Below are 72,089 nucleotides of genomic sequence, written 5' to 3'. Positions count from 1 at the left end.
TCACTCCATATTATGTAATTGACCATTAAAACCTGAAACAAAAAGAAAACAAGCATAAATCTGCACTAAACAATCCTAAATAACTAAAAACACAACTTAAAACGATCTCTAAAACAAACCTAAAATGAACCTAACAAATATCATATTTTTGCATAATGAAGAACTAAGTGTAATATGCTTTAACAATCAATAATAGATGAAAAATGCATATCTTTGATAGAAAAATCCATAAACAATGTTGCACAAATGGGAAATCAACATACAACAAAAAATATTATCTAGTTACATTTTGCTTCATCATCATCTTAATAATCTTGAAAAAAGATTAGAAGCTCATAACTAGATTGAAATAAACATTACAAAATAACATACTTAACTTGCTCTTCAAAAGATGAAAATGGTAGAGAGAAAATAGTGAAAAATATGAAGTGTAGAAGAGGTTGAAAAGATGAAGAAGAGCCCCCCAAATGGTCTTACAAGACTCTATTTATAGGCAAAATATGGAGATTAAATTAATCAAATTAAAATAAATAAATTGATTAATTTAATTGTGTTGGGAAGTGGTAGGATAAATAGAGTAAGTGTAAGGGTATTGGAAAGATGAAATGTTTGGTTGGATGGAAGAGTTATGAAAAACTATGGTGAAAAAAATAAATTAGGAATGTTTATTTAGGTAAGAAAAATAGGAAATATTGAATTGATATTTGAGTGAAAAGAAAAAAAAAACATTGGGAAGAAAAATGTGGTTTTTTTTTTGCCTTTTGGTGGCTGTGATGGAGCTGGATCAGTGCTATGTTTGGCTGCTTGGGGGACCGGTTTGTTGGTAGCAGGGGGATAACGGTTGGGATGGTGAATTGGGCCAAGTGGGCCTGGTGAAGTGCCGTGGCTGGCAAAGAGAATTGGCTGGGCAGGAGAGGACAGCTAGCAGAATTAGGGCTGTTGGTGTAGGCGGGCCTGAAGGAGGGCAGCTGGTCTTGTGAAGGAGAGGCTTGGGCTCGTACGGCTTCAGGAGGATTTGGGCTGGCAGATGAAGGCAGGCCCACGGTGGGCTGTGAGTGCATCTGTGACTTCGGCTGGCAGGTGGCATTAGACTTGAGGGGCAGCTGTGTGGAGTCATGTGCTTGGGAAGAGCTTGGATGTTGATGGCCATGGCTGGAGGCAACAAGGGGAGACTGAAAATGGGCCTGGGCTGAGGCATTGGCCCATTTGAAAAATGCCAAATTTCTTGTTATTTTCTTTCAAAACTACCACATTTCTTTTGATTTCCTTGCTTTTCAAGAGCCACAAATGAAATAATTTTCTTACAAAATAAATTATAAACTAAATTAAAATTAAATATTTTCATTAATAAAATATACCATATAACTCCCATGAAAACATTAATTAAAATTTAATTTACATAACATTTAATTTCAATAAAATCATATTTTTAGCATTCAAACTAACAATACTAATTTTAACTAATTCAATTACAACATAACACAATAAAATATCTATAAAAACATAAAAAATTCTAGAAAATTACAATAAGACTAATAAATGCAAAATTACTTAAAAACTTAATAAATCAATTAAGAACTCAAGAACTAAGCAACAATTAGCACATAAAAAGTGGTAAAATAACTCTATTTTGTAGAGTTATCAGGGGTGTATTAGAATATGTAAATAATCTTCTATTTTTAGAATATGCATTTCCACTGTCTATCTTTATGATTTGGTCAAGGTTATTATAGCCATAATATTAGCTTGTATACGTAAATGTAGCCATAACTTTAGCTTGTAATATTGTATATATTGATTGAAAAGCAATAAGATTAATCACGGAAAATATTTCTATCAGTTAAAAATAATTATTGCGATTTGTATTGAATCTTGGCCTTATTATGTTTTATAAAGCTTCTGAGAGTATTTCTTTCATGATTCTCTCCAAATAGTTCTTTAAGTTTTCTAATCTTTACGAATAAGGAGAGAGAGACAGAGAAAGAAAAAAAAAGTAGTATATATATAAAAATATAAGGAGTGTTTGTGGTAATTTAATCAATGCACAACTAAGAATATATATATATATATACACGCACACAAAGAATATATATGTAACGCCCTACTAATCTAGGATCGTTACACTGTGTGTTTAAAATAGCGCTTAACCCGTTAAGCGAGTCATTTGGACTCAAAAGTGTAATTAAAATTAAATAAAGGTTTAGGTACTAAATTTTTTGGTCAAAGGGTATAAATTTTTCTATTAAAACTTTAAACATTTACAATGGATCCCAAAAGAGTTTAAATAAAATACAATTACATTTAATGTTCTCAAAATAGTCGACCTAAACAACAAAATTTGACTTTTACTCTAGGTCCCTCAAAATATCTCGACCGTGGTGGCCGAGCAAGCCGAGCATGTATGCACCTCTTCAAAGCCCTCCAACTCATGGCTGGTAAACTTTCTCATTGCCCTTACATGCACCATAGAGCATCCATGAGCCAAGACCCAGCAAGAAAACTCAACAAAGCATAATAAATATCCAATTAAACATAAACAACAAACAACATGCTTCACATATAATAAATGAACTCATTTCAATATATAAACAGTTTACATGGCCTGTGCCGAGCGAGGCGCATCACTTGGGTGCCAAGCCTACGACCTGCGCCGGGTGAATGTGTACAACACCTCCATAGTGGCCCTGCCATCACGATCTACATTCCACATGATTATCGCTGAATACGGCCCATGTCGACCAACCATAAACAAATATAGCACAACTAGATGCAACATATACAAATATAAAACAAGGGTACATAACCCTAGCTAACACAATCAAGTATACAGCTATAACCGTTCGCATATCAATATTGGGGCCAAAGCTCTTCTCTATGTGTACATGCCAGTTTTCTTACCTTGAGTATTGTGTTGAAAACTAAACGACCCCGAGTGCGATCCTTTCCCCGAGCCCCTCAGAAATCCTAGTCAAAACATTAATGATACGATCATTAGGGACTAAGTCCAATTACAGGTTCCAAAACTAAACCCTAGCTCTCGGGACCTCCAATTGCCTTCAACAGGGTAATGGAGTCGTCCTCCGAGCCCCCAAGTGGGCCCCCAAAATAAATCCTCAAAACCTCTAGCCTAGTTCCCAAAAATTAGTAAACACAAATTTCTGGACACCTGGCGCAATCGCGCCAGCCCTTGGGCGCAGTTTCACCCACATAATTTTTGGGCTTTCTAAGCCCCTAGCGCGGTCATGTTATTGCGAAATTGAGGGCCTTCTAGGATGCTAGCGCAGTCGCGCTAGGACCCTAGAACCTAAAATCGTAGCTCGAAACTTCCCTTTTTCCAAATTGCGAATTTCAACTATCTCAAATCAATCCAAACCAGTTTTTAGCCAATTTTTATGCGAAATCCTACCTCAATGCAGTTTATACAATAATTAACATCGTGACACCATCAAAACTTTAAATTACCACTTAAAACCACAAATTGCACATTCTATGGTTCTAACACCCATTTGTCCCAAATCCGAGAATTCAAGCTTAGATTCAATCAAATTCTGGTTTTTCAATCACAATTACAGCCCCAATTCAACTCCTAACACATGTTTCTATACCCACCCAGCTCATTTAAACAACCTAGAACCCAAAGTCTTGAAAATTGACTAAACCCCCAAAATTCCCATCAAGAACAGCACACTAAGAGATGAACTTGATAAAGGAGTTCATACCTCTAAATTTCGAATTCCCTTAGGTTGAAGATGACCTTGGCAGCTCTTAGTTCCTTCCTTGATGCTCAATCCCTTCCTAATCTCCTCAAAATTGCAAGACTTGGCTTGTAGCTTTGGGAACCCTTTGTGAAGGAGAAAGGAAACAAACACAAATGCTAAAAGAAGGGAAAAATGTGTAGAACACGAATGGAATGGTGGCTGCTAACACTTAGCATATTTATTTAGTTTTTGGGTAAAAAGACAATTTGCCCATACCTCCAATAAGTCTCTTAATTAAGCTTGAATCACATATATCCATATAATAATATGGTCTCAAGGCATATAACACATGATAATTACAAATATACCGTCAACAGGTTAAAATTACGAAAATTACCATTTTTTACAAAAGCGAGTCTTTCAACACATTTAATACACATAATCATGCATACTTAATCATATAATAATATAATTTACATAATTATCCCACGCGCCCTCCCGTCATGTTAATCAAAGTACTAAATCTTATTGGGAGTTTTGAGATACTACAATATATATAAACCAAATTGTCCTCGTGGTATCGGTTACCAAGCATGAAACAAAAAGGTATTTTGTTGAAATAAAAAAGAATATGTAACAAGTTACCAATTTTATAGTAGTATCTAGTTATCGTTGAAATCTTAAAAAACTATATAAGGAATATATAAAATTCAATCTTAATACATTTATAAAATTTATCATGGTAAGTAAAAAGTCATATGATAACATACAAGAGTTCATTATTTAATCAAGAATAAGATTAGTTTATATTTGACCAACAATTGTTAAACATGAAATTAAATATTTAAACAAAGTTTTCTTAATTCTATAATACATATAATGTTGAGAATTTATGGCTCACAAACTCTAAATCAACAATAAATAAATAAAATTAACTTAATAATACAAACCCTAAAGACTAATTAAGAATCATATTTATAGCATGAAGATAAATCTTGAATATTCAAAGATTAAAGTATAATCTATAAATTAACATAAAATGAAGAGCGATATTACACCACCTAAACAATTAGAATCTATACAAAAAATATAATAGAACTATCACAAAATAAATGATGAAAAGCAATGGGAAATATAAAACCAAAAGCCAGATGCACCTATGTTGCAAAACTACAAATTGTAGAACCAAGACTTATACACAAGAATTATCATTGTCCAAAGTCTCTATTCTAAGCCCTCCCAAAGTTTTTTGACATCTCTACAAAATGAAATGAGAATTAGGATTTAACAAGTCTTGAAACTCATACAAGTCAAGTAATTCTTGATGAGTTTCTTGGAGAAAATAAGTTTTCTTGGAGAGCTAGAGAGAGAGGTTAGAGAAAGTTGAGAAGTGTGATTAAGGCTTTCAAACACTCTAAATCCACATATATAAGGTTGAATTTCATTTATATTCTGCAATACAAGACGACGTGCTTCATCTAGTATATCTCGACTTACTGTGCATACAACGCTACCACGGCGACTCTGAATCTCAACATTTTCAACATCATTTAACTTAATTCTTTGTACACCAGCCATGTATTCAGAACAAAATTCAACTGTCTCTTCTGCAATATAGCATTCGACGATGCATCCTTCTGGCCGACTTCTATTCCTAACATACCCCTTAAGAATCTTCATATATCGGTCAAATGGATACATCCATCTTAAATAAACGGGACCACAATATCTTAGTTCTCTAACCAAGTGAGCTGTCAGATGGATCATTATATCAAAAAATGCCAGCAGGAAATATTTCTCCAACTCACACAATACCTCAACAATTTCATCTCTTAACTTAGGTAACTTAAGCGGATCAATCACCTTACAACACAATGACTTGAAAAACAAGCATAACCTTGTGATTACATCTCGAACTTTCCTAGGCAACATAGATCGAATGGCCACTGGTAGTAAATGTTGCATTAGAATATGACAATCGTGAGATTTCATACCAGTCAGAATACAACTTTTCATGTCTACCAATGACCTTATATTTGAGGAGTATCCGTCTGGAACTTTTATATTAAACAAACATCTGCAAATTTCCATTCTTTCCTCTTTAGTAAGAGTGTAAGTAGCAAGAGGTAAATATGTTCGTCTCTTATTTGGTTTTGGAGTTAATTCATCCCTTATACCCATTGCAACCAAGTCTTGTCTAGCCTTAATTCCATCCTTAGTTTTCCAAGGAATATTTAACAAAGTGTCAATCAAACTATCACATACATTTTTCTCTATGTGCATAACATCTAAATTATGGCGTATAAGTAAGAAATGCCAATATTCAAGTTCGAAGAAAACATATTTATTTTTATAACACCCTTTTGGCTCCTCCACAACCTTGTCCTTGCGACTACGTTTCATCTTTGTAGATGTACGAACTTTAGGCTTTCCTAACTTGAACACAATTTTAGACATCTTCTCAAGTACTTGGATCTCATTCAATGGCTCAGGAGCCTCCTCAAACTCTTGTTTACCATTGAATGCCTTCTTCCAAGTCCGAAGTTGATGCGTATTAGGCAAAAACTTCCTATGTCCCATATAACATATTTTCCGAGAGTGTTTCAAGTATTCAGAACATGTTTTTTCTTCACAAACGGGGCAAGCCTTATATTATTTCACACTAAACCCAGATAAATTCCATAAGCAGGAAAGTCATTAATTTTCCACAATAAGATCGCTCTAAGATTAAATTATTCCTGCCTATACGCATCATAAACCTTAACCCCTTCATCCCACAAAGTTTTCAAGTCATCTATAAGAGGAGCTAGATAGACGTCAATGTCATTACCAGGTTGTTTAGGTCCTGATATCAACAAGGTCAAAAGCGTAAACTTTCTCTTCAAACACAACCATGGGGGTAGATTGTAAATAACAAGTATAACATGCCAACAACTATACTTACTGCTAAGAGATGCGTGTGGATTAAACCCGTTAGTCGAAAGACCTAGACGAATATTACGAGATTCATTTCCAAAAGAAGGCCACTTCAAATCAACTCTCTTCCAAGCTAGGGTGTCAGCTGGATCTTAATTTACCATCCTTTATTCTTTCATTAGCATGCCACGAAAAATTTTTAGCATGTTCGGCATTTCTAAACAATCGGATGAAATGAGAAATTGGCGGAAGGTACCACAAAACTTTGGTAGGTACTCCTTCCTTGACATCGTCACCATTTCTTTTCTTTTGCCATCGTGACTCACCACAAGTAGGACACGATTTTGCGTTTGCAAAGCTATTTCGATATAATATGCAATCATTAGGACATGCATGCATTTTTTCGTATTGCATGCCTAATGAGCATAACGTCTTCTTTGCCTCATAAAATGAAATTGGAATTTCATTATCTTCGGGCAATAACTCCTTCAAAAAACTAAATAAATCAGTAATGCTTTTATCACTCTAGCCATGTTTAGCTTTTAGATTGTACAACCTAAGAAGCGCAGATAATTTTGTAAATCTTGTACAACCAGGGTAAATTGGTTACTCAGCATCATTAAGGAGTGTCTCAAACTTATTTGGGTCTACTCCTGATCCATAATGTGTGTCGTCAATCATTTCATCTAATGGATCCCAGTTCTCCTCCACTATATTCCTCCTCACTCCTTTTGGTCTACTTGGTAGAGTTGGAGCAATAGGAGTTATATCCCCATGGTAATACCAAATTGTGTAACTCTTGTCGATCCCATTGAAATATAAGTGTTCTTTAATCTTTTTAAGATCCATCTTTTTAACATTTTCGCACTTAAGACATGGACAATAAGTAAAATTTGGGTCTTTCACATTTTCCGAACAAAACCTTAAGAACAAATCAACCCCGTTCCTATATTCTGCAGATAACATATTCGCTGACATCCACTATTTATCCATACCTTCTCCTATGTCTATGAAAAAGAAAAGAAACGACACTAAATAAGCACGTGAGAAAGTTGGATGTCTATATAAAACTAATCGTTTATTATCCTAAATAAATTCGGGCAGCATTTCCCCTATAATAGTGACCTAACCATCTGGATGTGAATAGCAAAACAAATAATTCAAACAACATACAATAAGTTTCTTCCTTATAGGATGTCTATATAAAACTAATTGTTTATTATCCTAGATAAAATCGAGCAGCATTTCCCCTATAATAGTGACCTAACCATCTGCATGTGAATAGCAAAACAAACAATTCAAACAACATATAATAAGTTTCTTCCTTATAGCTCCGCAGCACACAACCAAATTTCTCAGAACCTACTTCACTAAAACACACAAGTTCTCAACCTTCCGTTATCACCGCAACACACAATTTTAATCTCAGAACCTACTTCACTATGGATGAATTTTTAAGATATTCAAACTCCTCTAACATTTGTTTAATAATATTAAAAGTAGAAGTAAGAGAATATATATGTACCTCTTGCAATTAATAATCCAAAAGCTAGCAAAATTACTTCACGTAGTAATCGAATTCACTATTAAATTTACAAACCAATAAAATAAAATTAATATATAATAAATAAAAGGCTATTTAGGTTTTTTACCCCCCGAACTATTACATATGCATATCGTGCCCCCCGAATTTTTCAGGCAGTTAAAAAATCCCCCCGATCTATTCACAGTCATGTAAATTAGGACTTCCGTCCAATTCCGTTCATTTTTTGCAACGGGAGGATGATGTGGCCTGTTTTTGTACATAATTTGGGATGACACGTGGGACTCTAAAGTGTACAAAAAGAATTAAATAATTAATTAACAATCCCTCTCTACATATAAATTTATATATATATTTATTTATTTATTTATTTTCACTCTTATAACAAAGTTTACATGATTAGTTAACATTACACATGCCCCAAACAAAGTTTTCAATCTTGAACATCATCCTCCTGTTACAAAAAATGAACGGAATTGGATGGAAGTCCTAATTTACATGACTGTGAATAGATCGGAGGGATTTTTTAACAGCCTAAAAAAATCGGGGGGCATGATAATGCACATGTAATAGTTCGGGGGGTAAAAATCCTAAATAGCCTAAATAAAATATCACTAAATATCTAGCAATATATAACTTATTATTGTAATTTTAGAAACTTAATTACCTCAAATGTATGATTGATATAGAAATTTTGATGCAAAATACTTTTTAAAATCTCACCAACAAAATCACAACCTGCGAAATTAAATTAATTAATATGTTAAACATTACTAAATAAATATCACTAAATATCTAATAAGTAAATGATTATTAAACAAATAAAAAAAACTCCAATGAGCCACTAATTATAACCTAAACAAAAAATCAATAAAATTTTTCATAACCTAAAAACTCAATAATCAACAAAAACATAAAATGTTTCACATATTTATATTTTTTAAATTATTTAATAAATTTATTTTAACACAACTATATATATAACAAAATAGTTAGATTTTTTTTAAAAAAAGTTTAAATATATATTCAAAAATATATCTAAATTTCGAAATAAATAATGATAAAAATAAAAAAAATCGTGAACATATATACTCTAATGAAATCTATACAATGTGATAGGTTAAATTAAAAAAAAAACTAAGAAATCATAAATCTATAAAAACCTACCATGGAAAAACTAATAAATCCTACAATGTATAGAAAAAAACGCATAAAAATGTAAAACTAACACAAAATCATGTATATTACTCATCTTAATGCTAAACCTATGATTTTTTTCAAAATAATTAACTTAAATTCAAGAAATTAAAAAAAAAACTTACCTTAAAACCCTAAAAACGCAGCCATTTGTGCTCTCTGGTTTGCTGTATATGTCGAATGTGAGGAAGAAGAAGCAAAAAAAGGGCTAAATATGCCAGGGGGACATCCAACGTCTCCCACTGGGAGACGTGCCACGTGTCCCACGTCTCCCAATGGGAGACGTTGGATGTCCCCCTGGCCACGTATCCAGCCTATTTTCAACGTTTTCCACCGTTTTTAACAGTTAAGAGTAAACATTAGCCATACTAAGGCAAAATACAAGGTTCAGGTCTTCTCGTCCCTGTAATCTCCTCAACCGTGGCGGTTGAGCGGCCTGACATGTACATTCACCCTACAGAGCTCTCCAATCAAGGTTGATCGATCTTGCCCTTGCCTTTACCTGTACTACGCAGTACCCGTGAGCCAAGGCCCAACAAGAAAACAACATACACAACATAAACAATATTATCAAACAGACATTCCAATAAGCATGTTCAGATATTCAATCCACAGCATATAAGCACACTTCAAGGTACAAGTAACCTCATCTATACTCAGATTATTCAACAATCTCATTAATCACATTCATAGCCAAATATAATAATCAATTAACTCAAATACTAGGGTCGACACCTTAGGTCGCACCCTCTGTTTAACCCACTGACTCCGGCCCGCTTAAACCGAGCTCAGTGCATAATAAGCTGTCCTCAGATACCAGTGTCCGAGCCGTGCCAATTGCACAAGTTAACCGTGGCACGCTTAGGCCGTTGGTTACAATTTACATGGCATAATACCATTCTTTCAATCATATATATCAGGGAACCCTTAGTCCCGTTCAAATATTCAACCGGGTGTAGTTTTCTTACCTTTAGCTTCTAGATGAATTAGCTACGGGTGATACTCCTTGAGCGCGATCCGATCCCCGAGCCCTAGCTTAGCACCTAGTCATAATCATGATGAAAAATACCATTAAAAATCTTAAATGAATTTCCAAACCAAGTTCTAGTCCCCGGATCATTGAACTTCACCAAATATGGTAAAAGACTCAACCCCGAGCACCCTAGGTTAAATTCCCAAGCCTAAAATCCCAAAATCCCTTAAGCGCCCCGGCATAGGCCACCCATGCCGCGGCATGGCCCCCAAACAGAACCATCTAAGGCACAAAAACAGGTAAGGGCTGCGACATTGCTTGGACCATGTCACGGCCCGCCCTCCTTCCTCAGCATGCAACAGCCTCGAAGGGCCGCGGCTCACCAAGAACCATGCCACGGCCCGACCCTTCGAACCCAGAAAAATCCACCATTTTCAATCTCTAAACCTCACCTTAAACCATCCCAAAGCTCCCAACTCAAAACCAATTAATAACAACATCATTAGAATGATTTAAACAACACAATCCAACCAAAAATCCAGCCTAACACTCACCAAAATCCCAATTCCAATTTCTGAGATTTCAAACCCACAGAACTCAAAACCAGCCATGAAAACTCTCAAATTCAACCATCAAACTTTAAATTAAACCTTACCTCAGCTGTAGAATCGTTTCTCCAAGGATCCCCTGGCCTATCTTCAGAGTTTTAAGCCTCAACTCCACCTTGAATGTCCAAACCACAACTATTATAAACTAAGCCATTTTTCCTTAAATTTCTAACCTCAGAAGCGAAAATTAATGCTTACCTTGGCTCTAATTCAACCCTTGATTAGTTCCTTGAGCTAATCCTTTGGTTTAGCCCTTCAATTCCCCCAAGTTTCAGTCAATTTCCCCCTTGAAAATCAGGGTTTTGCCTTTGCTAAGAGAGAGAAGAGAGAGAAGGAGAGAAAGGTCGGTTTAAACTTGTGTCTACTGTTTTCTAACATATCCCTTAAGTCTATCCTTAAGTTATCAGACTAATCCCAAAGCTCGGGGTACTGGAAACATCCCCGAGGGCAAAACGCTAAAATCCCCCAATAATGCCGCCTAGACATCCTAACCTCAAATATATCTCTAATTATTTATTTTCATCACCCGATAGTCTAAAATACTCCTTGACTTGTCCAAAGTCAATTATAATGCTCCGTTGTGACTTTTCCCGCTATCTAGCCCTAGGATCGCCTCGAGTCACCGGCTGTAGAATTATCCACATAATAATGTGGTTCTCGCATATATCTCATACATATATATCACATCATCATATAATATCATCAATTATCATAAGCACACTATTAATCATATAATTACACATTTAAATCAATAACATTCATTCTAATCCCAATTATGCCCTCCCGGCACACTAATCAAGGCCTCTTACGCCTTATTAGCAAATTTGGGTTGTTACAAAAGCATTTCTAACAGAAGTTGAACAAGTAGTGGTTCCCAAAGATATAATCGAAGCTTTCTCAAGAAAAGAATGGAAGAAAGTAATCTATGAGGAAATTGGGGCACTCGAAAACAACACTACTTGGACAATAGTTAATTAACCTGAAGATAAACATGTGGTAGGATGCAAGTGGGTGTTTACGATTAAACACAAAGTTGATGGGACTATAGATCGGTTCAAAGCAAGACTAGTTGCGAAGGGGTGCACACAAACATACGGAGTGGACTACAACGAGACTTTTGCACCTGTTGCCAAGCTAAATACTGAAGGGTTCTACTATCAATTGCTGCAAATCTCGATTGGTCGCTTCAACAACTAGACATAAAAAAATGCCTTCCTTATTGAACATTTGGAAGAAGAATTCTACATGAAGATTCCTCCAAAACATATGGAAAAGGGAGGGTTTTCCACCTGAAAAAAAATCCATTTATGGCTTAAAAAAATCTCCACGAGCATGGTTTGGAAGATTTAATCAAGTGGTAAAAAAGTATGAGTACAAACAGACTCAATTAGATTATACCTTGTTCTTTAAGCATTCACAAAAGAGTAAGATAGCTATTGCATTGATTTACCCTAAAGATTTCATTTCAATTGGAATTTGGTTATTCACCATGTACGAGGATACCCGCTAAGTATCCATGGCTGAATGGTTAAAGCGCCCAACTCATAATTGGCGAATTTGTAGGTTGAATTCCTACTAGATGCACGCCAATGGGACCCTCCAATAAGTCTATTGGAATTGGCTCTGTATCAATGGAATGTCATCATCCATACATAACGAATTAGTGTGGTATATTCATATCATAACATATGAACAGTAAGACCTAACAGTCTTATTGAGACTAGAACTCACAGGGAATAAAATATATGGATGGAATCAAATATTTCGTAGTTACAGACAAAAGTATTCGGTTATTGCTGAAAAATAAATATACTTTTAATGTCGAATTAGGATCAACTAGGATAGAAATAAAGCATTGGGTCGAACTCTTATTTGGTATCAAGGTAATAGCTATGAATAGTCATCGACTACTGGGAAATGGTAGAAGAATGGGACCTATTATGGGACATACAATGCATTACAAGCGTATGATCATTACGCTTCAACCGGGTTATTCTATTCCACCTCTTATAACGAAAAAGATCTTAAATCAAAATACTTAATAGCATGGCGATACATTTATACAAAACTTCTACCCCGAGCACACGCAAAGGATCCGTAGACAGGCGAGTGAAATCCAATCCACGAAATAATTTGATCTATGGACAACATCGTTGTGGTAAAGGTCGTAATGCCAAAGGAATCATTACCGCAGGGCATAGAGGTGGAGGTCATAAGCGTCTATACCGTAAAATAGATTTTTGACGGAATGAAAAAGACATATATGGTAAAATCGTAACTATAGAATACGACCCTAATCGAAATGCATACATTTGTCTCATACACTATGGGGGTGGTGAGAAAAGATATATTTTACATCCCAGAGGGGCTCTAATTGGAGATACCATTATTTCTGGTACATAATTTCCTATAAAAATGGGAAATGCCCTACCTTTAAGTGCGGTTTGAACTATTGATTTGTGTAATTGGAAGTAACCAATTAGGAACCTAGAAATTGATCATTGATACAATTTGAGTACCTCTACAGGATAGACCTCAACAGAAAACTGAAGAGTAATGGCAGCAAGTGATTGAGTTCAGTAGTTCCTCATATAAAATTATTGACTCTAGAGATATAGTAATATGGAGAAGACAAAATTGTTTCAAGCACCGACAAATCAACCAGAAGCGCCCCTTGTTTCAAAGAGAGGAGGATGGGTTATTCACATTTCATTTGATGGTCAGAGGCGAATTGAAAGCTAAGCAGTGGTAATTCTAAGGATTCCCCCGGGGGAAAATAGAGATGTCTCCTACGTTATCCGTAATATGTGGAAGTATCGACGTAATTTCATAGAGTCATTCGGTCTTAATGCTACATGAAGAACATAAGCCAGATGAAGGAACGGGAAGACCTCTCAGGGCCCCAACTGATTCTACCATAGAGGCCAACGATAGACAATAACTCCCCCCGAACACAACTTACAACTTTCATCGTACTGTGCTCTCCAAAGAGCAACTCTTCTCAAAATCTCAAAAGGTGCTGAGTTGGAATCCCATTATAACTAAGGCTAATTGTGGTTCTAGAGGATCTAGCTACAGGAGAACCAGGAATGGAGAGCCCCCCCCCCCCCCCCCCCTTTTCCACCTGAATCTTTGGTCTTAAGAATGTTGGTTTTAAGAATGAGTGATTGCCCTTCTCCGACCCTTACTGACCAACCTGAAAGCGGACAGCTAAAGCGTTCCACTTATTGAAGCAGGGTTCTATGGTCGGTCCGCGACCCCTAGATGCTAAAGGCGTCCTTGGGGTGATCTCGTAGTTCCTACGGGGTGGAGATGATGGGGTCGGTCCATGAATTTTCCTTCCTTTTGTTGCATTTCGCTCAAAGGGTTGAAGGGAGATAGTGACCAGAAAAACTTTCTAGTTATGAATCGGGAATAGAACCAATGAGGGATGCTTGGTTACAATTTTGAATCTGTTATTATATGTTTGCTCTAGTTTTTTTTTATTTGATGTTGAAAATGTTTTTCTTTATCCTTGGGCAATGAGTTTTGATGTATTGGGGGTATTCGGATTTATAGAAGCTTTAATTTTCATACTTATCCTAATTGTTGGTTCAATTTATGCATGGCGAAAAGGAGCATTGGAATAGTCTTAGCTCTTGAATATTCATATGACAATAATAAAAAAATAAGATTGAGACATTTATGAATTCCATTATTGAGTTTCCCTTAGTTGATCGAACAACCCAAAATCTAGTCATTTCAACTACATCTATACTTATTGTCTATGTTGACAACATGGTATTGACAGGTTATGATCTTAGAGAGCAAGAGAGACTCAAAAATTTGCTAGCCCAAGAATTCGAAATAAAGGATCTTGGATCAATGAAGTAGTTTCTAGGTATGGAGGTTGCAAGAACGAAGAAAGGAATGGCTATATCTTAAATAAAATATGTCCTCGATCTACTCAAGGAAACCGGAATGAGTGGCTGCAAACTTGTTGCAACTCCAGTCAAACCAAAGGGAAAATATAAGCAATTAATCAAAGAAAAGACAGTTGAAAATGGGATGTATCAACGACTAGTGGGAAAGCTGATATACTTATCCCACATAAGGCTTGATATTACATTTGTTGTGAGTCTGGTTAGTCAATACATGCATAATCCGTTAGAAGAACACTTGAGGCTGTGTATAGAATATTACACTACCTAAAAGAGACACCAGAAAATGGATTACTATTTGAAAAGAATGAAGAAAGAGGGGTTGAGGTTTTTACAGATGCAGATTTGGGTAGGTTCAATTGAAGATAGAAGGTCAACAACTGGATTGAAGATTTGTACCGAAGTATGGGGAAAATTAGTTACATGGAGGGGTAAAAAAACAACAAGTGGTAGCTCGAAATAGTGCTGAAGCAGAACTGAGGACTCTTGCTCAGGGAGTGTGTGAACTATTATAGATCAAGCAAATATTTGAAGAATTAAAGCTTCAACGGACTTAGCCTTTAAAGTTGTACTGTAATAGCAAGTTAGCAATCAACATAGCTCATAATCCAGTTCAACACGACAGGACCAAACATGTTGAAGTGATCAGACACTTTATTAAAGAAAATGTTGATGGAAAAAAGCTATGCTTTGTGTTTATTCCAAGCAAGCAACAACAAGCTAAAGTATTAACCAAATACTTATCAAGAGAAATTTTTAACAAGTTAATTTGCAAACTGGGCATGTGGAACCTCTAGTACCAGCTTGTGGGAGGGTGTAGAAAAATTGTATAAATGACATTTTAACTCGGTATCATTTCAACAGGGACACTGAGTTGTATAAATTGGGTGATAGTTGTGTAAATTGTATATTTACTATATTTAGATTATTTAGTCTTTAGGTTAATTGATCTACCCTAAACTATTGTATTTATACTATAATATTTGATATTTAATACTAGATTTGTATATCTTTGTACAATGTCTATTTAAAGGCCTTCTACTCTATGAATAAATCACAAAAATCTTATTTTTCCACACAACAAAACAAACATGAACTTTTTTTTCTTCAACCAAGCTACATGGTTTAATTTTAGAAATGTTGTTCTTGTATATATATTAAAATATATTTAATATATATACATACATTTTTATATATAAACAAATAATAAGCTAGATTTCTTTTAATTTACTTTAAATTCAACCAAGCTACATTGATACAAATGGTGCTTTTGTTATTTTCCTTTCTTTTTGTTTTCATTTGGTGGTATGCCATCATTTGAGCCTCCTTGTATGTTTTGTTAAGAATATAGTGGGATACTTAACTCAACGAAAAGTTGAGGCTTTAGTATCATCTTTTAGTCTACATTGGCTTCTTTACAATAGATTTTTTTTTTTTTATCTTTGTGTTTGGAAGAGTAATAATATGTACACAAAAAATATACACATAAATTAGGGGTGTTTATTGGTCGGTTTGATCCGGTTATAACATATTTTAATCAAACCAATGTAAAAATCAGATTGTAAAAATCAGATTGTAAAAATCCAACTCTAAGCCGTCTTAATTAAGAAAAAAAAAGTTTAACTCGTCCAATATTTTAAGCGATAACTTACCCAAACCTATCTTAAATTTTTTTTTAAACAAATGTTCAAATAATTAGATTCAACACACTAAAAGTATAATAAACATCTTCCAAACTTAGACATATTATTCTAAGTTGAAACTTTAAAATATTATTATAAATTCATTGTTAAATTTTAAGAACAATATTTAATATTACATATAATATATGTAATAATATACGTAATATATATATGTATAAATGAAAAAAAAACTCTTAGTTGGTTTATTTAAATTATATTGGGTGGGTTGATATAATTCTCAAACCTAATATAATAATTGAGCAGTTTGAATTTTTATCCATGATTATTTGAGTTGCATATTTTGTTAGTTTTTTCGGTTTGGGCAGTTTGTAAAAAATTTTACACAACCATACTAAATACTACACAACCACATGACAATTTCGCTTAATTAATCATATTTATCAAAACTGAAACTCACTGTTTTAAAAAATTAGATGTGTATTTTAAATACACATAATACTATAGCAATTATGTTATTACTTTGATTAGTTTTTTTTAATAAGTCATTAAATTCTTTGCTATTTTTTTATTTCTTGTGATTAGTTTTTAAAAAATATAACAAATAAAATTAAAATATAAAAAATAATTAAATATTCACTTGTCTCTAACCTTTTTTTTATAAATATCACATAAGTAACATTTCTCAAAGACATCACACAAGTCCTCAAACATTTACAAAAATATCACATAAGTCTCATGAAACCCCTGTTATTCATATCAGAAAATCAAACATAAAAACTTAAGTGAGACAAAATTAATAAGTTACAGAATAAAGTTTGAGATCCTACGTGTTCTTTCAAAGAAAAGCTTAGGAACCTCTCTCAAAATAAACCCAAATACTATACATCTACAACAACTACTGGCTTATTAAATTCTAGGACTAATCTTAATAAAGCTATTTCTCACAAATAATATTACAATTGGTTCTTTTCCAATTCTCACAACCGATCGATAGGTTCAGTCCTGAAGTGGACTGCACACCGCTCTGAGACATCAGCAAGTGATTTGAGATTGCACTTAATCAAGGCTTCAACAAAGTAGCAAGTTTCATCTTTTGTGTTACCTTCAGGAACATCTACCATAAATGATTCTATCACCAAAGTCCCTGGTCTTCCATCAATTATTTCTGGATGAAGAGAGACAATTGAAGAGTAGTTCTGAAAAAAAAAAACAAAGAAAAGTTGAGGATCAATGGCTTGGTTTAGGTTGCCTGCAATTAACATAACCAAGAAATTAGTATATATATACAGTATATATACAGTATACATAGTCTCCTCAACTTTCCTATGGAAAGTCTATCGAATATAAGTAATCATGTCAAATTATTAAACATTGATCAACAGAACTTGATTATACTCATTAATCAACAGGACCAATTTCTCTTTTCACAATACTTCACATGGTGCACAAGAAAACAAATCATATGTATTGCATAATTAGAAGTTTTCTTGATTGAAAGAAAAAAAAATAAAGAAAACTCCACATATGAATAGCTGCAAGACACAGAAAAATTTAAGTTTATATGTGCATGAAGAGTACCCATAAAACTCTCTTCTAATGCAAAAATTACAAAAATATGCTAATGAATCACTATCAAGACTAAAATACCCGTCTCATAACCCTATGCCCCTCTTCATTTCTCCTCTCTCTTTCTCTTGGCTTCTCCACGACAGCTGTGCACAAAAGAAGCCCAATGCAGTTGTGAACTCCAATCAGCCAACTCAACGTTATTAATACCACCTCCTCTCATCATAGAAGCTCCCATCCACCATTAATATCATAATTTTTATAAAAAAATGTTTTAACTATTCAAAAAAAAGATAATTATATGTGCACCAAAATATTACACCAACTGACACGATACTTCTTTTTAAAAAAATGGATCCCACCTTAAATAAATTTGATTGGTTTAATAAAGCTGACAAGTCAATTTGTGTAATGTTTTGATGCATAATTTTGCTGCATATATCATTACTCTTTGAAAAAAAACATATCAATAATTTAATTTCAGTTAAGACACTTATATATATGTTTTGAACACTTCTATGCATGATTTTCTGATTTTGTTTGTAATTTTTTTTTCTAGATCTGAAACTACTATGAAATAATTCAATGGTTACATCAAAAACTTGATATTTTGAAGAAAGTTCAATACATTTCGATGTTAATTCAATGAATTTTGATGGTCACATCAAATTCAAAACTTGATTTTTGACGCAAAAAAAGAAAATTCAATTAATTTTGATGCAAAGGCATAACTTCTCACTTGATTATTCTTTTGAGGTGATTTATTTATTAATTAAATTTTGGTTTTTTTTTTTTTGTAATTTGCACTGATTTTGTCTTCAATTTGATGGAATTTCGATATCAATCGATAATTCCAGCAAAACTTGATTTTTGAACACGAATTCGATGTTTTTCGATGCATCCTCGATAGTTCTCGATGTAAACTTGATGAATTTCAATGTTTTTTGATGCAATCTTGATAGTTGTCTATCAATTTAAGTCAACACCAACACAACACCAACTGTTCATCATTGGGCAACATTAGAGAAAATTTTAAGTTACTTGAAAGGAGCACTTGGACATGGTATCATGTACGAAAATCATGAACACACTCATATTGAATATTTTTTAATGCAGATTGGGCAGGTTCCAAAATGGATAAAAGATCCACTTCAAGTTATTAGGTCTTCATTGGAGAGAATTTGGTCTTATGGAAGAATAATAAGTAAAACGTTGTGTCACAATCCAATGCAAATTCAGAATATAGGGCTATGACACAATCTGTGTGCGATAATGTGGATATATCAACACTTGACTGAAATATTTCTTCAAACTTCAGTACAAGCAAAGTTGTGGTTTGATAACAAAACTGCTCTTCATATTGCATCTAGTCATGTATTTCATGAGCGAACTAAGCACATTGAATGAGAAAATTTTACGAGGCTTGATTTCTACCAAATATGTGAAAACTGGAGAACAATCAGGAACATCTTCACGAAAACTTTAAATGGAGTTCGGGTTGATTATCTTTCTAACAAGTTGGGCATCATTAATATCTATGCTAGAACTTGAGGGAGACTATTAGTTGTATTTTTCTGTCAAATTAGCTTAATCCGAGTTTTCCAATTGCATAGTTTCCTAACATAGATTCTTATTTGTATAAATATATATGCATTACAGTAATGTGATTGAGGTTGCTAGAGTATTGATACCAAAACTTTTTGGCTGCATTCCTCAAGTCTTTCTTGTTTAGGTTTTAATTTTGGTTTGTAGTACTGTATAGCCATAGGTATAGCTTGGTTATATTCTTTCATCATTATTTATTGAAGTTTATTTCCAAAAACGAATTGACTTTAGCCTGGAATACACTAGTTCAAGAAACCCCACAAAGTCAAACCACGACTATATCATATAGTATGGTCTATGGTGTATATCGTCTAAATCCAAACATAACATATATATTTATAGTCGAGAAAGAGAAACAAATGAGATGAATGCATTAGTTAAGGGAAAAAAGATGAAATCCCTTAAACATCTAAAAAAATCAGCTAGCTAGTGATACACGGCAGACTAGATAATGTACAAGGCCATTGTTTTGTAGAAACAACATATATTAGACAAGAGAATAACTATGTCAACTCAGACTGATCGATCATAAGCTACTTGTGAAGAAAAGACTGCTTCCACCTATTTCAACCTTATAAGAAGACTTAACATAAGTAAATAATTCCCTATCAATTCTATTTTATTAAAACATGCACCCTTTGTTCTGAAATGAATGCAGAAACAAAAGAACAAGATACAAACACCCTTCTGATTGTTTTGTTTAACAGTGGCAGTCCTGCTTTTGTTAGCTAAATTGTTTTAGGAGCCATGATATGGTAATATTGTTAGTTTGTTCTTGGGATTTCCAGTTTTCTTATTGTAGAATGGTATTTATTACTTGAATTTTAAACTTACATACATACTGGAAGAAAATTTCTGCTTTAGAATATTGATAGATTTGAACTATGGCTACTGAGATCACAGATGCTGATGATGCATGTTTATAGGTACCAACTGTAGAGAAGATTTTCGTTGAAATCATGGTTGATGAAGTGAATAAAGGAATGTGACAAGTGGTCAATATGGCTAAAAAATATGGGCAAAAATTCTTGAGGATTTGCAAAATAAAAGTAAGCGGAAATATGTAATGAAACAAGTTAAGCAAAAGTTTACGCACTAAGTATCAACAATCTGACTATAACTTCAGCACAGTCATCTAGTCAAATAATGATTAAATCATTTAGCTATGTTTCACACTATGAAGAGTTTCAAAGTGTTTAAATTCAGAAAAATCCAAATTCATTGCATTGTGTGCGCAAACTTAGAGTTACTCAGCAAGAAAACGAGTAAGCTTGCATATATGAAAATGAAATCAAAATGACAGAAGAAAAATCATGAGTAGAAAGAAGAAGAAGAATACCCTAAGTCTGTGATCACCCCCAATAATCCTCATGCTTAGGATGTGCTCGTTATCATCTAGATATTCCAATCTTTCAGTACTTGTAGTGGCTGGAAGTCCAGATTTCACATCAACTTCTCTCAAACTCCCAATCTCAAGGTTCCCCTCTGCAACACACCTGCTGATGAACGGCTTATACCTTTGTGGCTGATCAAATCGTCTCACTAATGACCAAACCTGACGAAGAACATTTTTTAGTCCAACAATGCAAGTGAACAAACAAATCAAATAACATACAATAATTCATCAGACAATACTGAAATCCTATTACTCCATTCTCCAACTGGTATGAAACAGGAAACAAAAACACTCGATTCAAAACAAAGAAGAAGAAGAAGAAGAAGATGCTTCCAAATGCAGAATCAAATCAGGGAGTTGTCATAACGACACACATGCAATTAGGAAAATTACACCTTTACTACAAAATTCAATATAGTAACTCAACAAATTAGCAAAACTAATGCCGAGATTGAAAGTCTTATCTTTTCTTCTTCTTACCTTTTGAAGATTTTGTTTTTTCCCAATTCAACAAACCTCAAATAGACCAGCATACATAAGCTTGAGATTATAAAAAAAAATAAAAATTCACAGACGGAGATCAAGTACTTCACGAAAATTCCTTAAAATATCAAAAAGAAACATTTCCAAATGCAAAACCCAACAATCCCAAATCAAGCGGAAATCACTATCACAAACATTAAAACAAGCAAATGAAAAAACCCAATTTCAAGAATTTTTCAAAAGGAGAACGAAATCAATAAATAAATCATAAGACGAAGATGAATACAATTCATAAAACCTAGAGCTCGAAAGAATACACATGCGTAGACACACGCGAAGGAGAAAGAAAGAGAGCATATATATAGAGATGTACAAGATGAACAGGGGCTTTGATGTGTCTGTAAAGAACAGAGCTACACTGATGGCCTCCGGGTTCATGCCTATGGTGCCTTTGAATGAACTCATTTTCTAACCCACCAATTCCTCCATTGCCAACCGCCACTCCATTCCCATTCATTTTTGGGGAGTTTTCTTTATTCTCACGATATAAATTGAACTGGGCCTAATCTTCCAGCTACCAGCTCTGCTTTTCTGTCCCGGAAATGATTTAAAGAATGATGAAAATGAAGTAGGACCATGAAGAAGGTGAAAGAGAGTCGCCCCGCAAACGAAAAAAGAAAAGGACGACCCAACGCCGGAAAACGGAGCTCTGATCACCGGACTGTATGTTTTGGAAAGGAGTGGCTGGAAGCAAAGAGTAGGAGAGTAACCTTCAGCCTCATCTCCTTTTTTAAAATCACACTATTAACTATTAACTATTAAATACATATATGTTTTTTTTTATGAATGTAAATTGGGTAATTATCCCATATCCGATTTTTTACATTATTTTTCCATTTTTAAGTTATTAATTAAATTATTACATTTCATACATGTATTATTTCATTTAAACGGTAATCTAATTTTTATATATTTTATTTTTTATGAATGATTTTTATATATGGAGTTTTACAATTTGTTGTAGGTAGTAAATAACGAAATATGAGACATTTAACTTCAGAACTTGTGGGCATCTACGAGTAACGATTAGAGTTTTGATCATCATCTTCATTCTATTCATCCATATATGTTAATTTCTCAAGTTTAAATATTTTTAAAATTATTAATTATTTAAAATTTTAAAACTTTATTGATACCAAATAATCCAAATTATCGTGACTTCTCTACAATATTGCATTAATTGATTTTAGCACTATTTCACAAAATACAATTTATAATAGTCACTACATATGAATAATTATTTTAATATTAATTAAGATCAATAATTTATATTTATAATTGTTAATTAATATTTTTAAAAATAAATTTTAATTTTTTCAAACTTTTGGAAGAGTTGCCTGATCATATGGTGATCATATTTATTAATTGGAGAATAAAAAAATCTTATTTAATATTAATTCTTCATTCATTCTTCACTCTTGATTCATTACTTTTATCCATTCCATAAGAATTTTTTTTTTATAAATAATGAGAATAATTAATGTGACCATTATCTTTCCAACTAATGCTTATAGCCTAATTAATCTAAAAAATTCGAAATTATTGATTTTATATATTTATTTTCATTATCATTATAATCATTCAACATAAAAAACTTGTTTAGTGATTTATAGTAACCATCCAGGATAATAACTATTGAGAATAATTATATATAAGTGCAATTGAATTTTTTTATTCAATAATTAAGATAATATGAATATTGAAGAAAAAAAGGGAACTATCTACTCAACATACTTGTATTTTTTTAACAAATATAGATAAATGAAAAATTAAAGATCTGATTGCCTTCTTAAGACACATAAGATAAATGTTCTTCCTAAAAAAAATTAATAAATTTTCTACACCATAAACAAAGTTGAAAAATGTTTTTGACCTTTTCCTTTACTATTGGCTTTCTCTTCTTTGTTGGAGCCTTGCGAGGGACAAGTAAATAATATGATATTGAAGACTCACTCTCATATTCATAAACTTTCTTTACCTTTGAGATCTATGAGCATATGACTGCAACCTCATGCAACCCATGACAACATAAAAACTCATATTCTAATTTCATTCTTATGCAATCCATGCAACTCGCTACAATCTCAAATGTCACCCACTCCAACCCCATGTAACTTAAAGCAACACATGACAGCACATGCAACCCTAATGCAATTTCAAATGCAACTCAATGCAATCTAAAGCAACCCAAATACAATTTTAAATGTAACCTAAACAACCTTACATGCAAGGCCAATGCAACATAAATCATCCCGAAGGAACCCACTACAACCTTAAATACAAGCTTATGCAACCTACTACAACGCTATATAACCCATGACAACATAAAAACTCATATTCTAATTTCATTCTTATGCAACTCATTGTAATGCAACCCACTATAGCCTAAAATGCAATCTACTGCAGCCCACATGCAACTTAAAGCAACATAGGGCAAGCCCATCCAACCCCATGCAACCCAATTCAATTTCAAACGCAACCCAATGCCACCTAAAACAAACACAAATGTAATTTCAAATGCAACCCACTGCAATCTCAAATGCAAGTCCAATGCAATCCCATTTTCGAAGGTTGTAGATTTTGCAATAGAGGTTGCCAAAATTGTTGCACCTAATGTTTTAAAGGTTGCAGACTTTGCTACATAGATTGCACCTCAAGTTTCATAGATTTTACAAATGTTGTAAAAGAGGTTACAAATGTTGCAAGACAAGTTGTCGATGTTTCAATAGTGGTTGCAACTGAGGTTGAAGAGGTTGCATACATTTCAGCAAAGCCCATGCAACCCTATGTAACCTACTATTCCCAATCTGAAAACTCATATGCAACCTCATGCAACCCACGATAACTTAAAAAAACTCATATGCTAATTTTGTCATATGCAACTCAAGCAACCTACTACAACCTCAAATGAAAGCTTAATGCAACTCTATGCAATCTAAAGTAACTTTAATAAACTCATTTAAAAATTTCATCCTTAAGCAACTAATGCAACATCAAATGCAAGCCCAATATGCAACCTAAAGCAACCCATCACAATCTCGATGCAACTTAAAGCAACCTAAAACACCTTTACAAAAACTCATTTACAAATTTCAAATGCAACCCAATGCAATTTTGCAGATGCTGCAATATTTGTAGAGGTTGCAGCAGAGGTTGAATAGGTGTATACATTGATAAAAGGTTGCATCTCATATACAACCTCAAATACAAGCTGAATGCAACCTAAAGTAACACATTGCAACCTCAAATACAAGTCCAATGCAACCTAGAGCAACCCAGTGCAACCTCAAATGCATGCCCATGCAACTCAATACAACCCAATGCAATCTCAAATGCAAGTCTGTGCAACCCAATGTAGCCCTAAGCAACCCATGGCAATTTAATAACTCATAGGCCTTTTTAGATTCAAGTTTTGCCTCTAAGCTTATTAATAGTATCCAGGAACATTCAGAACTTAATTTCAAAAAAATTCTATAAGATAATTATAATTGAACAACTAATAGTTCTATCAATTTATACAATAATTTCTATCAATATATATATATACATGAGAATAATCAAAACAAAAAATATATTTTGACAAAGGATCAAAACCATTGCAATATTATGAATTTGGGAGCGACAAATTAACAATTTTTTTGGAAATGCCCAACTCAAAAAATATCCCCTCTGCTTTAGCATTAAACAAGCTGAAAAAAATAAATGAAAGATTAACTTTGATATCCAAAAAGATTCACATCAAATTGAGAAAACATTTATTCAGCTATCTACTCCAAGTTATCTAACATTAACATTTAGACACACACATACACTCATATATAAATATAAATATATATATATATTCAGAGTGAAACAATTCTAAAGATTAGAAAGTTAAAAAAAAACTACAAGCTCTGATTTTAAAAAAATTTCAAAGATATTTTCAATGAGTGAGTGAGTAGGATGCCTTGTAGCTGGTGGCAGCGAAACCAAGAAGGAGAGGGAGCCTCGGAGGCGGAGTGGGCTGGTTGTTGTCGACGAAGACTCAACGACAAAAAGCAACGTCGTGGCTGAGGCTAGATGTAACGCCCTGATTACCCCAAGACCGTTATGGTGAACAATGAACCGTGAATTTAACTCGTTACCCAAGTTCTTTGGTTAAAAACGTGCATCTAGGTGTTATTAACAGGTTAATGTGTAAAACCAATCAAAATGAAAGAATATATTTTATTTAAAACATAAAACTGTTCATGGGCCCATAAAAACATTTACAAGTTATTTACAACTCAAAATGAACATTGCAGTTTAAATTTATAACTCGCCGACCTAAGCGGCAAAAATAGGGTAAACCCCCTAGTTCCTCTAAGAACTCTTTGGCCGTGGTGGTAAAGCGACCACATATGTACACAGCACCACCTATGCTCTCCACTCAAGGCTGGGTGAGCTTTTCTTTCCCTTTACCTGCACCACATAGCACCCATGAGCCAAAGCCCAGCAAGAAAACATAATAATGCAAGCATATAATATCAAATGATGATCATGATAATCATACAGAGCTTAAAGCTCTTAACAAATGAGTGAATATTACTTTGTGGTTACATTAACCATGAAGGAGCTTATAACTCTTAATCAAATGAGTGGTTTAACACTTGAGGGTCTGGTAAACCATAATGAGTGACTGACAAGCAAGTCACTAGCTTAAACAGATGAGTGACTGCTGGGTAAGTCACTAGCTTAAACAGATGAGTGACTGCTGGGTAGGTCACACGGGGCTCAGCACCCACAGCCATGTGACTGAATAGTCACTGTGGCTCTAAGTAACTAGCCTTTGGCTAGACAAGCGCTTATAGTATTCATTGAACTTGAGGTCGGTCCGGCATTAATGCTCTTCTGAGTCATTTAATGCAGATTTCATTAGATTTAATCTTTGTTGGCTTGCGTTGAACACGCTAAGGCTGTTCCTGACTTATGAGTCAGCACTGTGTGACCAGTGCCCAGTACCACTGCCGAACTTGACTAATGAGTCACAGCTTCACAGTTGATACTGACACCTTTGCCAATTCTGACTATTCAGTCAGTACCATACACGAGTGAGCAAGATTTGCTAAGCATTCAATAATCAATCCATGTCCACATTTAACACATTCAACATGCCTCATGAATAACCATGCATGTCACATATGGGGTGCAGTTTTCTTACCTCTGGTTCGAGCGATAATTAATATAAGAACGACCCTTGAGAACGATCTGTCTTTTAGTCCCTTAGCGGTCACCTAGTCATAAACAAATATGCGATTCCATCAATAAAATGGATAATAAAAAGTTCCCGAACCAAGATCTAGCCTCCGGGACGTCGAATCCTAAGATTTGAGTTCCCATGAAAAAAACACATTTTTGGCCAAAAAAGCTCTTGAGGGTCGCGACCCTACTTCCACCATGTTGCGGCCCGCCTCCCAAACAAAGGCGCCAACCTCAAGCTCCTGCACCCAATGTCGTGGCATTGCCTCCAAGCGCCACGACATTGCCTCCCAGCAACCAAAAACCCCTGTTTTCTCCCATCAAAACCTTGCGATTCTCCTTGAAACCAAGCTTTCAAACCACTCCCAAACTTCGCCCAAACATCCAATTTAACCCATAAACTTCATCTACATCATACCCTCATCAAAACCCAAGCATCCAAACTCAAAAACTCCCATTGATTCAAACTATCCATATCAAAATCCATAGGTTGAAAACTATAAGAAAAAACAGAGTTTAATCAAAGTTTCATGGCTGAATTCTTACCTCAAGCTGGATTTGAGTCCTCTTCAATGGATGAACTAAAGTCCTAAGCTCCAAACTTTGATTTCCTAGCTTGGTTCTTCAAATTGGGGTCAAAAATTCCAAAGGAAAAATAAGAGAAGGTACAGGAGAAAGTTTTCTATGCTCTGTTTTCTTCAAGTTTCTACAGCCTTCAATGGCTTATATAAATCTTAAGGTGAAATGACCTTTTTGCCCCTAGGTCATTTAAAGGTTTCTAAAGACTCCAAAGGGTAAAATTGTCCTTTCCCACATATTTCGTTAATCATAATTAACACCCTCCAATTGTCGTTATCCTCGATATTCTCAAATACCAATAATTCAAATCTCGTTACCTTTTTATTCCCGGTAATGCTCTAATCACCAAAACACCCTGAGACTCACCCCAAGCCTCGAACTCAAACATGTTATGACCAAACTGATAATTTATATTCAAAGATTGTCTCATGCCGAATAGCTCGAACAAATCCACATTATAATGTGGCCTCAACAATTAATCACAAGCATGCACCAAAACATACAGATATACCATCAATGGCCAAATTACCAAAAGGCCCTTACAATCAAATTTGGACCCACATGCATGCATTTAACATCATATTATGCATTCTTCCTCGGCCACGGACATGTTGACCGGCTTGATGAGCACCACGAACCCCACGACCTTGTACTCTGGCACCGGCTCCGCGGCCTTGTATTCTCCCTCCGTCACCACCGGTATCACGGACCCTAGTACGGCCTCGCCTCGCGTGATGTTCCAACCCTCCACGGTCGGGTTGAGCTGCATGGCCAGCGTCAGGTTGGCCTTCTTGCTCCATAATGAAAATGCTTGAAACAACAAAAAGTAAAGAAGAAAAGATTAATGGGAATGCTTTAGTTGTAGCTTTAGATCGAACATAGTATATATATAATAAACTAATGTCAAGATTAGCTATCTTTAATTAACCACTTAAAACTCCAACTAAATCAACTATATCCTGTGTTTAAAAAAAAAGACTACAGTTAAAAAGCGTGTGTTAACGTTAACAGCGCATGTTAACTTGCTAGACCAGACGACACCAAAATGGTTGGACCGAATACTAATCACGACCCAGTAGTGAAACCTGGGCTCAAGCATTCAAATTCAAGTCGATCCCTTCTCTTGTTAACCCACCTCTTCAACTCAATTTTATTTAGAGATTTTTACATAAAATACTTATTTTCGCTAAAAAAATTACGTTTTTACGGTCAAATATTTTTTTTCTTTCAATTTTACGGTTTTAAGAAATTTTTTACATTTTTACAGTTTTGTCTTTCTTTTTTTTTTTTTTTGTTGTTTTCAAGTTGTTTTTACATTGTTTTAAGGTTTTTTTTGGGTTGTTGTTTAGTTGTTCTGATATATATATACATATTATTGCTTTTGTGTTTTCTTTTTGGGTTGATTCAGTGAGATGTTTTCAAGTTGCTTTCAAGGTGTTTTTAGTTGTTTTTCTTAAAACCCGTGTTTTGTAATTATGAAACTTTGAAAATCGTATTTTTGAAAACTTGAGTCCGTATTTTTTAAAGAGAAAAAGTAGGAACCGTAAAAATGTAAAAAAAAAATATTTATTTAAGAAAAAATCTCCTTTATTTAATAGACACAATCAGGATTGTAATTTGACTAGAGATTTTAATAAACTAGTGGTGGTCACATATGAGTAAGTCGCGTATTTTTAATTATATATATATATATAAATATATAGGCTTTCCATGTAGTCACGCTTTTGGCAATTTGCCTGACTGGTCACGCAAAAAAAATTACCGTGGGGGCCACATATTAATAAAATAACAATTTCTATAATGTACTTGAGCCTCATAAACTACGCTGACATGCTAGAAATTTAGTCTGGCACGCTACTTTTGACCTGCTATAGCAAGTAACACTTACTGCTAGTGGGGCCAATATTGTAAATTTACATATTTTTTTTATAGGGATAAAATCATAATCTTATCCAATTTTTGGTGTGATAGTAATTTATTTAATACGATAAAATGAAGGTTATTTTGACGTAGTATAAGCTTTATGGAGTGATTTTAAAAACATATTGCGTAAAGCTGGTGGACTCTTAAAGAATGTATTCCAGAAGCAATATTCTTTATTAGTACGTGTAGATTGTTGGAAGCTGGTGGCTTTGAAAAATGGGTCGAGCTGGAGTATGGGCTTCTACTAAATTTTAAAGGGAATTTTTCAAAATATGGCTTTTAAGCCATTATTGTGTAAAAATATGGGGATTATACTTTTTTTAATTTGTATGAGAAATTTTATTATAAAAAAAAATAAAGTATGGGAAACAAAATTACTAGCTAACTACATATAGAAGCTAAATTTAAAACCTAAACACATCATCCAAACATGGTTACTATTGTAAATTAGCATTCCATTATTCTCTCTCTCAAACCCCAGCCACACAAACCCTTTCTCTCTCCAAATCCAGCCGCACAAACTCATTCCCTCTCCAAACCCAGCCGCACCCTCACCTCTAGCTTCGCTCGGCGCAAATTCCCTCCAGCTCCGGCGACCCTCCATTCGAAAGCCCTAACCGTTCGAGAACCCAGCTCTGCCCAAGCCCCAGCATCCAAACCCAAGTGCGATTTTGCACCTCCTCCGTGCGAGCGCATGCGTAACTTCGAGCCCATCCCCATGGAAACTCACACCCAAACGTGAACCACCCCCTCACCTCCATCTCTGTCGTTGGACTGCCTCCATTTTTGGTGCCGGCCATTTTTCAGATTTTAATATTTTTTCTATTTTCGAGGTGATGCAAGGAGGTGGTCGGAGTGGAGGGTCAGCGATGAGAGGCAGGCGGTGACTAGGGTTCATGGTGAGGGAAGAGAAGAAGATGGGAGAGAGAGAAAGGGGTGGATTTTTTTTTCTATCTTCAAGTTTGTGGTAACTGGTTACCTTCACATTCTTTGTGTGTATATTTCTGAGGGTAACTAGTTATCTTCACGTTATGATATCTGTGTATATTTCTGGGTTCTTTATGGTAACTAGTTACCTATGTTACTAAAATCATATTTACTTCTAGAATTAAGGTTATAAAATCATAGTTATAATATGATAAAATGAAGTTTATTCTGACGTAATATAAGATTTATGGAGTGATTTTAAAAACATATTGCGTAAAGTTGGTAGACTTGTAGAGAATGTATTCTAGAGGTAATATTCTTTGTTAGTACGTGTCGTGTAGATTGTTGGATGCTGATAGCTTTGAAAAATGGCTCAGGCTGGAGTATGGGCTTCTACTAAATGTTTAAAGTGTCATTTTTCATGTTTTGGGCCTTATTCAAAAATAAAGAATTTCACTAGCCACATCTGATTTGTACTCACAATTCACATCCTCCAAGCTAATCCCATATTATTTGAGAACTAACTTAGGTAACCATCCACTAATTAGGTTACTAAGCATAAGATTTGACACATTTCATTATGTCTAGTGTCACTAATTGTACTAACATCTTTAAATATTGTATTTAGTCACTCGAGGACCCTACTAAAAAGGAAACCACACCATTGATACTCATAGTTTGTAACATTTAAGCTAATCCATTATTGTTTGAGAACTAACATAGGAAACAATCCTCGAATGAGGTTATTAGGAATGAAATTTGAAACATTTGACTATGTGTTGTGTCACTAATTGTACTAACATCACCTAATATCTCATTTAGACACTCCGGAGCCTTACAAATGAATAAACCACATCACTTGTACTCACAAATCGCAACCTCCAAATTAATCTCTCAAAATTTGAGAACTTATTTGGTAACTTTCTACTAATTGGGTTACTAGGTATGAGATTTGAAACATTTGACTATGTCAAGTGTCACTAATTGCACTAATATCACTTCATATCCCACTTAGTCAATCGAAAGCGCTACAAATGAGGAAACCACATCATTTGTACTCATAATTCACAGCATCCAAGCTAATATCTTAGAATTTGAGAAATAATTTCGTAACAATTTACTAATTAGGTTACTAGTATGAGAATTGAAACATTTGACTATATCTAGTGTCTCTAATTGTACTAACATCTCTAAATATTGTATTTAGTCACTCGAGGACCCTACTGAAAAGGAAACCACACCATTGATACTCACAGTTTGCAACCCTTAATCTAATCCATTATTGTTTGAGAACTAAATAGGAAACCATCCTCGAATGAGGTTATTAGGAATGAAATTTGAAACGTTTGACTATGTGTTGTGTCACTAATTGTACTAAAATCCCCTAATATCCCATTTAGACACTCGGGAGCCCTACTAATGAATAAACCACATCACTTGTACTCACAAATCGCAACCTCCAAGGAAATCTCTCAAAATTTGAGAACTTATTTGGTAATCTTCTACTAATTGGGTTACTAGGTATGAAATTTGAAACATTTGACTATATCTAGTGTCTCTAATTGTATTAATATCCCCTAATATCCCACTTAGTCAATCAAAAGCCCTACCAATGAGAATACCATATCATTTGTGTACTCACAAGTCACAATCTCCAAGCAAATCTCTTGCAATTTGAAAACTAATTTGGTAACAATGTACAAAATTTGGAACATTTGATTGTGTCTAGTATTACTAATTATACTAACATCCTCTAATATCCAACTTAACAACTCGACATCCCTACTAAATAGGAAACAACATCATTTGTACTAATAATTCACAACATCCAAGCTAATTTCTCTTAATTTTATAAATGATCTTGTAACCACCCATTGATTAGGTTACTAGGAATAAGATTATAAACATTTTACTATGCGTATCATCATTAACTGCACTAACATTCTTTAATATCCTACACAACCACTCGACATCTCTACTAAAAAATAATCCACATCGTTTGTACTCATAATTCGCAACATCCCACCTAATCTCTGACAATTTGATAGCAATCTATTAATTATGTTACTATGTATGAGTTTGAATCATTAAACTATGTCTAGTGTCTCTAATTGTGTTAGCACCCCTAATATCCAACTTAGTCAATCGAAAGCCTTACCAATGACGATACCAAATCATTTGTACTCATATTTTTGCAATCGTCAAGCCAATCTCTTGCAATTTGAAAACTAATTTGGTAACCATTGGGTTACAAGGTCCAAAAAATTGAAACATTTGACTATGTGTAGTGTCATTAAATATACTAACATCCTCTAATATCCAACTTAGCCACTCGAAAATCCCTACTTGATAGGAAACCACATCATTTGTACCCATAATTCGCAACATCCAAGCTAATTTCTTTGAATTTGTTAAATAATCGTGCAACCATCCATTAATTAAGTTATCAGGTCTAATATCTTACTTTGTCACTCGATAGCCACATTGTTCCAAGATCAAGAATTTTACTAACCACGAGTGTTCTTACTTGTAGTTAGTGACCAAAGTGGTGTCCAGTGTCACTAGGTGGCTACCAGGTTTGAGGGTGAGATTTGAAACTTGACTATGTCAAGTGTCACTAATCGTACTAACATAACTAATATCCCACTTAGTCACTCTGGAGCTCTACCACGTCAAGTATCACTAATCGTACTAACATAACTAATATCTTACTAGGTATAATATTGCGAATAATTTACTATGTATAGTGTCACTAATTGTACTAATATCCTACTTAGTCACTTTGAAGCCCTACTAATGAGGAAACAACACCATTTGAATTAAAAATAAAAAACTCCAACCTAATTTTTACAATTTTAAAACTAATTTGGTAACCATTTACTAATTAGGTTACTAAGTGTTATATTTGAAACATTTGACAATGTCTAGTGTTATTAATTGCACTAACTTAAGAACTAATTTAGTAATAATCCACTAATCAGGTTACTAGTTGTGATATTTGGAGAAATTTAGTGAGTTTAATGTCACTAATAGTCACTTGGGTGCTCTACTGATGAGGAAACCAAATCAGTTGTACTCACAAATCACAACATCCGAGATAATATTTCACAATTTAAGAATAATTTTGTTAACATTTTATTAGTTAGGTTATGAGGTACGAAATTTAGAACATTTGACTATGTCAAGTTTAAGAATTTGAATTTCTAGATCTTATGTAAGTCATAAAGGGCATAGGATTTTTTCTAATTTTATTTTTGAAATTTGAAATTTAAAAATCTAGTCACAAGAAGAAAGTAAAGAAGACGAGGGACCTGAGGCACCTGCCACCAAGGCAGCAACCCAAGACCCTCAGCCACCAGCCTGAGCCTCGCGCCTGTTCAATTGTGTGCCCAGCCCGAGCCCAGCCCCTACCTAGCCATAACTACCCAGTCATAGACACCCGAGCCCTTGGCTCATCCTCCATGCGCCAGTCCTAGAGATCTAGAGCACCATTCATGTGCCCAAGCTAGATCTTATTTTTTCGCTATTATCTTTTATTTAATTAATTTTTTAAATTGTTTGAATTTTAAAAGATTAATTATCTTATTTTATTTTTATTAGGACACTGAGGTTAATTCTGAGGTTATTTTTGTTAGGACACTGAGGTTAAATTGGACATTGAGGTTAATTGGGAGATTCTGGATGAATCCCATGCTACTCTTTTATTCTCTTCATTCAAGCATCATAGTTTGACAGCTTTTTGGTGGTGGCCTGAGATGGAGAAGGGCATAATGGAATGCGTGGTAAAGTTCTTAACCTGTTAGCAGGTCAAGACAGAGTATCAAGAATCAGCAAGGCCATTGCAACCTTTGAGTATTTTGTAATGGGAATAAGGAAACATCGCGATGGGTTTCACGGTGGGATTGCCCAGGTTAGCGGGTCAGCGTGAATTGGTTTGGGTCATTGTGGACTAGTGTTTTAAGTAAGTTTATTTTTGTCAGCAAGGATGAATAACACAGTTGATCAGTATTCAGATCTCTATGTGAGAGAGAAATAGTGTGCCTTCATGGAAATTCAAGGTCTATCTTATTAGATGAAGACTCTATTGTTACTTCCAGGTTTTGGAAGGGTTAAGAAAGGTGATAAGTATATAGATGGAATTCAGTACAGTTTATTATTCTCAAACTGATGGTAAATCAGAGAGGGAAAGAAAGAAAGTTATCCAGTGTTGGGAAGGTACCTTATGAGATAAGATATGATAGAGAATGTTTATCACACATTCTTTGGAATGAGGTGGGTGAGGTCTTGATTTTGGATCATGAGATGGTTCAGGGGACCATTGAGATTAGTAGAGGTTGGAGCTTGGATGCTCACTTCTCAGAGTAAGTGGGAAAGTGTTACTGAATTGAAAAGTAGGAACATGGAGTTCCAAGTAGATTATTGTATCTTCCTTAAAAGTATCACCATGGAAATGGGTGATGAGTTAAGGGCAAGTTGAGCCCCGGAGTAATATAATAGTTTGAGTCATGGATAAGACTGGTTAAATTGACTTTGGATCAACCTTATCTTTGACATTGTCAGTTGTATGAAATGTATTTTTTATTTCCATACTGAGGACATGGGTTGAAAGAAACTCATGAGTTGAGTTATGAGAATATGGGGAATTGAGGCTAAGTTATCCTGCGAGGAATAGTCGATTCAGATATGAAACAGAAAGTATAAGGCTCAAAGGAGCAAAGTGTACCTTGAGTTAAGGTAATGTTACAGAGACAGTGAGGTCGAGGGAAAGACTTGGGAAACTGGAATCAGTTGTGTGGAATTCTTATTCCGGGCAGTTCAGATAAATTTTGATGACGAAATTTCTATAAGGAGGGGATAGTTGTAATGCCCCAAATTTCCTAATAAGGTTTAGGACCTTGTTTAGGAGGTCGGGAGGGCCATAATTGATTTAATATGCTATTAAATGATAATATACATGTTTAGGTGTATTAAATATGCATGTGAACCCATTTCTGAGTAATTGAGTGATTTTCATATTTTGGCCATTTCGGGCATATTTGGCTTATATGTGATATGTGTGTGGTGCTTTATTATTGTTTGGTTATGCTAGGGTTACTCAACGCAAGACGATCCTAGGAGGTAAGCTAGTGGGAAAGTCACAACGAGATTTATTCTTGACTTGGAGTGAGTCAAGGGGTATTTAGAGCATTACCAGGTTATTGGGTAATAGGAATTAATATTTGGTGATAAATTGGGAGTTAGTAAGATCAAGAGGAAATTCTGGAGGTTTTGACCATTTTGCCCCGGGGAGTGTTTTCGGGACCCCGAGCGTTAGGATTTTGTTGAGGCTACTTAAGCTTGAAGTAACCTTTTAAAAGAATAAAAGAACATATTGTACGTTTTCTCTCTCTCAAAGTTCCATTTTCGTCTCCTGATCGTATTTTCGAAGGTAACTTGAGTTCTAGGACTCGGATACAAGCGAGGATCGAGGCATAGCGATCCTAGGGAAGATTAGAAGCTTATTAGCCGAAGGATTTAGTTGGAAACAACTTAATCAGAGGTAATTCAAGTTTTAAGTTTTTAAGCTTGAATTGGATTTTGTGTTTTGATGAGTTTTTGTTAGATTTGAGGTTTGGGTTTTGTTGGTTTTGGATCATGGGGATGTTTGAGAACTTTGATTTTTGAGTTTGGAGATGTTTAGATATGTTTTTGGGAGGTTTTAAAGGGTTGAAAACGGAGAAAAATGGCTGGTCCGAGGTCGAGTCGCGGCCCTGTTCTTGGGCACCATTGAAACAACAATTAAAACTCACCTTAGCTGTGAATTACTCCCCCTAGTTGCAGCTAACCAACTTCTAGGCCTCAAGTCTTCAATTCCCCAAGCTTTCAGCCACCAATTCCCCTTAGTTTCCTAAAAAATTCCACCAAATTGAGAGAGAAAAAGAGAAGTTCGGTTAGAAGAGGAGAGAGGACTGAGTGTTCTGTCTTGCTCTGGTTTCTAAAGGCTTCCAAGGCATTAATTCTATCATCTAGCCAAATGACCACTATACCCCTGCCTTAAAATCTCCCATCAAAGCCCCTCAAGGGCAACACAGTCTTTGTGTCCCATTTCCCACTAATCCTCCAATAGTCCTAGGCTCGGCCCAAGCCGAGTATTGGACCTCGTTGTGACTATTCCGCTAATCCGCTTACAAATATATCCACATAATAATGTGGTCTCAATCATTTACACACATATAATCGCATTTATGTCCACAACGGGTCAATACTACAAATATGCACTTATTATCAAGCACGGGCCCACATGCATATTTAATACCCATAAACATGAATTTAAATCCATATTATAATATAAATCACGTATGCCACGTAGTCACAGATTTATTCAATTAATTCAACATGTATATCCTATTATGCTCTCCAGACACTGTAGTCCAAGCACTTAGCCTTAACAGTAAATTATGGATGTTACAAATAATAATAATAAATAAAAGCACATGTACAACAAGTTTTTTTAACTTTGTTTTCGGTACTTTAATTTGTCAGAATTTTTCAAAAACCTACAAGAGGTTCGCTATACAATGAACAGTGAACACCATCATAAAGAAAAAAAAATATGGTCAAAATGTCTTCACGTGTCCATATAAAGAGAATATTGTACGAGTAGGGTGAAAATGAATCACTACCCATCTCCCAAAAAATATTTAAAAATATATATCTTTTAATAATTACAAAAGACTGCACGGAGCGCGGTTATGTTTTCTAGTATATATATAAATGAGAACACAAAAAATATGATGTGACACTCTAAAAACTCTTCAAACCACTCTATCTATTTTCTCCTTTAATCTAATTTTTTTATTCATTTTATAGATTATAATAATAGAAATTAATTCTAATTCTACTTAACTACTTAATCATTAAAAATTACTAAAAAATAAATTTAATTTGAAAAAAATATATACCATACACATTTAAATATATATATGTTTGTTATTATAGTTTTTGTTTAATGTCATATTTTATTTTGTATTTCTGTTTATTGCATTATTAACTTTTGTAAAATTTTATATATAATTCAGTCACATCAAAAATGACTTAACAGGGAAAGCTGGGGGAAATGTTCGATCCAAATTTGTACAAGAAAGATGAGGGACCCTTTATTGTGATAGTAACTTCTACAACGATTAAAAATTTTGAAGTAATTATTTATTTAGATCCCAGTGTTTAATATTTGAAAATGTAATTTATATATATATGTGTGTTAATTTACATAAACTGTAAATATATATAAATGAGAGTCGCAAGGAAATGATATGGTACTCTAAAATTTTTTCAAACCACTATATTTATTTTCACATTTCTTCTCATTTTTTTTATTCTTCTTTTCCTAAAAAATTTATTAATAATTAATTTTCTATTCTCTCAATCATATATATTGGCATATTTTGGTTTTTTTTATAAAAAAATCTCATATATATATATATATTTCTTTAAAAACAAAAAAAACTTTAATTGTATATATATCTAACAAATTTAATATCACTATTGAAAACTACTAAAATATTCTATATATTATTTTATTTAAAGTAACATTTATAATTTTGGTTTATTCTTTAAAAATAATATAGTAACACAGTAAATTTTGATTATTTATGTTTTTTTTATTTAAACATAAATAGATTTACAAAAATATATCTTAACAACATATATAATTTTAATTATAATTTGATTTATTTAAACGTAGGTAACCATTTGGTACCTTGTGTTTTTGTAAAATATCATTTTGGTACTCTGTATTTACAATAATTCTCATTTGGTATCATTATTTTGAAGTCATGTATATTTAATATCCTGTATTTTGAAATCGTACACATTTGATACCATTGTTGACTGTCTTTTTAGCCAACGACGTGAGAACGTCAATAACGACAAGCCTTCAAGAGAATATAAACGACACAGACGGTATAATAAAGAAAATAAAGAACACACAAGAGATTTTTATAGTGGTTCAGCCCCGATTGTCGGTAATAGCCTAATCCACTTAGAGTTGTGATTTATAGACCTATACTCAAGATCAGATGGACTGAGCCAACTGAGTTTCTTCAGTACAGATTGTGAAAAATACAAGAATTCTCTCTTATTTCAGCACTTTCTCTCTCTAGAATAGACAGACCCAATTTTCTCTCTCTAGAAAGAAGAAGCAGAAGAAGCCCCTCTCTCATCCCATAAACTCTCTATTTATAGGCCTGAGATCCTCAATTGATATCCCCTTATGATAGGGATATTTTATTATATTTATTACATTTATTACATTTAAACATTCAAAATTCGAAATGTAACAAACCCCCCATTTGTGGGAAGAATGAGAGATTCCCGCGTATGTTGTTGGAGTTGTGTTGACTTAGTCTCCTCTAGCTAGTTGGTCCACCTCCTACTCACTACCCATGCAAGTGCTGGTTGAACATGCATGGTGGTAGGATATGCATGGTGGTAGGACATGTTTTTGTGGGTTGAACGTGCATGGTGGTAGGACATGCACTTCTCTCCTCTAACATGGCACTCTCCTCTAGCATGCCATGTTCCTCCTTGAACCAATCTCCTTGGCTTCTCCTTGGACCAAGGTGGTCCGAGGCAACCTCCTTGGCACCTCACCTTGGACAACATTGGGGCAACCTCCTTGGTGCCTCACCTTGGACAACATTGAGGCAACCTCCTCCATAACATCTCACCTTGGACAAGGTCAAGGCATTCTCCTTTAGCATCTCCCAAACATGTCCGATCGAACATTGTATAGGCTCTCCTTATCAAAATCTAAGTCTCCTTCCTCTTGCATGAGACTCCTCCTCCTTAGCTACTTACCTTGGACACGTTCGAGCCAACACTTAGAAAACCTTGGGAGGCTTACCTCCTACACACCCTTGGGGTCTCCTAGGACCACATCCTCCTTGGGGTCTCCTAGGACCACTTTTTCCTTGGGGTCTCTTAAGACCACCTTCTTGAGTTCTCCTAGGACCACATCCTCCTTGGGGTCTCCTAGGACCACATCCTCCTTGGGGTCTCCTAGGACCATTCCCCTTAACTCTCCTAGAATGCATTCCCCTTAGTCTCCTAGGATGCATCTTCCTATTTTTTGGGCATAACAACCATAAACTCAAATTTAATTAATAAAATTTTACCTATTTATTTAATTATATGAGTTCTAAATTCAAATTTAATTACTTAATTACATATAACTGATGATCGTTTTGTCATATCGTTAAAATTTCATTTATCAAATTTGAGTCTAAGGTACTAAATATGTATGATTTTAAAATACATGACACCATATGAACATTATTGAAGAAAAAAAAGGTACCAAAATAATACTTTACAAAAATACAGGGTACCAAATGAGTAAATTCAATTTATTTAAACGATATATAATTTGAATTAAAATTTGATTAAATATTTAATTACGATAATTATTTGATTAAATTATAAACATAAATATAATAATAAACATCATTTTTTATTTTACTTTTCTAATCAACCAAAATACAACTGGTTCAAATAATATATTTATATATTTCTACTTTTAGCATTTTGAAAAACACAAGGACCACAAGTTAATTATAAAAAATAAATGGTCAAAATGGGTAATCGGCCAAAATACAAGGTTCAAAATGGTATGAACCCTTATAGAAAATATATATTAATATAATTTACTTTTTATTAAAAAAAAAAATTTAACATTTTGAATAAATACATGGTCCAAAGATTAATTTTTAAAAATAAATGATCAAAACGGGTAATCGGCTAAAATATAGTGTTCAAACAATAGACGTATTATTCATATTTTTAACATTTTGACAAAATTTGAGGTTCACAAGTTAATTTTTAAAAATAAAGGGTCCCAACGGATAATCGGCTAAAACACAAGGTTCAAAATGGTGTGAACCCTTACAGAAAACATAAACTATATAAATATATATAATTTAGTTTTTATAGAGAATTTTTAACCTTTTGAATAAATACATAGTCCCAAGATTAATTTTTAAAAATAAAGGGTCAAAACAGGTAATCGGCTAAAATACAGTGTTCAAATAATTGATCAATCTATTCCTATTTTTAACTTTTTGACAAAACACAATATTTAAAAGTTAATTTTTAAAAATGAAGGGTTCAAACGAGTACTCGACCAAAATAACTCTTACACAAAACATAAATTTTCTTATGCATAATTTAGATTTTTTATATATAAAAAAAAAGAGAATCACGTAAGATATATATATAAAAAAAAAAAAATATTAAATAAAAGCACGTGCAACAAGCTTTTTTAACTTTGTTTTCAGCACTTTAATTATTTAGAATTTTTCAAAAACCTGTAGGATGTTCACTATACAATGAACATCATCATGAAAAAAATTGTGGTGAAGACGCTCTCACGTGTCTATATAAAAATCATGTTGTACGAGTAGAATGAAAAAGAATCCCTACCATACAATCAACCAAAAAAATATTTAAAATTATATTTTTTAATAATTACAATAGCGATTATGTTTTCTAGTTAATTTATATTTGAGATTTGACCATCAATTGTTGAACATGAGCTTATATATTTAACTGGAGATTCTAAGAAGTTCGTGCATATTGCGTATCTCTCCTAGAGTTGTAAATGTGGGTCGGGCCCGACCCATATTTTGGTGCCTCTGAATAATTTAGGTCGGGTCAGGTCCAAATCGAGCCAGCCCACTTTTCTTATTTGGACCAACTTTTAGGCCCATTTTCTTATTGCCAAAAAATGTGGGGATGGGGAACCTATCTCCTCTCTAACAATCAATGGATTCACCACCAATCCAAATACATTTCTTTGTTTAAATTATAATTTGAGATATTTTCATATATTTTCAACAATACTTTACACAAAATTATATTAAAGATAATTATTATAATTTGAATACATACTAATAATTGCTCAAATTTTTAACTCACAAATCTTAAAACAAATTAATATAATTATTTTAATTATAAAATTATAAACATTGAGAAAAATAATAGACTTTTATTATCTTTTTAATTTATATATAATTGACAAATACAAATTTATTATCATTATTAATGTCAAAATATCGAGATTATTATCGTGTCGTACTTTCGGACTAGTTTGTTCGTGCTTTCCTGTCGTGCCTTTGGGCTTGTCGTGTCGTGCTCAGGCCCATGTCATGTCATGCTGTGCCAATTTGCAATTTGTGTCGTGCTTGGCCCAAGCCCATATTTTTTCGTGTCGTATCGTACTCGTGTCTCTCGGGCTCGTGCTGGTTTCATGCTGTGCTAAAAAGCTCACCCCGTATTTATAGCTCTAATCTCTTCTATACAATCTATAAGACATATAATACCACTATTTTAATGTTAATGGATTGACAATATGGATTGCTAGCATTTTTACATTTAAATGAATTCAAAATTTTATTTAGAGACTACAAACAATTTTTATGTGATTGTGTTAAAAATCTCTTTGTATATAACTAAAATAAATACATGATTTAATATTATATTTAGATAAATTTGTCGTATAAATTCTTAATGGCATTTGTTTGATGCACTTATATCCCTAATTTTTTTTACAGTGATAATCCTACAATTATTGTTTTGTTGCAACCGCAAATTTCTGTTAGAGCATCTCCAACCCATAACACCATATATGGTGTTGCACCAACACCAAAACTAAGGAATCTTAGCACCATATTTTTTTTTCCATTCCAACCACAACACCAAAAATTACACCAAAAAATATATTCTTTATTATTATATTATTTTTTAATAAAATAGAATATTCTTTTTATTATTATATTATTTTATCATTTATTTATTTAATTAATCAATTAAGTAAAAATGTTATTATTAATTACATGAAACTTATTTCATAAATATTAAAACTTGAAAATTATAATAACACATTTCATTTTCCTATTTAAATATTACACTACTAAAATAAAATACATTCAATTAACTCTAAAACATAATACACCCTTGAAATATTAGTTAAATTAAACTAATTTTCCGATACTATATTCGTCCCACAAGTGTTCAATTAATGCATTTCGAAGTGCAATGTGAGCATCCTTGTCTTTGATTTTTCAATGTCGAGCTAGAAATTCTTGAAATCGAGCATCGTCATTACCCACCATCTCAACTTCTGGATTTGGCACTTCGAGTCGTTCTTCAATGAGTGCATTAAAGTCGCGTTCATCTTCTATTATCATATTATGCATAATAATACATGAATTCATTATATCATGTAATATCCTCTTATTCCATAGACGTGCTGGTCCTGCCACAATGGCAAATCTTGATTGCAATACTCCAAACGCACGTTCTACATCTTTTCTACATGCTTCTTGTTTTCGAGCAAATAATTGTTTCTTCGGGCCAAGTGGCTCACCAATGGTTTGAACAATAGTAGATCATTTTGGATATATACCGTCAGCTAAATAATAACCCATAATATACGCTTTCCCTTTAATGACATAATTAGCGGGTGGAGAAATACCCTTAGCAAGATCAGCAAAAAGATGGGACGCCTCCAACACGTTAATATCATTGTTAGATCCAGGTAGACCAAAATATGCATGCCATATCCAAATATCATAGTCAGCTACAGCTTCAAGAATAATAGTCGGAGATCCACTATGACCAGCGTATTGTCCTCCCCAAGCCGTAGGACAATTTTTTTATTTCCAATGCATACAATCTAAACTACCCAACATTCTTGGAAAACCTCAACTTTCACCAATGTGTAGTAGCATTGCAACATCATCAGCGTTAGGTGATCAAAGATAGCGGGTTCCAAAGACCTCGACAATAGCACGAAAAAATCATTTCAAACTTTCCAAAGCAGTAGATTCTCCTATTTTGATGTACCCGTCGGTAGCATCTGTCGGTACACCATATGCCAACATTCGAAATATGGCTGTTACTTTTTGTAGACCCGATAACCCAAGCTTACCGAGTCCATCTCTTCGTTGGACGAAGTAATTGTCATGCCTTTGTACAGCATCATAAATATGAAGGAATAAAGCACGACCCATTCGGAATCTTCGACGGAACATCGAGGCAGAAAATCGAGGGTTCTCTGCAAAATAGTCGTCGAAGAGACTGCGATCAGCATTTTCTCGGTCACGGTTGACTACTATATGACCAAGAATTGAGCCCCTGTGTGACCCTTCGTTATTTTGGTGTTAAGCGGTGCAAAAATTGTTGTTAGCAGTAATTTGACATACCACTTGCTTTTCTAGATCATCATAATAATCATCATCTGAAGAAGAAGAAGAAGTCGATGCCAAATAAGATGAACTACCATAATGAGAATTCATCTTTAGCAGTATGTGTTGTTGTTCTACATTAAGTCAATGTTTTATAATGTAGATATTCACTATCTTCAGATTTCAAACTATTTTGTCTTAAGAAAAGATACCCGTAACATTGTATTGTCACGTCGTATTTTTGTCTTCAGATTTCAAATTATTTTGTCTTAAGAAAAGATACCCGTAACATTGTATTGTCACATCGTATTTTGTCTTCAGATTTCAAATTATTTTGTCTTAAGAAAAGATACTCGTAGCATTGTATTGTCACATCGTATTTTGTCTTCATATTTCACATTATTTTGTCTTAACAAAAGATACCCGTAGCATTGTATTGTCACATCGTATTTTGTCTTCAGATTTCAAATTATTTTGTCTTAAGAAAAGATACTCGTAGCATTGTATTGTCACACGTATTTTTGTCTTCAGATTTCAAATTATTTTGTCTTAAGAAAAGATAGCCGTAGCATTGTATTGTCACATCATATTTTTTCTTCAGATTTCAAATTATTTTGTCTTAAGAAAAGATACTCGTAGCATTGTATTGCCACATCATATTTTGTCTTCAGATTTCAAATTATTTTGTCTTAAGAAAAGATACACATAGCATTGTATTGTCACATCGTATTTTGTCTTCAAATTTCAAATTATTTTGTCTTAAGAAAAGATACTCGTAGCATTGTATTGTCATATCGTATTTTGTCTTCAGATTTCAAATTATTTTGTCTTAAGAAATCTAGCTTCAACATCCCTATATAATGGCATATTTTTCACATAAGATGACCACACATCTTCAACATAGTTCTAAACCAACTTCTTTCTCCTTCAAAATGACTTTCAATTCGAACTTCTTCTTACTCAATTGAGGAAAATGTGCACTTGTGTCATGTGTATCTTGACATTTCTCAAAATCCAATCATAGGAATTAACCAATCCAGAGATCAGATGTGGGCAAGAGTTGAATTAGCGTATCACTCTGGAAAGTTTAGTAGTCAACCTCGACCGAGAAGATCTTCGCAAACTCGAATGACGACCATTCTTGCGGCAGTTTCAAAATTAAGGGGATGCATTAACCAAATTGAAAATAAAAATCCAAGTGGTGCTTCGCAAGAAGATATTGTGAGTATATATTGTTATAGTTTATTTCTAGTTAGTAACTTGTTTTTAATTTTATTGACAATATTTATTTATTATTCAACAGTTAAATCAAGCGAATATGCTATTAGCACAAGATCCAAAGTACAGAAGATGGTTCAAATTTGATCATGTGTGGTCCATTCTTAAAGATTGTGAGAAATTTACAAATGACAACACCAATTCATCAACTAGATTCCAACAACAAGGTCGTAGTTTCAATTCCCCCCAATCTTGTTCTTCTGGCTTCGAATCACCGACATCGGCACCCACCGGTATGAGTTCATTTGATTTTAATATGAATGATGAGGAAGTTCCTATTAATTTATCTGAAAGACTTATCGGTGTGAAAAAAGCAAAAGAAAAACAAAAAAGTGATGAACAATTTAAGAAATTAATGGATCAAAGTCAAAAACTTGTTAACGTTATAGAAAAGAGTAACTTTGAAAGAAATTAACTTATGAGACAAAAGGTTGATGTGGCTAGAATGAGAGAAGAGAATAAAATTTTATTTACGGATTTGAATTCTATATCTGATCCAGAGTTTCGCCAATTTATTCAAAGCGAAAAGAGAAAAATTTACAGATCAAGAGCACAAACATCCGAACATGGAGAACAAGGAGAATGGTCTCAATATCAGGAATCTCAATATCGAGCATCTCAGTTCCAAAGATCTCAATATGAAGAAGAACAAAGAGAAGGAGTTGAAGATGAACATCAACGATCTCAAAATCCTTCACAAGATTATAGTCAATATTATGACTATCTTAGCGAAACTGGGAATAATTTTTAAAATTATTAGAAGTATGTCTTAGTTTGTCTTGTGTTCTATATATATATATATATATATATTGCTGTTTTCCATTTTATGTTTGGTGTGTTTGATTTTAATATCAGAATGTAAGTTTGTAATATTTTAATTATCTTTTGTATCTAGAATCAATTTCAATGTTAATTTTATTTTCTTATAGTGTAGAGTAAGAATTTTCATACACAAATTAAAATAAATTATATAAAAAATTAATTATGAAATATTTAAAATTTTATTTAGAAAATTAAATTACATGTGTATTAATAATTTAAAAAACTCAACATAAAATATAGACCAAAATAATACTTATATGTTTATATATATATATATAATTGTTGTGTGAACAGTGCACAACATATATGTTGTGGCACTGTTCATCCACGACTAAATAAGAGATTAATTGTCGTTTGATCGGAGACTTATATGCAGTTACACGGCATATAAATGTCGTAATCCCGTTCCATTGCACTTGTTCTTAGTTAAGTCGAAACATTCCAATGATGGGACATCACTTATTATTATGTAATCCACAATTATTTTCATCAATTTTTAGTTCTCTAGAGTTATGTGTTTTATAATGTTGGCCTAAAGTACTTAGAATGATATATATAACCACGGCAAAACATGATCAGGCGATGCATACCTCACATGGTCTTATAAAATAGGCATCTACACCTCACTCAGCCTCAGGCCACATCCTGCTCATCAATGTACTTTGAATATGAATGTTGATGTTTGGTGCCACCATTTGAACCTCTTGATGGTTTTTCCTTCGTAGTATACTTTGTTAAGAATGCAGTGGCATACTTCACTCAACGAGAAATTGAGGCTTTTAGTCTGCATTGGCTTCTTGACATTGGTTTTCCTCACAGTGGAGTTTCTTCCTTTCCATATTAGACGTATTTATGGCTCATGTGCTTTGTTCTTGTAACAATGCAGGTCATGGACGATTAATAATAGATGATAAGTTTATTTGGCTTAAAGATAATCGTACAAATATTGTGATCTTTGCACTACAAGATTCTTATTGATGATAAAGATTGTAAGTTCTTTCCCTAATTGAGGTATTATTAATAATAACATTTTATTTCATAAGTAGTAAAATTATAGCAATTGTGTTATTACTTTGATTAGTTTTTTTAGTAAGTCTTTAACTTCTTGCTATTTTGTTGTCTTGAGATTAGTTTTCTAATAATAATATTAAATCAATTTCAATTTTAAAAATAATTAAATATTTATTTCATAAAAGTTCCTCACCTTTTCCAACAATCTCACCAATCTCTCTAACCTTTTTCATAGACATCACACAAGTCCCCAAACTTTTAGAAAAATATCACGCAAGTCTCATGAAACCCCTGTTATAAATATCAGAATGTTCATTTGTAAAAAGACAAAATTAAGAACATCTCTTAAAATAAACCCAAATACCATACATCTACAACAATTACTTTATGAAATTCTACCATTAATCTTAATAAGCTATGTCTCACAAATAACACCATAAATAGTTCTTTTCCAAATTCTTTTAGATACAAAAAATCTATTGAACATGTTGACTACTGAGGTAATGATTCTGGAAGTGGGGTACCAAAATACGTAGGTAACCTTACAAACCTAAACCACTTGAATTTGCCGCATAACATTGTATGATCTTCTAAATACCTGACAGTTTCTACCGATAATTATTTAGAGATTTTGTATTTGAGCTTTAAACAAATTGGAGGGTTAATTCTTGATGACTTTGATAACACATTCCCATCTTTGACAGAGTTCTATCTTGATTATAATCAGGTGCGAGCGTGTACAAGAGATACATACTACTGCATGCCTATGTCGGAAAATACTACTGCATGTCCGTCTCCAGCGCATCCGAGATGCGAAAGCCTCGGAAGCTTCATCCATGCAGTCCAAGGTTGAAACTTTGGTCCCAAGTTCCAATTCTCACATCCGATCGATAGGTTCAGTCCTGTCGAGCACTGCACGCCGCTCTGAAACATCAGCAAGTGATTTGAGGTTGCACTTAATCAAGGCTTCAACAAAGTAGCAGGTTTCATCTTTTGTGTTGCCTTCAGGAACATCCACCACAAATGATTCTATCACCAAAGTCCCTGGTCTTCCATCAATGATTTCTGGGTGAAGAGAGACAATTGAGGAGTAGTTCTGTAAAAAATAAAAAAAAAGTTGAAGACCAATGGTTTAGTCTGCGTGCAATTAACAGAACTAAAAAAACAAGTGATATAACTTTCCTATGGAAAGTCAAATGCAACTAAGCTACCAATTATGAGTAATCATGTCAGATTATTGAACAGTGTTCCTCATAACTTGTTTATACTCACTAATCAACAGGGCATTTTCCCTGTTCACATGGTGCACAAGAAAACAAATATGATAGAAATTATTTCCATCATATACATTGCATGATTAGAAGTTTTCTTAATTGACATAAGAAAAACTCCACAAAAGAATAGCTGTAAGACAAAAGGGCCTGCAAATGGAGCAGCTGAAAGCTCCTACTAGGCAAGATGGTTTACAAGAAATAAAGTCCTTACAATTATCAGGTTTTAGAAAGCTGATAAAAGACAAGTTTCCATAACTATAAAAAATTACAGGAAATACTTTGAAATGGCTATCCATGAACACAGTTTAAGTATCAACATTCTGATTATAACTTCAGCGCAGTCATCTAGTCAAATAATGATTAAATCATTTAGCTATGTTTCACACCGTGACAAGTTTCAAAGTGTTTAACTTCAGAAAAATCCGAAACACTTGCACCAACAAGGCAGAAAATTCATTGCATTGTGTGCGCAAACTTAAAGTTACCCAGCAAGAAAACAAGTAAGCTTGCATATATGAAAATGACAAAGATTAATCATGAGTAGAAAGAAGAAGAAGAATACCCTAAGTCTGTGATCACCCCCAATAATCCTCATGCTTAGGATGTGCTCGTTATCATCTAGATATTCCAATCTTTCAGTACTTGTAGTGGCTGGAAGTCCAGATTTCACATCAACTTCTCTCAAACTCCCAATCTCAAGGTTCCCCTGAGCTACACATCTGCTGATGAATGGCTTGTACCTTTGTGGTTGATCAAATCGCCTCACTAATGACCAAACCTGATAAAGATTTTTTTTTTTTAATCTAACATTGTTAGTGAGCAAACAAACCAAATAACATACAACAATTCATCAGACAGTACTGAAATCATATTTACTCCATTCTCCAACTGGTATGAAACAGGAAACAAAAACACTCAATTCAAAACAAAAAAGAGGAAGAAGAAAATGCTTCCAAATGCAGAATCAAATCAGGGAATTGTAATAATGTCAGTAGGGTCAATTGTTATTTTTTTGCTTTTTAATCTCATCTATACACCAACAGTACCGTAAACATAGCCAGCCTTCAAAATGACACACATACTATTAGGAAAATTACACCTTTACTACAAAATTCAACATTGTAACACAACAAATCAGCAAAACTAATGCCAAGATTGAAATTCTCATTATTTTTTTCTTCTTACCTGTTGAAGAATTTATTTTATTCTCAATTCAACAAACCTCAAATAGACCCAGCATACATAAACTTGAGATTAGAACAACCATAAAAATTCACAGATCGAGATAAAGTACTTCACGAAAATTCCTTCAAATATCAAAGCGGAACATTTCCTAATGAAAAGCCCAACAATCCCAAATCAAGCAGAAAAAAATATCACAAACATTTAAAGCAAGCAAATAAACAAACCCAATTTCAAGAATTTTCCAAAAAGTGAACGAAATCAAATAATAGATCATAAGACGAAGATGAATACAATTCATTAACCCTAGAGCTTGAAAGAACACACATGCGTAGACAAACACGAAGGAGAAAGAAAGAAATGATAGATATAGAGATGTACAAGATGAACAGGGGCTTTGATGTGTCTGGAAAGAACAGAGCTACACTGATGGACTGCGGGTTCATGCCTGTGATGCCTTCGAATGAACTCGTTTTCCAACCCACCAATTCCCCCATTGCCAACCGCCACACCATTCCCATTCATTTTTTTGGGGGGAGTTACCTTATTCTCACGATTCAAGTTGAACCGAGCCAAACACGGTCTTATGTCCGAGCTTCCAGCTCTGCTTCTCTGTCCCGAAAATGATTTAGAGAATGATGAAGAAGAAGGAGGACCATGAAGAATGTAAAAGAGAGTCACCTCGTAAAAAAAAGGTCGACCCAACGCCGGAAAACAGAGCTCTGATCACCGGACTGTGAGTTTTGAGAAGGGTATTGAAGGAAAGTGGATATAGATTTAGGAGTGGCTGGAAGCGGAGAGTAGGAGAGTCACCGCCATAGAAGGACCAACCTCAAGAACCTCTACCATTTCAGCCTCATCACCTATATTAAAATCACACTCTATTAAATAATTTTTTTATTTATTAATTAGAATATAAAATTATTATTATATAATAAGCCATTAAGTTTTTGGTACTAAGATTAATACCCTTGCTTGGGGAATTATTTACAAATATGCCACCAATTTTGTCTGTTTATGAAATCCCTCATAGTTTAATGCTAATTTTTAATTTTCAAAACCAATTAAGTTCTTATTGTTAGTCTATTTTAAACGATTTAGGGTTAGTTTAAAAAAAATGCTAAGTATTTGGTAAATATAAATTTTAAAGTACTACCAATTAGAAGTTGTATGAGAATGTCATTGTTATTTTATTTTATTAAAACAAAGTTTAAATTAAATATATTTTTTTATAAGACAAGTTATCATAAATAAAAATATTATATTATATAATATATTGTGTATACATATAGTTTAACTAGTCAATGTAGTTAAGATTCAAATTATAATAATGATAGTTAGTATTACAATTTTGTTCATAATATAATCACAAAAATATAAAACTTAGGTTATCTCAAAACTCTCATTTTTTATGTCTTTATTTATTTAACTTTTTTTTTTCTTTCTAAAACATGAAATTGATATGTTTTTTATAAATTATAATTTAAAAATACTATGAGATACAAAAATAATATTATAGTGTATAATAAACTCTATATTAAGGTGGTTTGTTAATTTAAACTTACTAAAATAAAATAATATCTAGTAAATATAAATAATAAAAATATTTTTTGAACAAAAAAATATTTTAAAATTAAATATTATTTATTTTATTATAATATTAATTTATTTTAAATATTTTTATTTTAAGTAATATATAATAAATAAGTTTATTGCAAAGTTTGATCAAAAACTATTTTTAGAAAAAGTTAAAAGTTCTTGTTTACCGAGTTTTTCGAAAACTATAAATATATTGAGAAATAAGAGCTAGAAATAAATGCTAAGAAATGAACAAGTTCATAGTTTTTATGTGGTTGGGGCGTTAATGAATCTTAGTCCACGAGTCACTAGTATTAGGTTTTAGAGAGTTTAACAATGGAGGTTTTCTACAAGTTCAACAATGTTTATGCATATAAAAGAAAATCGGGGATCATCGCTATAGTGCACGAATGACCCTATTTATAAGCAGTCATGTGACTTGGGGCGGAATAATCTGGGCCCAATAAGGATATAATCATAAGTGATCTCTAATGGAACGATAATACAAGAGTGTAAGGTGATTGCAAGTTATTAATCTCGACCCATAGGGGTAGTAGAGCCTTACAGCTACCATTTGTACGTTTGCACGAACTGGTCCGCGTGGGCTACCAAGGGGATCCTTGGGACAGGATATGTCAGAGTAGTGGCAGTATCGTTTCTTAGGAACATTGTACGGTCTGTGCGTACCCCGTTCTGCAAGTTAGTTAGGGAGACCAGCTGCTGGATTTTTCGGGGACATGTCAGCTGTAGGAAGGACTGGGCCTATTCTACCTGGATACCTAATTCGAGTTCATTTACTGATGTCTAGGTTCGTTTACCAAGACCCGAGTTCATTTACCACGACTCGGGTTTGTTTACCAGGGCAGACATCACAATACAATAATAGATCAAACATCCTGATAGCGAGCCAGAGCATTGGCGATGGACCTGGAGACTTCGCATGGATCTCACTCGATGGGATCTGTCTTCTGGAATGGATTGTCCGCCACCATAATCTAAATATCAGAGGATAGAGATTGGGTGTGCCCAAGAAGGCAGTTCGGGACTGCATCTCAATTCCGGCCACCTTACTATGCTCGTGCTACTCGCTAGTTATTGGGCTCGGCATGATCCGGACCGATAGGGTTCGGTTGCTCATTGTTCGCTGGGCCTTAGTTGGGCCCGGGCCTCTCCCGAGAGTCCATGTAACCCGTCTAGCCATACCATGTGTCCAAGGTGGAAAATATTGATAGCAGTTCTGTTTTACAAACTTTAACTTATAGTTGTAATTTTTGTATAAATTTTTCAATAAGTTGTTTTCTGATTCTTTACCAAACATTATCATTACACAACTTTTTTCAGAAAATAACTTTTAATTTTTTTAAAAACTGTCCAGGTTCTTCGTTTTTAAATGTATAATATATATATTTAAATGAAATTGTATAACTATTATTATTTTATAACAGATTTTTAATGATGAGAATTAGTTATATTAGCTACTAATTAATTTAACAGATTCATTATTATAAAATTCTCAGTAATCCAACCAATATTTTTGTGGCAATAAGAAAACGAGAACAAGAGCTACATCATTTAAACTTCTTTCGTAGGGAATATTTACAGGTAATGTAAACCACTTTCTTTAATTTTAAAAACACTAAAAATATATATATTATACAATTCATAAATATAAACTGCTAGTAAGATATTCTTGAAATTATAAATCTATTATTATTTACAATATTTTTTTTTTGTCACTATAACCTATTAGGGCCTAGCTAGACACTGCCTAAAAAATTAGGATCACATGGCCATCGAACAATGTAGAATTTAATTTTAACATAACACCTAAACTTTAATTTGGGTAAGGAGATCGCACCTGCACTTGATAAGTACTAGTCTCAATAGCTTTTTTTATTTTTTTATTTTTTTATTTTCTTCTCAAGTACTAGTCTCAATAGTTGCATATCAACATATGTATATTTTTTTATTAATACAAAAGTTTGACAAAATATATATTTTTTTGATGATATTTTGTAAAATGATATATTTTGGTTAGTTAATTATTTGTAAATTAACCTTTCCGGCGGCATACTTGATATTTTATTGAACACATTTGATATCCTATCAAAAATATTATTGTCAATAATCATCCAAATAAATAAATAAATTATAAATTAACTTGAAAAAGAAGCCTGATTTGATTAGTTATTCTTAATATAAAATATGTAAATCTTTTTTTCAGTAAATTTTATAATAATGTATTGTGTTTTTTCATTTTAAGAAAAGGTAAAAAAAACATATTATAACTAAATATGTTTATACATTTTTGGACCATAAGTTTTGTTTCATTATTTTTTTGGATTTTGTATTCTGACAAATTATTTTTTGGACCCTATGTTTTGTAAAACGGTTAAAATAGAACCCTAAACTCAATTTTGATAAAGAAAAAATTGAATATAACAACACAATTTTTAAGCAGAATGATTTTATTTTTGTTCTGAATTGTTAGTTTAGTAAATTATTTGTGATTTTAGTTGAGAAATCATTGATCAAAATTGGGTTTAGAGTTTTATTTTAACCATTTTACAAAATATAAGGTCAAAAAAATAATTTATTAAAACACATAATTCAAATAAATAATAAGACAAAATACAAGATAAAAAATGTATAAACCCTAACTAATTATAACTAAATAAGTAATATCTTACTTAAAATTAAAAAAAATATCACTACAAGTGGGAGGGCACGCCGATCGAATCTCACGACCAATTATTACTAATTAATAAAATTTGGCCCGTAGATCCCACTTGACTTGGCTGATTAGCTCTAGCTCACGCATTTTGGAGCGCGTGCTTTATACTCATAAATCTTTATCAGCGTCATTGGCCATTTATTTGCGCGACTTTTATCAACCGCGAGTGGAATCCAAGCGTCAGGTCGCAAATTGTATTGCTTCAAAGTGTAAGAAGCAAAGACCTGTGTTTCTTAGCGAAGATTCGAGAGTATGAACCACGCGTTATGACCGAAGACTGTAAAATCTTTTATTGCATTGTTTCTTTTTTCCTTTTCTTTTTCAAAGATTATCCAATTTTTGTAAAAAGATTTTATTTATATTTACATAACACTATTTATATATATACAACAATTTATCGGTAGGGATTTCACTTTAAGCCCTATTGGTGGGGCTCTCAGTATTTCTTGACCTGTAAACAGTTTTCGACACGATTTTTTTATTACCATGTATATGGTAACTATTTAGGGCATCCTACAAATTTTCAAAAAATTCTGAATAGTTTACAATACCGAAAATTAGGTTCAAACATGTTGTTTTACACTCGCATAAAAAAAATTAATCACGCGTACAACATGTTTGAACTTAGTTTTCGATACTGTAAACTATTCGAAATTTTCTGAAAATTTGCAGGATGCTCTAAATAGTTACAATATACACGATCATAAAAAAAATCGCGCCGAAAACTGTTCATGAGTCGAGAACACTGAGACTCCCACCGGTAGGACTTAAAGTGAAGCCCCTATAGGAAAATTCCCCTATATATATTCGATATTTTAATGGTATTTTATTTTTTTCCGTTAACTTTAACATAATATTTTTATATTTAATGGTAGATTGTAAATATGAAATTAAATAAATAATTAATTAAACAAATTAAAATATGATATTTTTAAAATATTTTAAAATGACAATTATTTAAAAATAATAAAATTATATGTTTTATAACTTAAATAAAATTTAATTAAACTTAAATGTTTATACATTTTTGGACCCCATGTTTTGTCTCATTACTTGTTTAGACCCTGTATTTTGGCAAATTCTTTTTTGAGCCTGTGTTTTGTAAAATAGTTCAAATAGACCCCTAAACCCAATTTTGATGAAGAAAAAATTGAATATAACAACACAATTGTTAGACAAAATGATTTTGTTTTTGTTTTAAATTGTTAGTTTTGTGAATTATTTGTAATTTTAACTCAGAAAACTTTGACCAAAATCGAGTTTAAGGTTCTATTTGAACTATTTTATAAAACAGAAGGTCCAAAAAGTTATTTGTCAAAACACATGGTCCAAACATGTAATTGGACAAAATACAGGATCTAAAAATGTATTAGAATAATATCATATTAAACATATAACATAATATAATCTACTATCAACTAGAAACAAACTTTTAAAAAAAAAAAAAAACTAGCAACAAACTTAAATTTAAAATCCATGTATAATATTAATATGATTGGAGTTTTTTTCTTCATAAAATTCACCAAAGGACATTACGAGTTACATTAGAAACTAAAAATAGTTGATGCATGTATATTACTCTATACTATGATTTTTTTTATTCTATTATTAATTTTTTTAAAATATTATTGTAATTTATATATATGTCATTGATAAGGTCATTTTTGTATTAATATTTGCTAAGTTTTTCTATGCTTGGATGGTGTTATGATAGCAATTTTAATAGTTTTCACTAAGTTTTGTGATTCTACCACATATTTTCTACGTTGCGTTTTATGATGATAAATCTGACATTTTGATGGCAAGTGTAGTTAAAATAAAGTTTTAGGAGTATTCAAAGCTTTCGGGATTGAAATGTGGAAGTGGTGGCATTGTGGAAGCTTTGTAAGATCAAGAATTGAAGAATTTTGAGGTAGGCCGCGGCTCATAAAACTCAGGCCGCGGCACTTTAAGTGGAAATTGCATTTTCAGGATTTTTCTTCCAGACAGGCCGCTGCGCGAAAATTTCAAGTCGCTGCCTGAGGGACAGATTTAGGCACAATTTCGTTCTAGGCCGCGGCTCGCGACGTCGTTTTCAGATTTTTTATTTCTTTTTAATTAAGAATTTAATTGAGACTATAAATAATTATTAGGGTTAATTTTAGATTAGGTTTTGATTACGGTTTAGAGAGACAAAAAGACTGAAAGGAGGCTGGAGAAAAGACTACAAGACTACATTACTTTTGTTAATCAATCTAGTTCTTTTCTTCTCTTTATCTCTTTAATTTTAATTATAATTATGTTTGTGATTATGATTACAATTATAGAGTAGATTCTTTTTAGGTTAAGGGTTAATTCAAAACCCAAGACATGAATTCTTGATTATTAATAATGAATATTGTTCTTCAATTTCTCTCAATATTAGATTGTTTCTATTTTTCCAATTGAATGTTATGAATCTTGTAATTTCTTGTTAGGTGGCCAACTAATTAAGGTTTTACATTGTTCAATTGTCATCTTAGAATTACTACTCACCTAATAGTTTAGGATTCTAAGTGTGTGTGATAAATTGCAATTGATAGTTAAGTCAAAAGAATTGTTGATTGTGATGAAAAATAGAACCTAGGTTAAATGAATTATATGCTTCATTAAATTATTGTCTAGATTAACTTGTTTCCATAGAACTTAATGCTTTATCTAAGTTAAATAGATTGTATGCTTCATAGATTTATTGCTTAGATAAAAGAGTTAATTATTGAGCGCTTCGCCTTGATTATTTATAATAGGGAGACTGGGATAATTGTCTGCTTTAGCGTTATCTGCGGGGTTAATAGTTTAAGTGAGAAATTGGAATAATATTTATTATTAGTGATTAGGAATGATTTTCGAGGGTGGAGATTAACCTTTAACTGCTTTTTAATATCGTAATCCAAATCTTTATTTTGCTTTCTAATTTATGTTATTTAATTTTGCATAAAAAAAAAATCAAAATCTCCTTTTAAGTTTTAGTCTTAATTCTTGAATAATAAAGTGAACGATAGTCCTCGTGGGTTCGACCTGTACTTGCTATTATACTGAAATAATTGAAAGTATTGAAAGAAAAATTATCGTTAAATTTGTGTGGTATACGACAGCCATCAAATTTTTGGCGCCGTTGCCGGGGACTATTGTTATTCTCTTTGTTATTCACTGAACCATGTCTGGGATTGCTGGGGGGACTGGTGCTGGAGGAGCGTACTCATCGTGCCTCTCGCGTCTGTCGTTGAGTACGTCTCTCAAGTAATCATCCCTACGCCTTTCCTAGCTAACTCCTAGCCGATCAAAGACGTTATGCTGTTTGGGCTGCCCCCCAGCGTTATGGCTTACAGGCCTATTGTCTCTTGGTGGGGGGTTCCTGTCTCCACCTCTTTCTTCTTGCCTTCGACCAGTATTCCCCCTGCCGGAATCAACCTCCTTATAGTCATGGTTGTCTCTAAATTGCGGCCGACTTTGGCGCGACCGGCTGGTCACGTTGTTTCCTCCTTTGGCTGGCATTTCCCGAGCGTTAGGGGGAGGCCTGCGCTGGTCGGTGGGTCCCCGTGCATTATTATGCTGTGGGGGGCCCCTGACCGCAGAGCCTGACTCGTTATGCCTTTTGTGGGTAGAAGGACGTTGCCCCTGCTCAGTGGATTTGGATCATCGTTCCCTGGGCGTTTAGGGCTACGGAGGGCGGCCTGGCCCTATTCTGCCTCTGGCGCTGGGGATTGCCGCGACCAGCTTGAGAAGGTGGTTGTTGCTCAAGATCCCGAACTGGGACATCATCCTGAGCAACAGGTGGCTGCTCCCGCCTTTGTGGGCTTGCTGGCTTGATCAGAGGACTCGGATTAGGGGCCCATTGCAGTGGTGCACTTGGTGGCTGATCCGGTTGAGAGGCCGACGCAACATGCCTTCTGCCCAACTGAATGGCTGCTTCAAGAGCGGATGTGGTATCTCTCTACCGATGGTCCATTTCTTTCTGCTGCTCATTTAATTCCTGGCGTTGACACTCTCTCCCTTTGTTGCAGCGCCAAGGCCTCTGCCGCATTTTCCTGATTGGCCCTCAGACTGGCCAACTCATTCTGCAACACGCCTAGTGTTTCCCTCAGCGTCTCGAAATCCATTTCCTCATCTTCAAAATCCAAGTGTGGTTCATTTTTAGCCACATTTGGAGGAGGAGGTTGAGACGACGCAACGCCAGCAGCCTGTCCAGCTTTCTTGGATGTCTTCGCCATTTGAATTTCTTTAAGCTTTTTGACTAATCTCTCAATGAAAGCACCAGAACGTTGACCCTCAGTTTGGCCAACGACACAGAGTCAAAATAACGACAAAGAAACAAAAAGGAAATCAAGGATGAAATCAAATGGGAAGAATGTGACACAAATGATTTATAGTGGTTCGACCCCAACCGTGTGGTAATAACCTATGTCCACTTAGTGTTCTTATTGATGTTGAATCCTAATGCCGTGATCAAAGAATTGGGGTCTTTGAGTTTCACCAGCCTTAGGAGAATTACAACTTTTCGGTGGATAATCACACTATGTTCTCTCTATGAGTATTTAAGTTCAAGGTTCAAAAGTCCCTTCCTTGAGCCCTCTCATTCATATTTATAGGCTAAAGGGGGTTACATGGGCCAATGAGCCTTAATTATCCTTATTATTAGCGTATCAAGGCAATAAAAAGAAAAGATAATAAATGTAGTTATTACAAGATTACATATCTTCAAAGGAATTAAACTGAAGCATGCGACCAGACTGGTCGCATCTAATCACGAGATTTGATGAGGCAAAAAACACCTAGTCGATAAGCGAACAACATCCCTTCACTTTAACGCTGCCACGTGTAATAAATTATTGCCACGTCATTAGGAGCTATTTTTGGATAAACAACTTTAAAAATAAGCAAACATGCATTACACGTTAATTTTACCTTGTATAGATGGGACACTCTAAAAACTCTTCAAACCACTTTATTTATTTTCTCATTTAATTTAATTTTTTTATTCATTTTATTATTATTCAGAATCTATACATATATATACATAAGAGTTTCAAGGAGTGATGTGATATTCTAAAACCTCTTCAAAGCACTATTTCTATTTTCTCTATTAATTTAATTTCTTAATCATTTTGTGAATTTTAGTTGCACATTACTTTAAATTTAAACAAGATATTTACAAATTATTTATTTAAATTAATAATATTATATATAAATATCTCATGTTATATATATATATAATATTATAACACAAGTATTTATCTTAGTACACCTAACGGTATTAAGGAGAGTTTCAATGAGATGATGTGACACTCTAAAATCTCTTCAAAGCACTCTTTCAATTTTTTCCTTTAATTTAATTTTTTTTAATCATTTTAATTGCACATTAGTTTAAATTTAAATAAAATATTTACAAACTATTTATTTAAATTAATAATATTATATATAAATATCTCTTCTATACAAAAAGTGTGTAGGTAACAAAAATTATTGGTTTTAACGATTTTTTATTTTTCTTTCCGTTAACTTTAAGAAAATATTCTTATATTTAATGGTAGATTGTAAACATGACTTAAACTTAAATTAAAATTAAATAAATTAAAATATGATATTTTTGAGATATTTTACAATGATAATTATTTAAAAATAATAAAACCATATATTTTATAACTTAAATAAAGTTTAATTAAACTTAAACTTAATATTATTATATTACACATATAATATATAATCTTTTGTTGTCACTGTCAAATTCAAAAACTATAACAAACATAAACTTAAACAAAAATAAATTAATTAATTAAAATATGATATTTTTAAGATATTTTAAAGATATTTTATGATAATTTAAATAATTAACTCATATTTATTTAAAAATAATAAAAAGGCATACATCATTATTTTATCTTATAAAATTATGTGATAGTTTGTTTTTTATCAAGTGATTAAAGCTATTTTTCTTCATCAAATTCACCAAATGACATTGTGTGATATATTAGAAACTAAAAATAGTTGATGTATGTATACTACTGTTTACACTATGACTTTTTCTATTCTTATTTTATTTCTATTATTAATTTTTTTTTAAATTTTTTTGTATTTTATATATATGTCATGTAGCCATGTAAATATATATCTATGTCAACGTTGTGTTTAGATGTCATATATGTAGAGATTATTGATACAAATATTTATATATACTATAGAACTATAATTCATTCTATTATATATATATATATTTAAAAAAAAACAATGAACCTGTTTTTATTAAAATTATAGACAATGCTTATAACTTTAAAATTAAGCAAACGTGCATTGCACGTTACTTTTACCTAGTAATATTATAACATGAATCTTTATCTCAGTACAACTATCGTCTTCTCTTTTTTTTTTAAAAAAAATCGTAATTTAAAAAATAAAATAAAAGAAATGTTACACAATCCATATTAACATGTTTACTTTAAAAAAAAAAAATTAATTTAGTTACACATTAGTATAAATTTACTAACACATTAGTTTAGATTTAAATAAGATATTCACAATATATTATTTAAATTAATAAAATTATATATAAATATATTTTCATGATTTTATATATATTATAAACATTTTTTATTAGTCTCATATTTTACTCTACTCTAATTTCTATTTCAATTCGGGTACACGACTTTCAATGTATATCATGCATATTTCCACACACGCATGAATATTAATATGTTGAAACTGCAATATACCTCAAAACACATTTTCAAGTAAGTTTTATGCACCTGACAAATATAGAAAGAACTCACTGATTGTGCAAGCATGAATATCAAACTATGTTGACACTACAATATATCTCAAAAAGTATTTTCAAGTAAGTTTATGCACCAAACAAATATAGAGATAACTTACTGATTGTGCAATATATGTATATTTATTTGTGGTTGATTTATAATATTTGGTATTTTTCTTACATTTTTTTGAAGTATAAGAAATTGAACGTGGATCATGGTGTTGTGATATTGTTGTATCTTCGAATTTCATTAGCTAACCGAGTATTGGTATTAGTATTGTTTGAATTTTGGTTATCTATATATCTATTTTTTTATTATATTATAATCATGTTTTTTATTCAAAAGTGAATAGTGGTACAAAATATTATAATTGTTATCATCAATCATCAATATTAATAATTGTATTTTTCTCTTATTTGATATTTTCTTAAGCTTTTGACAAAGCGATATTACTAATGATATTGTTTGGATTTGTGATTTGTTTTCATTATAGTAAATAAATGTTTTATAGATTATAATTTAGTAGATATTTCATTAGCGCCAAAAGATACAAAGGTTGATGTGAAAGCACAAAATATTTTTTACAAACAATGAATATATTATGGATTAAAAAGAATATTCTTATGACAATTGATGTTAATATTGTTTCTTAATTAAATTATAAATATAAATGAACGTTAATTTTTCACATTTTTTATTATACTTTTCTACTTTATGGCTATTAATTAATTAAGGAAAAAACTTTATTCATTTTATCTTTTTTCTCATTTTTATTTTAATAATAATTATAATAGATGTCAATTAAAAATATCTACATATAATAATAATAAATAATCTATCAGTTTATATTTTTAACATTTTGAGAAAACATGGGATTCAAATATTAGTTTTTAACAATAAATGATCCAAATGGGTAACCAAATGCACGTGGTTCAAATAATCTAACTATATATTCCTATTTTTAACCTTTTGACAAAACACAAGGTCCACAAGTTAATCTTAAAAAACTAAAGGGTCCAATCGGGTAATCGGCTAAAATACAAGATTCAAATTGGTGTAAACCCTTATAGAAAACATAAATTAGATAGATAATTATATAATTTTGAACATTTTGAATAAATACATGATTCAAATGTTAATTTTTAAAAATAAATGGTCAAAGCGAGTAATCGGCCAAAATATAATATTCAAATAATCAATATTTCTATTTCTATTTTTAACCTTTTGACAGAACTTAAGGTCCATAAGTTAATTTTTAAAAATAAAGGTTCCAACGGGTAATCGGCTTAAATACAAGGTTTAAAATGGTGTAAACCCTTACAAAAAACATAAATTATATAAATGTGTATAATTTAATTATTATAAAGAATTTTGAACATTTTGAATAAATACATGGTCCAAAGATTAATTTTTAAAAATAAAGGGTCGAAATGGGTAACGACCAAAATACAATGCTCAAATAATCGATCTATTTATTCCTATTTTTAACATTTTGACAAAACACGATGTCTAAAAGTTAATTTTAAAAAATAAAAGGTTTAAATAGGTAATCAGCGAAAATAAGCCTTACACAAAACTTAAATTTTATTATACATAATTTAGATCTTTATATATATATATAAATATATATACTAGATACAAACAACATGCAATACGCACGTTTGCTTAGTTTTATTTATAGAATTTATATTAATGTTATATAAATTTTGAAATAAATATCTTATTTTAATTAAATAATTTATTTATTTTTGTTTAAGTTTATGTTTGTTTTAGTTTTTGAATTTAAGACTGACAACAATAAATTATATATTATATGTTTAATGTAATAATAAATATTATACTTGATTTTAAATTTAAGTTTCTTCCTAGTTTTAAAAAAAAAAAAAGTAATTTGTTGCTAATTCACAGTATATTATATTATTCTAATAAGTGAGTTTAAGTTTTGTTTAAGTTATAAAACGTATGATTTTATTATTTTAAATAAATATCATTATAAAATATCTAAAAATTATCATATTTTAATTTGTTTAATTATTTATTATTTTAAAATAAATATAATTGTAAAATATCATATTTTAATTTGTTTAATTATTTTTAAATAATTATCATTGTAAAATGTCTCAAAAATATCCTATTTAAAATTTTTTAATTATTTATTTTATTTTAATTAAGTTTAAGTGTTTATAATACAAACTACAGTTAAATATAAGAATATTCTGTTAAATATAAAAATATTCTATTAAGGTTAATATTAAAAAAATAAAAAACCGTTAAAACAAAAAATTTCCGTTATTTACACAATTATTATATAGAAGAGATATATATAAAACCACCCAAAGCTTATAATAACAACATCGATAATAATAAATAATAAAAACACATGTACAACAAATTTTTTGAATTTTATTTTTGAAAATATATATTTTATAATAATTATATATATTATAATAAATAAAAAATATATTTTATAATAATTACAAAAATTACGTAAAACACGTTTTCTTATAATACAATAAAATATATAAAAATAGCATATTAATTCGAGAGTTCAATATAAAATTAGCATTGATTTTTAAATAGTTAATTATTGAGAAACCTATGATAAAATAACAATTTGTTTCGCTGCTTTCTGGAACTAATCTCTAGTTAATTATGTGTTTTTTTTAAAATGGACAATTTTTATTCCTCCAGTTTGCCAAATTGTGACAGAAGAAAAGTATCAATTTGACAAAATCTTATTGACTTTTACCTTTTTTTTTTTTTTTTTTTATGTTTGAAATTGGCTATGCGTGCTTGGTCAAATAGTAAAAGTTTTCATTAAATTTTCTTAACTTAAATGAAATCACAAATATCCAAATTAAAGTTCAAAGATATTTTTTTTTCCTTCCAAATTTCTTATGAAAAGCACCGTAAAAGCAGACCTAATTTATTTGACCAATTTTGAGTAAGGCCACTATTTCACAACATAAGATCATTTTTTCTTATTTGGAACTTAAAAAATACACTTAGTTTTCTTTAAAAAAATACATAACTAAAGTCTGAAACTGGCGTTTGGACAACCATAGCTTCAGCATAGTGGTGGCCCTCTTGGCTTGGGATTGAAGAAGTTAGGGTTCAATTCTTGGATTCTTCATTTAAAATCCTTTTCCTTTAAGTTCATAAAATATGTTGCTGCCTCAGAATATAATGGGCCAATGGAACATTGTAATTATTTAATTAATTATTTTTTAATTGTGACATTTTAGTCATGGACTCAATTTTTTTTTTCTTTTCTTGGTTAGGTTTTTAATTACACTAATAAAATATTTGTGTTTTTATATTTATATTTAATTCATGTCCCACTAATAAAAATTCAATACATTTTTTTTATGTTTAATTTATGTATGATGATTCAGTAGGTGATGTTTAAGTTACAGCTGCAACATATGCTTTTACATAGTCTTATGATAAGCTTCAATGTTTCTTTTATCAATTATTTGTGGGTTTTGATTTTATTTTTTATTCTAACAAAAAGATTTAATTGGAGTTACTCTACAAGACAGGTTTGCTATTTTATTAGTGGGATAAAAAATGTGACACATGAGAGTTTATCAAAGTTAAAGAACATTGGTTTTTCATTTAAAAAAAAAAAACATTGTTTGTAAAAAAAGAATTATATATGTTTTGTCTGTTTAGATCATGTATTTTGATAAATTATGTTTTGAATTTTATATTTTGTAAAATGATTCAAATAAAACCCTAAATTTGATTTTAATAAAAAAAATTTGAACTAAAATCATAATTAATTCATTAAACTACAAGACCAGCTTGTTATTTTAAAAAATGGGATAAAAACTGTGACACATGAGAGTTTATCAAAGCTAAAGGACATTGGTTTTTCATTTTTAAAAAAAAAACATTGTTTTTAAAAAAGAAATTATATATGTTTTGTCTTATTATCTGTTTAGATCATGTATTTTGATAAATTATTTTTTGGATCTTGTATTTTGTAAAATGATTCAAATAGAATCCTAAATCTAATTTTGGTCAAATTTTTTTGAACTAAAATCACAAATAATTCACTAAACTAACAATTTAAAATAAAAGCACAACTATTTTACCTAACAATTGTGTTGTTATATTTAACTTTTTTTATCAAAATCGAGCTTAGGAGTTTATTTAAACTATCTTACAAACATAGAAGGTCTAAGAAGTAATTTCTCAAATATATGATCCAAACAGAAAATGTGACAAATAATAGGGTCCAAAAAAGTAAGTTTTTTTAAAAAAAAAAAAACACACATTATTATCTTTTATCTTTCTTAATAATTTGTAATATATTTCTTAATAATTTGTAAATTTTATTCATCCAAATTAATTTTAAGGTAACAATAGCTTTAATTTTGATTCATCTTCTTCCTTTTTCTTTTTTGTTGTGTTTTAAGTTTTCAAAAAAATTATATTAATTTTGTTCATTTTGGTGAACATTTTAAGTATAATATATCCTATCAAGGAAAAAAATTCTCGAACATTCTTCTACATAAGATATATTAATGTATGAGTAATAATAGATGCACACTCAAATTTAATACCATGATATATAAGTAATATCAACCATATATATTTTTAAGAGAGTCCACATAATATTTAATTATAAGCCAGTTTAACATATGTTATTTTTTTATATATTAAAAAAATATTTTTTTAATGATTAATTAAGGAAAGCATTTAGAATGTATTTGAAGATATTGTAATGAAAGTATTTGAATTATTCCAATAATTGCCTTAAATAATTAAAATAAATTGCAGTGAAACTATATTTAATATTAGGGAAGAAAATGAGTAGGGTATCTTTATTTTACAATCCTATCCTCTAAAAGAATCTCTACCCACATTATACTCTATTATCCTATTATTTTTTGTAAGTAAGGTACTAATATTATCCTATTGAAGATAGGGTACCCATACATAATTCTACTTTATTATTATTATTTTTTAAAATTTATAATTATTAAAATCTAAATCCATAATATGTAAAGTTGAAATACATATTTAATATTTAATCAACAAAACCTTCTAAGTTTAATATCAAGGTTAAAGTCCATATCTAAATCAAAACTAGTTAGCAAATCAAAATACAATTACACAAAATTATTTTTAAAAAATAAGAAAAGAAAAGAAAAGGCAGCCTTAGTTCATCAGCGATTCTCTGAATTTCTTCAACTTTTTATTGTTCCAAAAGTAGCCTATCACAAGAAAGAAAGAAAAGACTTGGTCTTTTTTTATTGCAATTTATTATTTAAAAAAAAACTAAATATAAGTTTAGATTAAGTTTTAGATTTATTATATTTTGAAAAGATTTATTAATGTTTTTTAGTATATATTGTATGACATGTATCTTTTAAATTTTCTTAAATAACTTATTTTTGTATATTTTTAAAAAATATATTTAAATTTTAAATGTATCTGTATTCATCTTATAAATATTAATATAATAACTAATTTTAGAAATATTTTTTAAAATTTGAATTAAATGTTTATATATATAATAATAATTATTATAGAAACATATATATGTAATAGGATATGGTAGGGTGCACCAATACCCGTATTGTTGATTGAGTTTTTAGCCAACTGACACGGAGTCAAATAATTAATTATAGAGCTTTCAATTGGACAATCAATGAACCATAAACGAGCCAATAACCTAGTAATGATGAGTAATAAATAATAAAGAACAGCAGAATTATAGAGGTTCGACCCTAATAAATGGTAATGACCTACTTTGTCTCATATTTGTATTGATCTTAAAGGTTTACACAAGAAAACCAGTGAATAAGATAGATTTCTAAGTGTAAATAACAATACAGAATGATAGAATCGCTGTTAAGTACCAAGCCAGGTTGCTCGGTATGTTTCTAGTACTGGTCAGTAAGTAATTTTCGTAGACCCCCTCCATTGTGGTGGAGGGTTTGCATTTATACTATCCCTCTCGTTCGAGGTTTGTGTCTGAGCATAACTGATGGGGAAGAATCCCTACCTTCTTGCAAGTGGTTGCTCCCTTATCCTTCAGTAGCCTTGACCGAGTTTTCTAGAGTGTTAGACGCTCTTTGCGGATGGTTGGATGATTCCCGCAGAGAGCAAATGGTTAGTGTAACTACTTTCAGTAGATAGGTATATCTGTCTGTTATACCGACCAATAGGCATGCTGGTGGTCCTGGCGAGCAATATTGAAAAGACTTCCCCTCAAACCTGGGAAAGATGTAAATATTTTCATAGTTGGCCAGAAGTAGCTGCAATGCCCTGGTTACTCAAAGACCGTTACTGTGAACTTTATACAGTGCTTAACTCGTTAAATGAGTCATTAGGTTCTAAACGTGCATCTAGGTGTTATTAATAGGCTAAGGTGAAAAATCTTGATCAAAAGGAAATGATATATTTTATTTAAAACATGAAACTGTACATGGGTCCATAAAAACGTTTACAAGTTATTTACAATCCAAAATGGTCATTACAGTGTAAAAATTACAACCCGCCAACCTAAGCGGCAAAAATAGAGTTAACCCCTAGTTCCTTTGAGAAACACCTTGGCCGTGGTGGTCAAGCGGCCGAATATGTACACATCGCTACCTAAGCTCTCCACTCAAGACTGGGTGAGCTTTTTTTTCCCTTTACCTGCACCACATAGCACTCGTGAGCTAAGGCTCAACAAGAAAACTCATTACTGCATGTATACAATATCACATGATGATTATGATAATCATACTGGGCTTGTAGCCCTAATAAGATAATATCGAGATTCTAATAATCATGCTGGGACGTATAGCCCTAATCAGATAATATTGAGATTCTAATAATCATGCTGGGGAGTATAGCCCTAATCAGATAAGTGACTAATGAGTAAGTCACGAACTTGGGGTCCACACCCTTAGCCATGTGACGATGCAGTCACCTGAACCTTCTGGCCCTAGCTCTAAATAACTAGCCTTTAGACTAGACAAGCGCTTTTGTATTCATCGAACTTAAGGTCGGTCAAACATTTCATGCTTATGACGATAATGCTTATGTTGATTAGATCTAATATTTTTGGCTTGCGTTAAACACAATAATACCATTCTTGACTCATAAGCCAATACTATACGACCAGTACTCAGTACTACTGCCAAACTTGACTAATGAGTCACAACTTCACAATCAATACTGACACCATTGCCGATTCTGACTAATAAGTCAGTACCATTCACAGATAAGCAAGATTACTAAGCAGTTAATATGCAATCAATGTCCACATATAGGGTACTCGACATGCTTCATTAATAATCATGCATGTCACATACGGGGTGCAGTTTTCTTACCTCTGGTTCGGGCGAGAATTAATAATAGAATGACCCTTGAGAACGATCGATCCTTTGATCCCTTAGCGATCACCTAGTCATAAACAAATATGGAACTCCATTAATGAAATCAATGATAAAAGGTTCATGATCTAACACTCATTCCCAGGACCTCGAATCGTACTCAAACGGTTAGTAGATTCGATCACAAGCCTTAGGAATTGAAACCCCAAGCCAAAAACCCTCAAAAGTGCCCAAAATAATACCCTGGAAAAACAGGGTAGCGCTACAGTGCTGCCCCCTGGTGCCTAGGCACTACAAGCAGGGCTGACTTGCCCTGGACAGCGCTGTAGTGCTAGAACTAGGGTGATTCAACCTTGGTTTTTCCCCTTCGAGTTCTCCAAATTCCAATCTTCAAAAACCGATTCCAAACCTCAACCAAACTCACAAATGAACCCAAATACCCATTCTACAATTCCTAGGCATCAAAACCTAATCAAACTTTGCTAAAAACTTCCTTGAATTCTCAACTATCCACTTCAAAATTCCAGCTGAAAATCAAATGAAAAACAGAACAAAAACCAGAGTTTCTATGGCTAGAATCTTACCTCAAGCTCAAGATGGAACCCCCTTCAATGGTAAAACACAATCCTAGACCCTCAAGGCTTGGTTCCCTAGCTTGAATCCTCAAATGGAGCTTCAAAAATTCAAAGAAAGAAGAAGGAGAAATGATGATCGGGAGAAGAAGAAGTAACGTGCTCTGTTTTTCTTAAGCTTTCTACAACTTTCTTAATACACATATATCCTTTTTCAAAAGACCAAAATGCCCCTAGGTCATTAAATTCCCTCTTAAGGCTAACAAGGGTAAAACTGTCATTTCCCGCCTACCTCGTTAATTATAATTGACGTCCTCTAATTCCCATTATTCCCAATATTCTTAAATGCTAATAAATCATATCTCATTACCCTTTAATTCCCGGTAATGTACTAATCATCAAATTACCTCGAGACTCACCTCGAGCCTCGAAATTAACCCTGTTATGATCAAACCACTAACTAGTATTCAAAGATCGTCTCATGCCGAATAGCTTGAACATATCCACATTATAATGTGGCATCATCAATAATTCACCAACATGCATGAAAATATACAAATGTGCCCTCAACGGGCCAAATTACCAAAATGCCCTTATAACGAAAAGTGGACCCACATGCATGGATTTATCATCATATAATAATATAATTCACATAATCAATCATATAATCATTTAATGACATAATAAATAAATTATGGCCCTCTCGGCCTTCTAATCTAACCATTAAGCCTCATTAGGGATTTTGGGGCATTATAGTAGCCTTGCCTTAAAATCTTCTTAGACAGACTTTTCCCCCCTGCATGGTTCCCATAGAAACCCTCATGTACCTCCTCCAGTAGCCGTCCTGATTTTGTTTGGTTGACACACCTAAGTAATGGCATGGAAAACCCCCTTCTGCACATAACCCCGTCCAGGATTAAGCACCAAGCAGTTTTCCTCATCAGTTTCATGGATTCATTGCGACTGTTGGGCAGGACTCCGTTTTCTAGATAAGCTGCAATCGGGGTCATACAGGATGGAGTGTTGTCTATTAGAAGGACTAGGTCTGGCAGGTTGATACTTGGCTCGGCCAGGTATTCAATGGGGACTAGGTTGGCCTTGTCCATCATAGCACTGTTGGCCAGTCTAGCAAGTGCATCTGTTGTGGCGTTCTGCTCTCTTGGTATCTTTTGGATGGTGTACTTCTTCAGATGAGCGAGCAGGTCTTTGATCTTATCTAGACAGGCCATCATTATCTCTCCCTAAGTAGTGTGCTCACTGAGGATCTGATTGACAACAAGTTGTGAATCACTGTATATGTCAAAGACTTCAGCCTTCACTTCTTTTGCTAACCTCAGCCCTGCGATTAATTCTTCGTACTCAGCTTCGTTATTAGACGCTTTAAACCCAAAACTGAGTGCACAATGGATGCTGATGGACCCAAAAGGGGTATGTTTTAAATATTTATATTGCAAGCGCATGAATCGTTCATATAGAATAGTGATCGTGTAAGCAAGGATGTCGAACCCAAAGGAGTTGTCTAAAATAAAAAAGAAAACTATTTTAAACCAAAATTAATAAATTCTAACCTAGCTCCAAAGATTGATGAGAATTTGTGACAAGAAAATCAAATAAGAGACAATAATAAAGAAATTAAAGACAATATATAAAAATAAATTAATAATAGAAATTAAGATGGTAAAAGAAAGATTATTAAGATAATAGAATCCACAAAACATAAGTTCAATAATATTTATAAGTACATTGATTCCCAAATTTTAGTGATAGTTAAAATAAATCAAACTATCATTTTCCAAATAGATTTATAATTTTAGCACAAATTACTATATAATTGTAGGATTTATCTTCACTTTTAAAATTATAATTTCAAAACATTTAGTGTAAATCAATCTAATAAATAACAAATAAATCAATGAACATTATTTATAAGGCAAACCATAATATTTTTGTTCTAAGCATTGGATGTGTACAATTTAATGACACGTCTTACACAAAGAATATTATGTTTTTGCACTAATGAAGAACAAAGTGTAAATATGTGCTAACAATAAAAAATACATTATATTTTTAAGATGAAAGAAGATATTTGAAGAAGAAAATTCCATAAACTTTGTTGCCAAAATGGGAAATCAACATACAAAATAAATACTATTTAGTTACATATTGTTTCATCATCACCTTAATAATCTTAAAAAGATTAGAAACTCATAACTAGAATAGAAAATACAAACAAAAAAATTACAAACATTAGGAAAATTTGGAGGAAAACCCCCAAATTGTTCATCTAAAAATACATAGAAAATTAACCAAAAAGAATAAGAAGATGAAGAGAATAGAGAGGTTTGAAAGTGTAGAAACTTTGTGGTATGACCTCCCCTCAAATATGCACCCCCAAATCCCTTATTTATAGCCAAAAAAAGAGTATTAAAATAATCAATTTAAATTAATTAAATTGATTAAATTAATTATAATATGGCAAATATGGGTAACTTATAGGGTGTAATGATGATGTTATGGAGTAAAATGTGTAGAAAAGTTTGGGTAAAACATGATATTTTTGGACATAAGGGGACAAAGGGACAACGGTGCTTTTGTTGGGCTCAAAATGCACAAAGGCAGCTGAGGTAGGGGTTGAGATCGAAGGTGGCAGGCTGCTAGTCTGGGCAGTCACTCTGGCGGATGGGCCTGGTTGGGCCGAAGGCAGCTGGAGATAGCTGGCGGCCCAGGCGTGAAGGAGGCCAGGCGTTGATTGCTGAGGCTGTGTTGATGGCAGGAGCTTGGGGGAGGTACACGACTAGTGGAGTCTTCGGCTAAAGCTGGGAGGAAGGCTTGGTGGAATTGGGCTTGGAGGCAGCTGGCTGGCAGGGCGTGTGGGCCTGGAAGAGCTTGGGTCTGGTTGGCTGACAGTGTTTCAAAAATGCCATTTTCCACTTCTTTTTCAGCTTTTTATCATTTTTTCCAAACACAAAAAAATACTACAAATTCCCTAACAAAATGAACATAAAATAAATCATAATAAAATATTTTCACTATAAAATAAATCAAGTTAATTCTTTAAAAATATTAATTATAACTTAATTTATAATAAATCATAATAATACAACATTTTTTCACCTCAAATTCAACTACAATAATTCAAATAATTAACTACATCATTTTACAACAAAATAACTATAAAAACACACAAAAATATATAAAATCAAAATAAACCAAATAAAATCAAAATTACTTTAAAACTTAATAAATCAATTAAAAACTCAAGAATTAAGCAAAGATTAACACATAAAAAGTGGTAAAATAACTCTATTTTGTAGAGTTATCAGATGTGTTGCCCTTCTGGTGTGATGAGGGAAATACCGGCCCCAGACAGTTGGTCGATAGATGAGCCATCGACGTGCAGCTTCAAAACTTGGGGTTCTCCTTCAGAATGATCAATGCTGGATGTTAGGGGCTTGGTATTCTGCTCAGCACCTGTACTGGGTGGTGGTCCAGACTCTGATGACTGCTCATCCATTTCCTCATCTGTCCTTGGTAACCCAGTACATCCAGCTACAAAATCTGCAAGACCCTAGCCTTTAATTGCTGTTCGGGGTTGGTATGCGATTTCATACTGCCCGAGCTCTATAGATCATTTGAGTAACAGGTCAGAGGTGTCCGACTTTTGCATGACTTGGCGTAATGGTTAGTCGGTAAAAACCTTTATGGGATGAGCTTGGAAGTATGGGCGAAGTTTCCTGGAAGACAGGAGCAAGCAGTAAGTTAATTTTTCAATTAGAGGATACCTGCTCTCGGCCTCGACTAGCCTTTTACTGACATAGTAGACTGGGTGCTGGACTCTGTTTTCCTCTCTGACCAGGACCGCACTGACAGCGTATTCCGTTACTGCTAGGTATATGCATAATTCTTCTCCTTCCAAGGGTTTTGAAAGGATCAGGGGTTGTGCCAACTGCTACTTTAGAGCTTGGAAAACTTGTTCACACTCCTCAGTCCATTCAAATTTCTTTGTACCTCTGAAGATATTGTAAAACAGAATACACCTATCAGTGGATTTGGACACGAA

The 72,089-nt window shown here is 32.6% G+C and overlaps 2 protein-coding genes and 1 pseudogene across 3 annotated transcripts; 1 reads left to right on the top strand and 2 right to left on the bottom strand.

The window, feature by feature from the left end:
* Nucleotides 1–17,218: 17,218 nt before the first annotated feature.
* LOC133834579 (abscisic acid receptor PYL8-like) lies at nucleotides 17,219–22,345 on the bottom strand. The gene is made up of 3 exons (XM_062264245.1): nucleotides 21,922–22,345; nucleotides 21,009–21,224; nucleotides 17,219–17,694 (listed from the first exon to the last, which is right to left on the bottom strand). The coding sequence occupies exons 1-3, from the start codon at nucleotides 22,063–22,065 to the stop codon at nucleotides 17,476–17,478; spliced, it is 579 nt and encodes a 192-aa protein (XP_062120229.1). The 5' UTR covers nucleotides 22,066–22,345; the 3' UTR covers nucleotides 17,219–17,475.
* A 22,168-nt stretch (nucleotides 22,346–44,513) lies between these two features.
* On the top strand, nucleotides 44,514–45,503 carry LOC133834578 (uncharacterized; annotated as a pseudogene).
* A 1,454-nt stretch (nucleotides 45,504–46,957) lies between these two features.
* On the bottom strand, nucleotides 46,958–49,909 carry LOC133834577 (abscisic acid receptor PYL8-like). 2 transcript variants are annotated; one of them, XM_062264244.1, is made up of 4 exons: nucleotides 49,723–49,909; nucleotides 49,423–49,653; nucleotides 48,422–48,637; nucleotides 46,958–47,681 (listed from the first exon to the last, which is right to left on the bottom strand). In XM_062264244.1, the coding sequence occupies exons 2-4, from the start codon at nucleotides 49,564–49,566 to the stop codon at nucleotides 47,463–47,465; spliced, it is 579 nt and encodes a 192-aa protein (XP_062120228.1). In that variant the 5' UTR covers nucleotides 49,567–49,653; nucleotides 49,723–49,909; the 3' UTR covers nucleotides 46,958–47,462. The 2 variants fall into 2 exon arrangements, with proteins under 2 accessions (XP_062120228.1, XP_062120227.1); XM_062264243.1 differs by having other exon boundaries at nucleotides 49,423–49,909.
* Between the last annotated feature and the right edge of the window lie 22,180 nt (nucleotides 49,910–72,089).

Source organism: Humulus lupulus, chromosome 5, assembly GCF_963169125.1.
Source record: "Humulus lupulus chromosome 5, drHumLupu1.1, whole genome shotgun sequence".
Taxonomy (NCBI): Eukaryota; Viridiplantae; Streptophyta; class Magnoliopsida; order Rosales; family Cannabaceae; genus Humulus; species Humulus lupulus.
Note: the sequence above shows the minus strand (reverse complement) of the source record. Positions and strands in the feature narration are given on the sequence as shown.

What these genes read in the sequence shown, in the direction of transcription:
- LOC133834579 (XM_062264245.1), bottom strand. Translation starts at nt 22,065, where the DNA reads ATGAATGGGAATGGAGTGGCGGTTGGCAATGGAGGAATTGGTGGGTTA. An exon ending in TCAAAGCCCCTGTTCATCTT is followed by an intron (nt 21,225 to 21,921) that starts GTACATCTCTAT and finishes GTTCTTCGTCAG; the next exon opens with GTTTGGTCATTAGTGAGACG. An exon ending in GGGGTGATCACAGACTTAGG is followed by an intron (nt 17,695 to 21,008) that starts GTATTCTTCTTC and finishes TTTTTTTTTCAG; the next exon opens with AACTACTCTTCAATTGTCTC.
- LOC133834577 (XM_062264243.1), bottom strand. Translation starts at nt 49,566, where the DNA reads ATGAATGGGAATGGTGTGGCGGTTGGCAATGGGGGAATTGGTGGGTTG. An exon ending in TCAAAGCCCCTGTTCATCTT is followed by an intron (nt 48,638 to 49,422) that starts GTACATCTCTAT and finishes AATCTTTATCAG; the next exon opens with GTTTGGTCATTAGTGAGGCG. An exon ending in GGGGTGATCACAGACTTAGG is followed by an intron (nt 47,682 to 48,421) that starts GTATTCTTCTTC and finishes TATTTTTTACAG; the next exon opens with AACTACTCCTCAATTGTCTC.